Source organism: Pinus tabuliformis, chromosome 7 (assembly GCF_031772625.1).
Source record: "Pinus tabuliformis cultivar Carrire ecotype Pingquan chromosome 7, CPIR1, whole genome shotgun sequence".
Taxonomy (NCBI): domain Eukaryota; kingdom Viridiplantae; phylum Streptophyta; class Pinopsida; order Pinales; family Pinaceae; genus Pinus; species Pinus tabuliformis.
This window is the reverse complement of record NC_142293.1, coordinates 1,305,427,927-1,305,500,015: the sequence shown is the minus strand read 5'-3', so window position 1 is coordinate 1,305,500,015 and position 72,089 is coordinate 1,305,427,927. Positions and strand designations below refer to the sequence as shown.

The 72,089-nt window shown below is 39.4% G+C and overlaps 1 protein-coding gene across 1 annotated transcript; it reads right to left on the bottom strand.

Moving 5' to 3' along the window:
* Window positions 1-26,975: 26,975 nt before the first annotated feature.
* LOC149252296 (cytochrome P450 750A1-like) lies at window positions 26,976-46,470 on the bottom strand. The gene is made up of 5 exons (XM_089454117.1): window positions 46,140-46,470; window positions 28,191-28,462; window positions 27,715-28,047; window positions 27,441-27,617; window positions 26,976-27,317 (listed from the first exon to the last, which is right to left on the bottom strand). The coding sequence occupies exons 1-5, from the start codon at window positions 46,468-46,470 to the stop codon at window positions 26,976-26,978; spliced, it is 1,455 nt and encodes a 484-aa protein (XP_089310243.1).
* Window positions 46,471-72,089: the final 25,619 nt, after the last annotated feature.

Below are 72,089 nucleotides of genomic sequence, written 5' to 3'. Positions count from 1 at the left end.
ATGACTGAACCAGTTCCATCTGTAACCGGTCCAGAGAGTTTTGTTCCTCAAACATCTGTCGCTGTCGTTACAACCCCTTCTTCGGCACCGGAAATATTTTACGGACCTGACAGTCTTCCTCTTCCACCTGGTCTGATTGCGATAGAGGAAATTATAGAGGAACCGAAAGTATCCACTCCAACTCATTTTGGAGTAGGGGTCACTCTATTTCCTGCTACAACAGAAGTTTGTCCATCACCAGTGGAAATTCCTGTAGAATCACTAGGCAATCAATTGGATAGACTAAAAATGTCTGAACAACCGTCGACATCTAGGACTGTGTCAAATGACACGGCGATGGCAGAATTACCTGCTGCAAATCCAACAATGTTCGCTGGCATACCATCTGTCCCAACTAGCTCTCAGTCGCTAGAAGGAGTCCACCAAGAGACTATCTCGACAGTATGGTCTGTCCCTGTTTGTTCCGGAGTAATGTCTGGTAACTCTCATGGTGAGACTCATCAAATTGACCCTTTTGGGAATCTAATTAGGCCATCTAGTCCTCCGGGACAATCAATTACCTTGAGTTCTGGATTGCTACCGTATGGGGGGCAGTATGCCCTTTCATTACCCCCTCCGGGAGGGTACCCATACGGGAGTTCTCAACCTTATTCAAGTTATGGTGGAATTGCAACGAGTAGTTGGGTACCTATGCTATCCCAGCCACCAAGAGTTGTATATTCTATGCAACAGTGTGTACCTGTGACAAACATCCCAACTACACCGGCTATTGTGACCGTGCCGCAAGTTCAAACAATGCCTGTTGTATGTCAACCTCAGATTTTTCAGGTTCTCATGCAACAGCCCCTTGACCTTGCGACCCAACCACAATCGCCTACTGGTGGGGCAACACAAGTGCAGTCGGGTACAACTACCCCACATCTTGGTCCAATGGTTAGTATAGCGCAACAACCCATGGTGTCGCAACCGTGGATAGTGCAATACCAACAGCCGCAGTTCCAACAAGTATACCAGGGCCCTGAACAGCAAATCTTTGCGAATACGGGACAACCATATATCCAAAATGGTCAAAATCAACCACTTTATAGTGGTCAAGTCCATCAATCGTATCAGTCATACCAACATCAACTCCATTATGCTGGTATGCAAAGACCAACTGTTCAAGCGATTCCATCGTACCCTGGTTACGCTTCACCTAACTTGAATCAACAGTTACCATTCGTGGCGACTTTAGAGTTGCCTGATTTACATCGGTTAACCAATGATCCAATTGCTTACGCCCCATGGTGGCCAGTGATCCCACACAAACTTCCATCCGACATTCCTAAATTCAATGGAAATCCAGGTGAAGACCCGTCGAATCATGTGATGACATTTCATCTATGGTGTTCGTCGAACACTTTAAATGACGATTCGATAAGGCTTCACCTCTTTCAGAGGACATTGACAGGTCCAGCGGCAAAATGGTATATATAATTGCCTAGAGCTTCGTTCGACAATTTTAGCTCCCTTGCCACGACATTCTTAACCCACTTTCAATTACCAATAAGGTATGAAACGGGAACAGAGATATTGACCAACTTCAAACAGACAACCGCAACTCATATATCAGATCATATAAATGAGTGGCAACGTCGACGAAGAATTGTTAAAACATACGTTCCTGACTAGCTTTTAGCTGAGTGGTTTATAAAGTCGTTACTTCCGGCCATAACGGAAGATGTGGCAAAGGGGGGAGTCGTAACAGAAGAGCAAGTTATCGCTCGTGCACAATATTTGGACTTAGTATATACTCAGTCCGGCACGCTCTATGACAAAATACCAGACACCCCTAGACCAGAGTTTTCAATCCCTCCTCCTCCTAAATCAAATAGTGACTCTCATGCCGGCGATGGCGTGATTGGCACGGCAAACACGAATCCGAAAAGGACCAATCAAAAGAAGGCCCGTAAGGATTCGAATCAAAATGCGCATGAAGAAGTTCTTGCTTCGGAAGTAAATGCCGTATCGACAGATAAGGGCAAAGAAACCAATCAACCAGGAAGCAAGAAGAAACAAAACCAAGGGAAGAAGAATAAACAGGGTGAGTCATCTCCTAAGAAAAATTCTTCAAACCCTCCTGGGAATAGGAAACGGTATCCATGTCAAAGATGCGATGACAAAGATCACAACACTAAGGATTGCCCATTCAAAGCTGAGCTAAAGAGGTTCTTTAAAAGTCCTCATACCTCAACTGTGTCAAGTGATCAATTTCCTAACCCAGGTCAAAATCTGGTTGATAGTGGAAACGCTTCCCCATCTCAAGTGCTTATGTTGTCGGTTTCAAAACAGCAAAATGATGCTTTGATTTCGACAAGGAACAAAGATTACGGGAATCCACAGGTGTCGAACGATAAAGGTAAAGATCAACCTAGCAGTTCGACAACAACTTCGGCAGAAGTCGTACCCCCCATCACGCATGAATTAACAATAAAACCGCCAAAGGGAGTAGTGCACAAGTCGACCTTTAATCCTCGTGCCAGAGCGGCACAACATTATAACATAGTGGAAGATTTGGCGCAATCGCCATCTGCTATGTCGACTCTTGAGGTACTACAACATTGCCCATCCCAAAGGCAGGCATTGTTATCAGCAATTGGTGGGGTGGATCCTAAAGATTCCAATCTAGTGTCCTTTGATCACAAAGGTTATGATCCTCAGTTACCAGCTCAACTAGCTTTCCTCGTCCAAGTGAAAGCCCTCAACAAAACAGTTCATAGAACGATTATCGATGAGGGGGCATCGACATGTATTATGTCGATGAGTTGCTGGAAGACTTTAGGATCTCCAACCTTGTCGCGATCATCGACAACATTAAAAGCATTCGACGGAAGGATATATACCCCTTACGGTATCCTTAGTAACCTGAAAGTTGAACTAGGAGGCAAAACAGTAGAAATAGATGTTGAAGTCATTGATGGCAATCTTGACTATAACATCCTACTGGGAAGACCATGGATTTATGCCATGCAAGCTGTTGTGTCGACTTATTTTAGGAAGATCGCATTCCCCTTTGAAGGAGGGATTACGGTTGTCGATCAACAAAACTTCCTCCCTAATGGTTCACAAGTTACAGGAAGCGTTCCCATGATCCATGGCAGCGACCGGTCGATTCAAGATATTGGAGTAGGTCTGTTGAAAGATCCCACTATGATGGGAACTTTCGCGCTACCACCTCCTATTTGCATAGGAAATGTACCATTTGTAGCAACATGCAATATGGTATCCACCTTGAAAGTCACAGAAGGCAGAGTCGCTATGGATCATTCGATGGTTTTGCCACCAAGCCCCATTGAAATATTGTAGCAATCAATGTTTCAGGCCTGGGAGGCGAACCCCAATCAGCGCTCATCGAGCGTTTGGGTAGATAGATCTAGAGAAAATGGTACCCCATTAGATCCTTGGTCAAAAGTACATGGGACTGACGAAGGAATCTTACAATCAATGATGATTGAGGGGGCACCATGGAATGACCACCACCATCGTTCCCTTCTTCCAGAATACGAAGAAGATACTCAAAAGGTTCTTTACCACCCTTCAGTCTTTGAATTCCTAACAAATACTGTAAACATGGTGGATTCCGAGCGAAACTTATCCAATATTGAAGAGACTATAGCCATAAATATCTCGACCAAAACAGGTGAAAGGTTGTTCCCCTTCAGAACTGGAAATATATAACACTCTTTTTCGCAAATTTAGAGATGTCTTTGCTTGGTCATATGATGAAATGCCAGGCATCGACTCGAGTATCGTTGAACATGAAATTAAAATGTATCCTGATATCAAACCAGTAAGGCAACGGCTTCGACAGGTGCACCCTAAGAAAGCCGCTGCCATTAAGGCAGAAGTTGAGAAACTTCTCCATGCTGGATTCATCTACCCGGTTCCGCTAACTGATTGGGTATCGAATATTGTACCTGTTATGAAAAAACAAGGAACAATACGAGTGTGCGTCGATTATAGGGACGTAAATCAAGCTTGTCCAAAGGACAACTACCCTACACCCTTCATCGACCAGATAATTGATGAATGCGCCGGATGTGAAATCTTTTCCTTTATGGACGGATTCTCTGGGTATAATCAAATTAATATCCGCCCGCAGGACCAGTCGAAGACTGCATTTATATGTCCGTAGGGCACATTCGCTTATCGAAAATTACCCTTTGGTTTAAAGAACGCAGGGGCGACATTTCAGAGGGCTACGAATTATGCCTTCCATGACATCAAGAGCATTTTTCAACCATATCTCGACGATCTTCCGGCTCATTCGCGAAAGCGGACTGATCATCCGCAGCATCTAAGAGCGATATTTCTACGTTACCGACACTACAAGATAAGACTCAATCTGCACAAATGTGTATTTTGCGTCGGTTCTGGTCGTTTACTTGGCTTTGTAGTCTCTAAAGATGGGATTCGTCTCGACGCCTGTAAGGTTCAGGCAATCATCAATTTGCCTCCACCTTCGAATTTACTTCAGATTCAGAAACTCCAAGGGAAAGCAAACTTTCTGAGGAGGTTCATTCCAAATTACGCAGAACTTGCTAAAGGTTATACACGTCTTTTGAAAAAAGATGTACCCTTTGATTGGGACCAGGTTTTGCAAGCTTCCTTTGACGCTTTGAAAGAATCTCTAATAAAAGCATCATTAATGTACGCCCCAGATTACCTTAGGGATTTTAACCTGTATCTAGCTGCAACAGATACAACCATTGCGATGGTTTTAGTTCAAGAAGTCGTTGGAATTGAACATCCTGTATATTATTTAAGTAAAAACTTAAATGATACAGAAAGTAAATATTCTTACGTTGAAAAGCTAGTGCTTGCTGCTGTTCAAGCGGTACAGAGATTCCGACATTATATCCTCTTTAGGAAAACTACCATTCTGTCAGATTGCAACCCCATGACTTATATACTGTCGCGACAGTTGCTGGGGGGCAAGTATTCCAAATGGATAGTGATCCTTCAAGAGTTTGATCTGGAATTTGTGAAATCCAAGTCAAAGAAAGCTCTGGTATTCGCAGAATTATTATGCGATCTCCCATCATCGTCCAACGACGAAACTTCCAAAGAGTCAATCGTGGATGAGACTCTATTTCTGATATCTGCAAGCGATGAATGGTATGGGGATATAATCATCTATCTCCAAACCCAAAAGTTCCGGCCTGACACCTCACACTCCGAACAGAAACGTATACGATACCAAGCAAAAGACTACATGATCGTCGGTGATACTCTTTACCGTCGTGGTATCGATACCGTTCTGAGGAGGTGTCTCACCCATGAAGAAGCCAAAAAAGCCCTGAATGAGTGTCATTCAGGCGCGTGTGGGGGGCATCAATCAGGTTTCGCTACAGCCCAAAAGATATTAAGAGCAGGATATTTTTGGCCAACAATGTTCAAAGATTGCATAATCGCAGTCCGAAGTTGCCATTCCTGCCAAATCTTTGATAGCAAAACCAGAAGACCGCCCGCACCCCTGCAACCAATAGTTGCAGTCGGGCCTTTCACCAAATGGGGCATCGATTTCATGCAATGTAACCCCACCTCGACCGGGGGGCATGGGTATATTATAGTCGCAGTAGACTATTTTACCAAGTGGGCCGAGGCGATGCCTACATTGGACAATACTGGTGAAACAGCTGCCCTTTTCTTTTTCAATCATGTAGTCACCAGGTTCGGCGTACCCCAGGCTATAGTTACAGATCATGGATCGCATTTCCGCAATCACATGATGGTCGAATTAGCTGCCAAACTAGGGCTATCTCACGACAGCTCTACTCTGTATTATCCACAAGCCAACGGACAAGTTGAAGCAATCAACAAGGTCCTGAAGCGTATGTTGCAAAGGATGATCGGAGTTCATGGCACCTAATCCTGTATGCAGCCTTGTGGGCCTACCGAACCTCGGTAAGAAACGCGACCGGATTCACAACTTTCCAATTGGTGTACGGTCTAGAAGCAGTCTTACCGATCCAGTGTGAAATTTCGTCGCTTAAACTCGCAATTGATCTCCTCCCCGGAACTTCGAAAGAAGAGGCTCGTTTCTTGGAATTAATCCAATTGGATGAAACCCGTCGTGATGCCGCTTTGGCTAACGAAGCCCATAAGAAATGAGTCAAGGCTCAGTTCGACAAAAATGTCAAACCCTGTGTCTTCTCAGAAGGTGATTTGGTCTTACTTTATGACCAAGAATCCGATAAATTAGGAGCAGGTAAATTCAATTCCTTATGGATGGGCCCCTATATTGTTAAAAGAGTGTTAGCAAAAGGAGCCTACGAGTTAATAGATTACGACGGAATTCCACTGGCGCAGCCCCGGAACGGGCTGTACCTCAAGCGTTACTATGCTTAAATAGTAACCTGCATGCTTTTGTTGTATTTTGTTTTCGCCAAAGTTCTTGTTCTGGTTGAGTGATTCCCCTTTTTCATTCGTCGCAGATGTCAAACCTTATGGAGACATGTGTTAGATATGCCGACGGAGCGAGTCGTAGTTCGCGGAACCTATCCTCCGCAGCATGGGCCATTTTTTATCCAAGCGGCGAGTTAGTAAGTTTCAGAGGTGTATGTATTGGGAAATCAACGAATAACATCGCTGAATATAGCGCGTTGATAGAACTACTCTATGATGCCATCATACGAGGCATACACCGGCTAATTGTCAGGCTAGACTCACAGCTCGTAGTACTACAGCTCAATGGTATACATTCTATTCGTAATCCAGCTATTTATCGCATGTTCCTAAGAGTAAAGATCTTGGAAAGACGATTTGATTCAATTCAATATCAACATATTTCAAGAAATCTAAACACATTAACTGACTCATTGGCAAACTATGTGTTAGATAGACATTTGCAACATTTATAAAAAGGACACATCATAAAAGTGTACATATGAATCATCCAAATCAACCAGAATAAGACTCGAAAATCAAAATATATATATAAGCTGTTCATAAAGTTCATACATAATGTCCTGTAACCGGGACGAAAATTGGTCATATGACCTAAAAACTCAAAATGCTAGGGGGCACCCTAGCCTAGTGATGCTCCTGATAGTAAGCCACAGTCTGTGCTATGATGCGCAGAAGACGGGTCCATCGTCTAGGCACACCGATAGTACGCTGCTGCATCGGTAAAGGTAACTCGTCAATCTGTACATCCGGAAGACCACGGGTAAGGTTCTCAACCTGACCCTGCACAGCTGTAAGGGTCTCTGTGTCACTAAGATCATGGATAATAACTCTCCGAGCAGGCTCCTCTGCCGGAGCAGCGACAGGTGGTCTCAGACGAACTGCCGGACGAACAGGACCGACATCTGCAAGCACACATGAGTTCAATTAAAGTCTTGAAAGAATAAAGCACAAGAACATTATGAATGAAAACAATGAACAGTAATATGGTTGAAGTTCTTACCAGTAGCATCCCACTGAGCGGCGTCTGGCAGTACCATATCCGGATCACCCCGGAAATCCATACCAACATATGGGTACTTGGAAAAAGCCATCTCCTGGCGATCGAACCACCTAAAGAAAGCAGCATTGAAAGAAATCTGGGATTGACCTGCATGTCTGGACATGTGATCGACCCATCGCTGCATATGTGGCTCGGTAGGAGAAGGCACTCCGAGATCAATGTACTGAGGTTGCATCAGAGGGATCTTCTCCAAGGCGAAGGCAGTCAGAATCGAACCAAAACCAAAGTTCTTCAGCTTCCCGTCCTTCACCTTGTTCAATTGATTTTTCATCTGACTAAGCACTGCATCACTCCAGTTGAAGATTTTTGGTTGGATACATTCCAAGGCGTGCTGCATATGAGACCTGTTGGCAACATGTAAAGATGCGCTACCGGCCATCCTACCAAGAGTATACAGAATGGACCTGAGAGGCCTGCTAGTAACATCACGGATAACCACCTTGCCGTCTCTGCTCGGCTGGGACCCCTCCCTGCAATACTGGCGAACATAATCTCTCACGGAATCATTCCCCCGAACTGTACCTGATAAAGAAATGGGGGCACCCCGCCTTGACAGGCCAGTCAAGAAGTAAATATCTGTCACAGTCAATGGAATAGGTTTGTTCCTGATCTGGAATACTTGGTTAACAGGATCCCAAGCATCAAGCAAATACTGCAGTAGTGAAATCTGTGCTCTCATGCTAGAGATACGGAAAAACTTCAGTAAACCACAGTCTCGTAATGCGCCCACCGTAACAGGATCATGAAGGGCAATCATATCTTCTTCTTCATGTTCTCGTTCTCGCCATGTTAGGGCCATCTTGTTCAAGAATCCCTGCAAAACAAACAAGAGAATGAGTCAGCTCCTGAAATTGATGAAAAACTGGCGAAAATTTCATCAAAATCTGTAAAAAATTGTTGCTTTTATGCCCCAAAGCAGGTGCCCAGTGTACTACCTGCGTTGGGGGACAAGCTTCCTTCAAATAGCTTGGATCCCAACGCAGTTTTCGAATGGGGAACCTGCGTTGATCAGAGGGCGCCCTGGCAAAACCCCAGAGGCTCAATAGAACAGCAAAACAAGCATAAAATAGGAAAATGAAGCCATGAAAATGAAAAGCTAAGGTTTAACTCCTACCTGGTCCAAACGGCGCCGAAAATCATCCGCAGAATCTCCCGGAATCAGCTGATTAAAATCGAGGGGAAAGAGGCTCCTCCAAAGCTCCAACAAGCAAAATGCAAATGAAATGGTAAAATGAGAGGTAAAACCCTTTTTATTTGATTTCTTACGTAATTCAAGGTAAATATTAATGTGTTAATCTCATTTTCAAGTAAATATTACCCATTTCTAACTAGTTTGTTGCAGCAAATTGAAAATGCAGTGCTATCAATGAAAAAGAGAAGCTAATTATGGTAAAAATCAAAAGTAAACCATATAATCGAGCAGTTTTAGCAATGTTCATGCTTGTTAAAAAAAATGAACGCAAGAATCGAGCAGTTTTGTATAAGAGTTCATGCTCATTAAAAAATAAACATAAGTCGTGAGCAATCTTTCCCTACAGTTCAAGCTCACCCAGAAAAATGAACCAGTAAATAACCTTGAGAAATGTAACCTTTGAAAGCCATTTTAAAAAAAACCTTTTGTCGTGTTCTTGCAGTCTCACCTCCATCCGTTCATTTGGCCAATCGTTCATCTCCATATGTGTGTTTACCCATTTTGAGGAACAGCTGCGAAGAGTGATTTCACTTAGCCATCCTTGTGACACTGCCGTGATCGGAAAATTCCAACCTGTACCTGGAATTTGCTGCTATCCCTGTTTATCACTCGTTCCTCAAAAGACGAGTCTTCTTTGAGCTCTTTTCACTGACTCGTAAAATATGAAAAGTTTGCCGAGTTTTGGTCTTCCAGCTCGTTAAAACGACCGAAAGAGCTATCCCTCCTCTAGATTTTAATCTTTTTGGACCTGAGGGATTATTGCACAAAAAGATCGAGCGCTTGTTTTGTTCGGCTCGTTAAAGAAATCGAAAATTCATTCCTTTTGTATTGTTTTATACTTTTTCGGACTTAAGGGATTAGATGACGAAAAAGGAATTTTGGAGTTAACTTTCTGTACCTTTTCAGACTGTCTAAAAATGAAAAGGACCGAGTTTTCCTTGTCGTTAGACTCGTTAAAATGATTAAATAGCGACAAACTTGTCTTTAGACGAGAACGAGTTTCCCTATCGCTAGGCTCGTTAAAACATAGCGATGGGCTTGCCCGAAGGGCAGGTTATAGAACAAGCATATGTTATCCTCCTCAAGCTTCACAAAAATAAAGAGGTACTGGTCAGCAATGACTGGGGAAAAATTGGGAGAACCTCACAGCATTAATGGTAGCAAGTCGCTCTTGAACATGACACTTTGTCCTCCGTATCACATCGGGTTGGGTTGTTTCATTCACCGGTCTCATAACCATGGTCCTCGCCACACCATCCACAATTGGGGTAATGCTACCGATCCATCACATCAGTGTCGTTATATGTTCAAGAGATGTGGTTCTGCAAAGAGTCAACCGTGTCCCATCCACTACCATACATTATCCTTCATCCACTTCATGGCCGCCGCCCTGAATCATAAATCACAGTTTGTTTTCACCTCATCACAATCACTAGCTCCGTTCCGTGTCACTGATGTGGGATTCATTAAGGCCCTCCTTTGACGGATCGCTCCTTGTCGACATCAGCTCATTATCCAAAGAGTTGATCTAGGAACACCCCCTTCAGTACTTTGAAGCTTGCATGCCTCAATGGCAAGTTTCTCACTTCCGGCGATAGGTATACATCAATGACCTTCGACCAGAAGATTTTGCATGGTGGTCGACGCCAAGTCCTTTATTCCCACCATGTGAATTGTACTGCCGTACCTTGAGGGTCATCATCCTTATCGGTGATTCCTCTCGCGCTTGTTAACGCTTTACATCACTGACCGGTAATCAAGCGATGTCTTTCCATGTTCGACTTCAAGAAATTCTCACATGGATCGACTTGTACAACGAGTGAAGATCGGAAGAGATTGAAGACCCCGGATCTAGTTTCATCCATCCGGGCTGCGATATATATTCAGGACATAAAGACATTTGATATGTACATCATTACAACAGATGATCATCCTCCTCAAAGGATTTTAATTTCAGCAGAGAATTATCGGTCTACAATCAGACGATCGTCCGTTCTATGTACCAAAATGTATTTATAAAGCTGAGCATGGGAATGCCCGCCTCAGCTAGATCATGAAAATGTATGAAAAATAATGTATTGTATTGTATCTTATTACAGGACACTTCTCAGCAGATTGAATGAACTTCGAATCCTCTCAATAAAGCATTTCACCCGATAAACGACCTCATACTTTAGGGGGCATCTGTTATAGAAAATTTTGTGCCTTACAGCAACAGGCATGAATTGTCAATAATCCAAGGGATCCAAAGTTCCCTAAACATGATGTTCTTACCCCTAGAGGAACAAGGTCAGCAAACCAACAGCTCTCAGATCAGTTCTCCACCTGAAAACACTCAAAAACAAGCAATCCTGAAATCAAAGCAGGTGCTCCACTAGGCTTCTGCGCTGAAACTCAGATCCTCCATGGTGTACCTGCGTTGCAAAGAAAGTGGAACAAAGGCCACCTGCGCTGAGCGAGATGGGACAAGTGGCACACTGAGTCATTGCTCCAAAAATGACACTTGGATCAGGGATTTCGCCTTGTGATGAGTCAGAGGCTCTGTTTCTCCAAGTGGAAGCAAGGTTCTCCAAGTGTACTCAAGAACTGAAGATCAACTAAAGATTAACTGAAGAGAGAGAGGAGACAAGGCAGCTACACATCAGTTGCAAGCTGACTCATCCTTTCTCAATTCATCTATATATTGAGCTCTCTCCTATGAGCTCAGGAGGCTGGAATTTTGTGCAAAGTAATGATATGTTGTTGGTTTCACTATAGAGCTATTGGGTGATTGCTTGAGAGAGGTGAAGAGGAGAAATTCTTTCTGCTGGGAGGTGTTGCTGGATTAGGACCTTCAATGGTTGTAACATTCTCAGAACCTTTACTTCTTCATTAATAAAAGCTATTGAGGTTCTTCTATATGCTCTTGTTTCAATGATATATTGTGATGATTGTATATTTGATTTACACTAATCTATGAATCAGTTATGATTGCATGTTGTTTGTAGTTTCCTTCTTTGTTATTTTGCAGGATTTCATTGTAGCTGAGCCAGCAATAGAGCAAGGAGCTGGGAGCAAGCAGCCATAGAGAAGAGTTTGGATTCGACATTAAGCGCAAGGCAATGGTTAGTGCATTTATCTACTCTCTTTTGCTTTCATAAAGAAGTGAACCTTAAATAGTTTTCTTTACAGTTGTTGCTGAGGTACTATCACCCTTAGAGTGGGATAGGGTCATCCGAGTCGGATACTTTTCCCTACAACAACGGAGCCAACTAGAGGCCATGCAGAGGCAGCCAGAGGCCATGCAGAGGTAGCTAAGAGCTACATAGAGCCTAAGGAGGGCTAACGTGGGAGACAGAGAGGCTCTAGATGCTGACGCATCACTAGGAAAAGTAGGTTGATGTTGGGTTGATGCTAAGCTAGAGAGGCTAACGTAGACCCTAGAGGCTGACGCTAGGAGATTTCATGGGGCAAAATGGAGCTGGAGAGTTGGATAGGATGACGCAGTCCCTATTAGGGTGACAACGAGTAGCACAAGTATTGCAGTCTTGCTATGGGATTGTTCCTCCCATGATTTAGTCGGAATATCTATCTCCAACTGAGATGTACTACTACTGAGGGCATTCTCTGTTGGGTGAGCCATCTCTGGCAACTAGATTGAATTCTAAAACTGCTTAATAATAAAACCCTCTGATAGTTGCACCAGTTTTCCCACATTGGTTTTTTCCGAGGACATTAGTCCAAGAACAACGGTGTCGCTTGTGTGCGTGTTTACATTCAGTTAATGATCTGTATGTGCTGATATTGTACTTGTATTTATTTTTAGTACTTACATGGTCAATAACTTGGTAAGTAATTGAACAAGTAGGAAGAAATAAATCAGATAGTACATGAAGAATTTCTAAGGGGATAAACTTAGAAATTCCGACAATAATATTTCTATGACCTAATAGATGATAATGCAGCAAATGGCATGAGGGAACAATGGTTCATAGATATTACCATATAAGTATGATATCCCTACATTTAATTCTATTGTTTACACCCGTAGGTTACATGTTGACAATATGTTTGATGAAATGCATGTCATGGCTATTAGGGGTCTGGTTAAGGCCTTGTTGATATTATTGCTTTTGCATGATTTTCTCCCTATACTTTCCTTGATTTTAATCTATCATTCCATTTTGGGAAATGGCATGGGCTCTAGGCCTGAAAAAGTGGCTTAAATATCGAGGTTGCTGTCACAAAACTCAAAATTTTGTTCCACAATCGTTAGCATGCAGGTCTTTGAGAGTGAATTTAGGTATCTAGTCACTCCCTTAACCATAGCATGAGAGTGAATATGGCCTCAGAGTCTAGAATAGTAGTGGGACCTAGGGACAGGTTGTCTGAGTGGTTGAATTGTCTCCTTAGGGATCTGTTGATGATGTTAGATGACTCTGTGTGATGTTCAGTCGATTCCACTTCCTTAAAGTCAGATAGGAGGTCGAATTTGATCATAGTAGCCTCTCATCTCATGTTTACCCCAGCTGACATGGTTACTTGGGTGGGTTTGGGAGAAGTGTGTTACACATCCTTTTCTCCTGCTACGTTTGGCTTGAATAGCATTGATTAGTCTCACTGATATGATCTTTTCCTTGCCTTGCAACACTCTTTTTATTCCCTACTCATCCAAGCATTATATTTCCTTTTCATATATATCTACCTTGGTCTAATGTAAGTACAACCAATCCATGCCCACTAATATGCCATCCCCACCCAATGGTAACACATTCAAGTGGGTTGTTGTGGGTATGCCATTGAGTTCAAATGCACATGACTTTACAAAATGGTTGATTCTTCTCCTTATCCTTGTTGCCAATTGAAACAACCAAGGTTCTTGTTACAATTCCTTACCCAATCTTCACTTCTCAACAAGCTTTGAGATGGCATAACTATAATTAAAACTTAGATGAACTAAAATAGAAATGACTTTCTCGTGTAGCTTACCTTCCATCTCAATAATGTATGTTTGGTTATCTACTTGGTGGTTTTTCATTGTTGCATAAATTATTGGCATACTTCAAGATAATTCACCCATCGTGCTAGCCTCCTAGGTGTTGTAATCCTTTGGTATGATGTCTAGCTAATGTGGACAATCTCTCCTCATGTGGTTCCCACAACAGTTCCAACACTTGAGTGGTTCTTGGCCTTCAAACTTGGGTTGCGCTGACGTCAGTTTCTGAACATTTTCCTTAACAACAACATTGGTTCTTTGCTGAAACTATCTTGTATGAGATGGGTGTTTCCCCTCTTTCCTTTTTGATTTTTTCTTGGTCCAATTCCTCTTATGTACAACATTTCTCTTGGTATTCCAGTTACTTTTTATATTAGGATTTCACTTTCCTTTCTCATAGAAGTGTTCTAATTTCTTGATAATACCCTTCAGGGTTTAGGGTTCCAGGAATTCAATTTTATCTTTGAATGCCATAGGTAGCCCACTGATGAACCTCAAAATTTTGGATTTCTCATCCTTGAGATATGATACATACCTCAACGGTTTCAAAAACTTGGTGACATACTCATCACTGGTAAATTGACCCATTTTGAGTTCATAAAACTTTTTTTCTTTACTGTGAAGTAGCGTTCAGACAAGTATTGTTCTTTGAAGAGCTCCTCAAACTCCTCCTAGGTCAAATATTTCTCAGTAATGGCTCCAGCATTCTTCAAGTCCTCCCACCATATGTCGACTTTTTGTTTCAAGTTGTAAGAGGTAACTCTAGCCTGCATATTCTTAGAATAGTCATGTATTCTAAAAACTTTCTTCATCCCTAGCAGCCATGCTTCTACACCCTCTTCTTTCTTCATATCCCCTCAAATGTAGGTGTCCTTTCCTTCTTAAATTATTTATGCATAGGATCCTTTTCTTTTATTTCTGAGTGATGATGATGACAAGAATGGTGATATCTTAGGGAAGCAAAACTAGATGGTTTTCTTGAACAATTCACTTGCATGCAAGTTCCTCCTGTTGGAGTGATCAAAGGATCACTTCATGGCTTAGTGTCCTCAGTCCCCTGCCTATGCCTCTTTTTGGAACTACTACCATATTATTCATTAGTGTTCTCTTCTAACTCATGAAGGCTATTCCTTTCTCTATGACCAACCCTCATTTCATATTGCCTTTGCCTCTGCCAATCCGAGAGAATTTTCAAGATGACTGCATTGATCTCATATTTCCTTTCTTGGGCTCTTACCAACCTCTCATTATCTGCCTTAAATATTCTCACCTCATCCCTTAGGCTTCTCAAAGTGTCCATCCACTCTGGGTAGTGATTCCCTCCCCCTTGGCCAACTCATCTCTCTTCTTCATTATCTCTGACCCCATCACTTCCATGTTGTGTCTAGTTGGAACTGTATTCAACCATTCGAGTCTTCATCACTATAACTTCTCTTCTTTATGTTTCTTGTGATGTTTTAATCACACACATTGTTATAACTTTCAAAATATTAAATAAACACAAAAATTATAATCATGGACTTGCATTCATTGATTTTCCGTGGGAATTCCTATTGTAACAAAACAATCATGTTAATGTGGAAGCCCATTTACGAATCATATGCATCATTCATTCAATTTTTCAATGAGTGCATAATTAGTAATAATAATATATTCACATCATCATCCTACTCTCACCAAGCTTATATGTACCAGAAAACTCACCTTAGCAAAAGTTTATTATCAAGCAACAATCAATAGTTTAGAACAAATTTAACACCTAAACAATTACCCAACAATTTATTTATTTTTCTAAAACTCATCACTTGCCTATGACATAGGCCATCCAGTCCAAGTATTGAACCAGGATGCTTTGATACCACTTTGTAACATATCCACCCCCTTCTTTGAAATTTGAGGAATGGGGTAGAGAACTTTTCTTCTTTTGATCAACTGCCTTTAACATTGTGCTTCCCCCAACCAAAAAAATCAAATCCCAGTTGAAACCTCAAAATACCAGTGAGACGATCACAATGGTAATAGTCTCATTTCATTTTGGGCTCTGTCATATCCATATAATCCCATGACCCTAGGTCACCAAAACTCCTAGAATATTATTAATTAAGATTCCCTTATGGAATTCCAACCTTCCATCTAAAGCTGCTACATTTGTGCAGGCCCAACCACACATTCTCCTAGTGGCATCCCACTACCCGGAAACCCCTATCACTTTTAAAAACTCAATTTGAAATATTTACGGGCTTCTATTCTTCTAGGATGGCCACATAAAATTTACACTGTTATCGCACCAATGCGATCACTCTCTTATGGACACAATAACCCCATCATTATTATTAAAATACTTCCAGGCTAACTGTTCATTATAACTCTACAATTCTGCCAATTGATAGATTCGAGGAATGAAAAGTTTTCTTGTCATCATCTCTTTATGGCCCCTGATTCCCTAGTCCCTAATGCTCTATAGATTTTTAATTAAGTTACTTATGGTATTTGACCCTTTCGAGACCTTCGACATTCTGACTTAACGATCCCGGGAAACAGGAAAATTGTTGTCACTATCATGTGATAGTCCCCTACCCTGACATTATTTCCATTTGACTCTCTGACACTTGATTAAAAATTTTTACGTGATCTAGGACTTCTAATATTTCCGTCTATTTCATCACCCTCCCAATCAATCATGTAAAAGGGGGAAATCAGACCCTACTAATAGGAAGATTTTTTGTATTAGGGTTTTGACCGTCAAAGGGATAAATATAACCTAACCTTCCTATAAATTTAGGGCTTTGCTCCTCGGTGCTGAAAAAAATCCTTCATTATCATTTTCGCCATGACTCGGTGCAGGGACTTAAGCCCTGCCTCATACAATGTCTTAGATAGGGATCTATGAAATCTCCCCAGACACAAGCTCTGCCACAACATAGGCTACCTCAACCCAGTCTTCTCAGCCATCGCTCTATCTGAAAGGCCCAATAGACTTCCATATCTACATTAAAGTTTTGTAACTATACTAATGGTTATCTAAGGTGTTCCATGCTGTTACCCCTCCTTAGCTTAGACAATATATTCTCCAATGGGTTCTCAACCTATGGGTCTTCCCTTCCCACAGATAGCGAGTTCCATATATTGTGGTGTAAGCACTCCTGCATCGGTTACCTAACACGAGCATAGTGCAGGCTCCGGCGAGATTCCCACCTCTCCTTGCACACACGAAAAGTACCCAAATCCATGATGACCCTATAATTAACTCTATGGTACCACATAGATCCTTCTAGTGCCTCACAGGAAACACGAAGACTCCAACAATAGTTATCTAGCTTGCTAGAAATGCAAGGTTGAAGGCCATTTAAGTAAAGCTGATGGACTCGACTGGCCCCAGAGGAAACTTTCCCCAACATTTATTCATTTCTTTCCATCCAACACAACAACTTGTAACTTGACAAACAAATGAATGCAAGCAAATATATACCCTGCTAAGTAGAGGGTCTTCCATGTAATCTTTATATTAATAAAGGGTCTAAGAAGCCACTATTTTTCAAGTTTTATTCCAAGATCTCATGGCTTTAGCTACAAATTGTAATGTGGTCAATTCTTTCTCTGTTAATTTATTTATGTGCTTCCTTCCATACTGTTAAACATGTATGTATATTAAGGTTCCGCTCAACATTAGGTCTTATTCTTTCTTATCATGTGGTTGATTTATACATTTATAGATCAAATATTGTACGTTTACCATTAGAGAATTATCACACAACATTTCTCTTTTGGATTTGGCACATATATCAATGACATATCCCCATTGAGATGTAGCACACATGTAAGCATTAACAACACAAATGTAATCCCTGAATCTCGAACCATTGCCAACAACAATGCAACATGATTCATTAAAAGGTAAACAAGCATACACAGATAATTATCTTTGGAATTGTGTGACATCTAATCCTCGGACTAGGACTCTCCACCCAGCCATAGATAGTTGAAAACATGTTTACTTACATTTTTCATCCCTAAGAAATATTCTAGAGTCTAGGGGGGTACTTGCTTCCTAGTACTAGCACACTAGCTACAAACTGAAACAGTGACTCTAGAGCACCTCCTTCCTCAATCCCATCAGTTTAATGCTACCTCCTTTTTCAACACAAGGAGTCTAGAGGTGCCATCCCCAAGTGCACACATAATGATTCACCCCATTTTAGGGACTCCAGAATCCATTGTACTAATAGGGAAGTAAGAAAAAGTCTTCATTCAAGTCTTCCTTTTCTTATGCTTTATGATGACCTCTTCCCAAGCAATTACAGGGATCTAGAGTCTAACATCTCAACCCACAACCTCCAGGCAACCCAAGCTATTATAGGGATCTAGAGATTCCATCCCAACCCACAACCTCAAGGGATCCAAGTTATTACAAGGCTCCATAAACCTTTGGCTCAACCCATAGTGTCGAGGGACCCAAGTTTTTATAGGGATCTAGGGATCCTATATAAACCCAAAACCTCTAAGTACCCCAAGCTATCACATGCATTTGGATACTAGTAACTCAACTGACTTCCTCAAGGGATAGAGAACAAATCCCCTTCTCTTCTCTTCTCTTCAGAATTTCCTGCTAACAAGGTATCATTGAATCTTCGATTCTATCTATTCTCTGTGTTCCTCTAAACATCATAGGTTTGCATGGGTGTCTCTCCCTTGTCTTCCTATATCTTTTTTTGAATCAATTTTTTTCCCTTTCCTTCCCCTTAATTGTGCCTTCTCCCCCCCTTTCATGCTTGTTTGTTGGACTTGCCTTTGTTGTCACATCCTCCTCTCCTGGTAGTTTTCATCCCCTTCATAATCCTCTATCCTCTTTCCTTATGGTTTCTTCTTAAGCAACATGAGCCTAAGTACTCACCCTTATAGCCCATTTAATTTCAAGAGCTAATTCATTGATTCATGCACCAGCCAACCTTTAATGGATTTCTTATAATTTAGGTTTCTTTATCTGCACAAGAAAGCATAACATCCCAAGAAAGAAATCATCTTCACCAACTCTAGAATATGTGTCCCTTCGACTTAGTCCCCTTATCTTGATTTCAAATATTGCATAATATGTACAATATATTTACAATGCAGCTTATGTGAGGACCTTGGGTGCGACTATCCCAATTTGGTTTATAACATTGGAGTTTATAACATTTTTTAGTAACAATGGGATTTATAACATATTGGTATAAAAATCTATCCAATGTCATATTGGGACAAACATTACCACAATGTGACAATCATTGTCACAATATTACATTACATTGCAACTTATCCAATTTCACATTGCGACATTACAAAATTAGCCAACCACATTTACTATTGTGGTTGACAATGTTTGACTATGGTTGTTGACTATGTTTGAGAGTGAACAGTCTCAATTTCAATCAAACATAATTTCCTATTATTGTTATTATTATTATTATTATTATTATTATTATTAATGGTGAAAGATAGTCAGCCACATTAGTCAACAAAGTCAAAAAAGGCCAACCTTTATAGTCATTACTAAATTGTTTAGCATGATCAAGTTTTGTTGTAATGTGACAATAGTTGATTCAATGTTATATTACATTGCAATTTATCGAACGTCACATTTCAACATTAAAAAATTAGGGTTTATAATATTTTGTTCTATATTGAGATTATAATATTCGGTTTTATAATTTTTAGTTTATAATAAATGATTATAACATGTGGGTTTATAACATTTGATTATAATATTGGGGTTTATAACATTGGTTTACAATATTTCATCTATAACATTGGGGTTTATAATATTTAGTTTATAACATTCATTTATAACATTTTATTTATAGCATAGATTTGTAGTAATATCAATCCCAAATATAATATTATAACATTTTGTTTGTAATAATTTGGTTATATATATAACTTCTTGTATAATAGTTATAATTTTATATAGACTTAAGTCTAATATAATTAAGGTTAGGAAAATAATTATAAATGGAATTTATAATTTTGGATGAATCTTTGGGTGTGGTTTCCTAATCTTAGATCAATGAAACATGAATTCTCTTTTTTGTGGAGTGCCATTACTTGAATAAATTATATTCAAACTAGAAAGGTAAGGTAATTATCAAGCAACATCTCATCATTTCATCATTTTGGCATGCATGCACCTTTATTTTAAACAATTCATTATTGCAATTATTTTTCTCATCGTGTTAAAAGAAACTGATATCTTAGCCCAAATTGTAAAATATTTGACATAAATTCCTAGAAAGATTCAGAAGGTAGAAATTTTAGATTTTACAATCATGACCACATTTACTAATTTGGTAGATATACGTCGATAAGAGTATATCAAGCACATATACAAACACACTATAAAATATGGTTAATAACGCTCAACCACATTATTATATATTTATATGGTTATTATATTAATATTGTATTATATAAGGATATAATATTATGTTATTATATAATATTATATTAATATATTAATAGTTATATTTTAAAGCATGACATAACTAACATTGCAATGTGGTGTATTAATTCCTTAGGTTTATAATATTGATCTCTTGGGTTTATTAATCCCTTCGTTTATAATATTAATCTTTTGCGTTTATAATATTAATCCTAAGGTTTTTTAATATGAATGCCTTCGGTTTATAATGTTAATCCCTTAGGTTTAGAATATTAATAATTTTTTGGGTTTAGAGTATTAATCCCTTGGGTTTATTTATATATTGGGTTTATAGTATAAATCCCAAGTGTTTATAATATTACTCGTTTGGATTTTTAATATTGATATGTTGGGTTTATTAATCCTTATCCTTGTTGCCAATTGAAACAACCAAGGTTCTTGTTACAATTCCTTACCCAATCTTCACTTCTCAACAAGCTTTGGGATGGCATAACTATAATTAAAACTTAGATGAATTAAAATAGAAATGACTTTCTCTTGTAGCTTACCTTCGATCTCAATGATGTATGTTTGGTGATCTACTTGGTGTATTTCCGTTGTTGCATAAATTATTGGCATACTTCAAGCTACTTCACCCATCGTGCTAGCCTCCTAGGTGTTGTAATCCTTTGGTATTATGTCTTGCTAATGTGGAAAATCTCTCCATATGTGGTTCCCACAATAGTTCCAACACTTGAGTGGTTCTTGGCCTTCAAACTTGGGTTGCGCTGACATCAGTTTTTGAACATTTTCCTTAACAACAACATTGGTTCTTTTTTGAAACTATCTTGTATGAGATGGGTGTTTCCCCTCTTTCCTTTTTGATTTTTTCTTGGTCCAATTACTCTTATGTACAATAGTTCTCTTTGTATGCTAGTTACTTTTGATATTAGGATTTCACTTTCCTTTCTCACAGAAGTGTTCTAATTTCTTGATAATACCCTTTAGGGTTTAGGGTTCCAAGAATTCAATTTTATCTTTGAATGCCATAGGTAGCCCACTGATGAACATAAAAATTTTGGATTTCTCATCCTTGAGATATGATACAGACCTCAACGGTTTCAAAAACTTGGTGACACACCCATCATTTGAAAATTGACCCATTTTGAGTTCATAAAACTTTTTTCTTTACTGTGAAGTAGCGTTCAAACAGGTATTGTTCTCTGAAGAGCTCCTCAAACTCCTCCTAGGTCAAATATTTCTCAGTAATGGCACTAACATTCTTCAAGTCCTCCCACCATATGTCGACTTTTCGTTTCAAGTTGTAAGAGGCAACTCTAGCCTTTATATTCTTAGAATAGTCATGTATTCTGAAAATTTTCTTCATCCCTAGCAGCCATGCTTCTGCACCCTCTTCTTTCTTCATATCCCCTCAAATGTAGGTGTCCTTGCCTTCTTAAATTATTTAAGCATAGGATCCTTTTCTTTTATTTCTAGGTGATGATGATGACAAGAATGGTGATATCTTTGGGAAGCAGAACTAGATGGTTTTCTTGAACAATGCACTTGCGTGCAAGTTCCTCCTGTTGGAGTGCTCAAAGGATCACTTCATGGCATAGTGTCCTATGTCCCCTGCCTATGCCTCTTTTTGAAACTACCACCATATTCTTCATAAGTGTTCTCTTATAACTCATGAATGCTCTTCCTTTCTCTATGACCAACCCTCATTTCATATTGCCTTCACCTCTGCTAATCTGAGAGAATTTTCAAGATGACTTCATTGATATCATATTTCCTTTCTTGGGCTCTTACCAACCTCTGATTATCAGCCTTAAATATTCTCACCTCATCCCTTAGGCTTCTCAAAGTGTCCATCCACTCTGGGTAGTGATTCCTTCCCCCTTGGCCAACTGATCTCTCTTCTTCATTATCTCTGACCCCATCACTTCCATGTTGTGTCTGGTTGGAACTGTATTCAACCATTTGATTCTTCATCACTGTAAATTTGTTTTATGCTACTTTTGATGTTTTTTCAATCACACACATTGTTATAATTTTCAACATAATAAACAAACACAAAAATCAGAATCATGAACTTTCATTCATTGATTTTCCATGGGAATTCATATTGTAACAAAACAATCATGTTAATGTGGAAGCCCATTTACGAATCATATGCATCATTCATTCAATTTTTCAATGAGTGCATAATTATTAATAATAATATATTCACATCATCATCCTACTCTCGCCAAGCTTTTATCTACCAGAAAACTAACCTTAGCACAAGTTTTTTATGAAGCAACAATCAATAGTTCAGAACAAATTTAACACCTAAACAATTACTCAACAATTTATTTATTTTTCCAAAACTCATCACTTGCCTATGACAAAGGCCATCCAATCCAAGCATTGAACCAGGATGCTTTGATACCACTTTGTGACATATCCAACCCCTTCTTTGAAATTCGAGGAATGGGGTAGAGAACTTTTATTCTTTTGATCAACTGCCTTTAACATTGTGCTTCCCCCAACCAATGGAATCAAATCCCAGTTGAAACTTCAAAATACCAGTGAGACGATCACAATGGATATAGTCTCATTTCATTTTGGGCTCTCTCATATCCATGTAATCCCATGACCCTAGGTCACCAAAATTCTTAGAAAATTATTAATTAAGATTCCATTATGGAATTCCAAGCTTCCAGCTAAAGCTGCGACATTTGTGGGGGCCCAACCACACATTCTCCTAATGGCATCCCACTACCCTGAAACCCCTATCACTTTTAAAAACTCAATTTGAAATAGTTACGAGCTTCTAGTCTTCTGGGATGGCCACGTAAAATATACACTGTTATCGCACCAATGTGATCACTCCCTTATGGACACAACAACCCCATCATTATTATTAAAATACTTCCAGGCTAACTGTTCATTATAACTCTGCAATTCTGTGAATTGATAGATTCGGGGAATGAAAAGTTTTCTTGACATCATCTCTTTATGGCCCCTAATTCCCTAATCCCTAACGCTCTATAGATTTTTAATTGAGTTACTTATGGGATCTGACCCTTCTCAGACTTTCGACCTTCTGGCTTAACAATCCCGGGAAATAGGAAAATTGTTGTCACTGTCATGTGACAGTCCCCTACCCTGACATTATTTCCATTTGACTCTGTGACATTTGATTAAAAAAAATTACATGATCTAGGCCTTCCAATATTTCTTACCATGTCATCACCCTCACGATCAATCATGTAAAAGGGGGAAATCGAACCCTACGAATAGGAAGATTTTTTGTATTAGGGTTTTGACCGTCAAAAGGATAAATATAACCTAATCTTCCTATAAATTTAGGGCTTTTCTCCTTGGTGCTGAAACAAATCCTTCATTATCATTTTCGCCATGACTCAGTGAAGGGACTTAAGCCCTCCCTCATACAATGTCTTAGATAGGGATCTATAAAATCTCCCCAGACATAAGCTCTGCCACAACATAGGCTATTTCAACCCAGTCTTCTCAACCATCACTTTGTCTCAAAGGTCCAATAGACTTCCATATCTATATCAAAGTTTTGTAACTATACTAATGGTTATCTAATGTGTTCAATGGTGTTACCCCTTCTTATCTTAGACAGTAGATTCTCCAGTGGGTTCTCAACCTATGGGTCTTCCCTTACCACAGATAGCGAGTTCCACATATTTTGGTGTAAGCACTCCTATGTTGGTTACCTACCACGGGCATAGTGCAGGCTCCAGAGAGATTCCCACCTCTCCTTGCACACATGAAAAGTACCTAAGTCCATGCTGACCCTATATTTAACTCTATGGCACCACATAGATCCTTCTAGTTCCTCACAGGAAACACGAAGACTCCAACGATAGTTATCTAGCTTGCTAGAAATGCAAGGTTGAAGGCCATTTAGGTAAATCTTATGGAATCGATTGGCCCCAGAGGAAACTTTCCCCAACATTTATTCGTTTATTTCCATGCAACACAACAACTTGTAACTTGACAAACAAATGAATGCAGGAAAATATATACCCTGCTAAGTAGAGGGTCTTCCATGTAATCTTTATATTAATAAAGGGTCTAAGAAGCCACTATCTTCAAGTTTTATTCCAAGATCTCATGGCTTTAGCTACGAACTGTAACGTGGTCTATTCTTTCTCTGTTAATTTATTTATGTGCTTCCTTCCATACTGTTAAACATGTATGTACATTAAGGCTCCTCTCAACATTAGGGCTTATTCTTTCTTATCATGTGGTTCATTTGTACATTTATGCATCAAACGTTGTACATTTACCATTAGAGAATTATCACACAACATTTCTCTTTTGGATTTAGCACTTATATCAGTGACATATCCCCATTGATATGCAACACACGTGTAAGCATTAACAACACAAATGTAGTCCCTCAATACCGTACCATTACCAACAATAATGCAACATGATTCATTAAAAGGTGAACAAGCATACACAGATATTTATCTTTGGAATTGCGTGGCATCTAATCCTCGGACTAGGACTCTCCACCCAACCATAGATAGTTGAAAACATGTTTACTTACATTTTTCATCCTTAAGAAAGATTCTAGAGTCTTGGGGGGTACTTGCTTCCTATGACTAGAACACTAGCTGCCAACTAAAACAGTGACTCTAGAGCACCTCTCTCCTCAATCCCATCAGTTGAATGCTACTTTCTTTTTCAACACAAGGAGTCCAAAGGTCTCATCCCCAAGTGCACACACAATGATTCACCCCATTTTAGGGAGTCCAGAATCCACTGTACTAATAGGGAAGTAAGAAAAAGTCTTTGTCCAAGTCTTCCTTTGTTTATGCTTTAGGATGACCTCTTCCCAAGCTATTACAGGGATCCAAAGTCTAATATCTCAACCCACAACCTCCAGGTGACCCAAGCTATTATAGGGATCTAGAGATTCCATCCCAACCCACAACCTCCAGTGACCCAAGTTATTACAAGACTCCATAAACCTTTGGCTCAACCCATGGTCTCGAGGGACCCGAGTTTTTACAGGGATCTAAGGATCCTATCTCAGCACAAAGCCTCTAAGGAACCCAAGCTATCACATGGATCTAGATACTAGTAACTCAACCCACATCCTCAGGGGATAGAGAACAAATCCCCTTCTCTTCTCTTCTCTTCAGCATATCCTGCTGATAAGGTATCATTGAATCTTCGATTCTATCTCTTCTTTGTGTTCCTCTACACATCATAGGTTTGCATGGGTGTCTCTCCCTTGTATTCCTATAGCTTTCTTTGAATCAATTTTTTTCCCTTTCCTTCCCCTTAATCGTGCCTTCTCCCCCCTCTTTCGTGCTTGTTTGTTGGACTTGAATTTGTTGTCACATCCTCCTTTCCTGGAAGTTTTCATCCCCTTAATAATCCTCTATCCTCTTTCCTTATGGTTTCTTCTTAAGCAACATGGGCCTAAGTACTCTCTCTTATAGCCAATTTAATTTCAAGAGCTAATTCATTGATTCATGCACCAACCAACTTTTAATGGATTTCTTATAATTCAGGTTTCTTTATCTGCACAAGAAACCATAACATCCCAAGAAGGAAATCCTCTTCACCAGCTCTAGAATATGTGTCCCTTCGACTTAGTCCCCTTTTCTTGATTTCAAATATTGCATAATATGTACAATATATTTACAATGCAGCTTATGCGATGACCTTGGGTGCGACTGTCACAATTTGGTTTATAACATTGGAGTTTATAACATTTTTTAGTAACAATGAGATGTATAACATATTGGTATAAAAATCTATCCAACGTCATATTGGGATAAAAATCTATCCTCGTCAAAGTAATTTGGGGACTATATTGATTTTGGAGTAGAAGGCGATTTAAAAAATAGAGGCTCAAGCAACCACTTGGTTATTTTTATTTTATGCGTGTTACGTAGTAATAATTATCTCTTATTGATTAAATTTATATCTAACTATATAGTAATAAGAGAAAGAGAGAGAGATTAAATTTATATCAAACTAAACTCTATGTTTTTTCTACATTTCAATTTAATTAAAAAGAATACAGATAATTTAATTAAAATTTTTGGATGGAAAAACATAGGTATCAGATTCTGATTTCGTTTGATTTCTAAGCCAAAAACAACGAGAAAATGCCGAAAAATAAATAAGTTGCCTACAACAGCTCCGGGAATTCCGGAAAGAAACATAATTTATAACATCATATCAACCTCATCCCCATTTCAAAGCTCCCTCTGTTTATCTAATAGAATTTTTTCCGGCCCTATATGGCTGCTAATATTTTTAGCAATTAGCAATAACTCTTATAGCTTAATTATTGATTTATTCTCTCTTAAGAAGAGAATAAAGTACATTATAAACAACTTTGTTGACACTTTTTATTATGATATATACTAAATTATTAGAAATTTATAACATAAACTGGAGATAAGTAATTTTTTAAATATATATTAATAAACAACACGCAAATAGATAATGCATAATAAAAATTAAATTTTTAATATCAAAATACATACTAATTCGCTTTCACTAGACAAAATAAATTATAACAATGCAAAATATATATGCAGGAAAAGGAAAAAGAAAATGTAATATTAACCACTACGTAAGGAACTCGATCATAAATGAATCAAAACATTGGGTCTCAGCAATATCAATACTCATATTAAAGTTAGGAAAGTTACCTCGGTATTTACCCAATTTATTGAAGCATATTGCAATTCTCATCATCGCCATAACCTCTAACAGGAGCACTAACCACAATACATCGCCATAACATCTCACACAACCAAGCAAAACAATAGATTAAACAAACTACTAGCCAACGCTAAAGATGGCGGGAAGACCCGGGCCGTCCCAAACCTATATATCCATAATTTTCAAAATTCTAAACACAACTCAGTGGCAACCTCAATCTTGGAAACGCAAAGAGAGGAATTTCTCTGCGCATAGACACTACATGCGCTTCCTTCATATCCAATTGGGACAGATCACCTTCAACTCTCGAGTTAAAAATGTGCACCAGCTGAGCCAATGCAAGCGAAATAGTGGGAATAGCCAGAGGGGCCCCTGGGCATCCTCTACTTCCTGCCCCAAATGGAAGCATCCTCAAGTCTTGTGTACTTGTTATGTTCGTATAATCATTGTGTCCACCGAATTCCTCCATAAATCTTTCCGGTTTGAACTCTGAAGCATCTTTTCCCCATACATTAGGATCCCTTTCTATCACCTATAGATTCACCAATAACATTGTTTTTTTAGGTATATGATATTCTCCTACTGTAATGCCCTCTGCAGATTCATGGGGAATGCCTAGCAGCCCTACTGGGTATAATCGTAACGTCTCTCTGACCACACTGTGGAGGTATTTCATGCTTGCTACTTTTAACTCTTTAACTTTGGCATGTTTGCGAACTGTATATTCAATTTCTTCCTGCAACCTTTTCATTGCATTGGGATGTCTGAGTAGCTCACTCATTTCCCATTCTAAGGTAATGGCTGTCATCTCCATTCCGGCGGCGAACATGTCCTGACAAATTCATACAAATTCAATTCATGTCGTGCACTGACTGAGTATTAAGAATGATTAGAAAACTGAAAGAGAAAATGAGGTCGGAGAGACTTACAAACATAATTGCCTTGATGGTTTCTCGTGTGATCTTGTCGTCCGTCTTATCACTCTGGATCTGAAGAAGCACATCGACGAAGACTTTACCATATTCTGCCTTTGCCTTTGTCTGGCCATTTGAGGTTGAATCCACGCCATGATCCATATGGTCGTCTATTATTTTCTCGACAAATGCATCAAATATTTTGTAGGCCTTCTTTATTCGTCGATTGTTACCTTGCAAATCAAGCCAATCCAAAGAAGGAACAAAGTTTCTAATGTTAAAAGATCCCGCTGCAGCTAACACTTCTAACACCAGATCCCTGAATCTTTCGCCGCTGCTACCCAAATCCTTGTTAGAAAATTTGTTCCTTGCCAACATTCGCCAAATTATATTGGTGGTAACTTGGTAAGGGTAAAGAAGGCATTGCTGACATTCACGACAATTGTGCCACTCTCACTCTCCCCCCAAATGGAATGGATCATGGTAGATACCTCTTCCTCTCTCACATCCTTGAAGAACTCAATGCTTCTGGGAGTCAGCAATTCTGTAATGCATATTTTTCTCACGTATTTCCAATAATCTCCAAATGGAGTCGCTATCAAACCCCTGAAATCATAGGATAAGTATTTTGCTGTTGTTGTTAGACCAGGATTGGCAAAGACCAAATCGTGTGTTTTGAGAAAGTTCTTAGCCATCTCAGAAGACGAAACGACCACAGTGGGGATATAGCCAAAACGCAGAGACATGACGGGGCCATATTTTTCTGCAAGATTCTTGAGAGCATGGTGAGCAGGCAGAGTCAATTGATGAAGATTGTTGGAAATTTATGATGATTTCAAACACAAAAAAAAACAAGAGAACAACGCTCTGATACCAATGTTGTGATTTTTCTGCTAAAATTCCAAAAACAAAAGCTGAACAGAGAACGACGCTCTGTTTTTCAGCACAGGATCTTTAACACAACGGAAACTTAAAATTTATTTGCAGCAAACAGAGTTTTCACACACCAAAGATTTCTATTCATTAATAAAAACAATTGTTGTTAAAAAATATGATCTTCCTCTCTCACAGAGGGATTTTCAAAAGATTCAGACTGTTGTGTCTGCTGTATATTCTATTTCGCAGTTGCGGCTTTCTTTTACATTCACACGCTGTTGCGTGTTACAAATTCACTGCTGTGCTTTTCACATTCCTCTCTCACTCTCTTTGTCTCTACTGCTAATTGAAAAGAAAACTAAAACTATATATCTTCCGGGTTATGCGTGAAGGGTCAAAGTGGCCAGCAACCACATTTATAAAATGTTATGGGCCTCTGTTATAGTCTTCCGACAAAATCGGCCATTTCTAGTACTCTGTTGACTTGTTGGAGCTGGATGCAGTGGAATACGCAAGAAACCATACTCCTTTTAATGCACTTACCTGCTCGAGGCGCGTCCTTCTTGTTCTTGGCCATTCTTCTTCTTTAATGCAGCTGGTGAGCAGCAACGGCACAAAGCCTTCATTCTTCCTTGGGAACACAAACGTAGGTTAAAACATAAATAAGGCATGGTGGAGGCGTACACAAGCTAGAACAAATCACAGCCATCGGATTTGCAGATGAACGACGGGATCGCATCGCAACAGAAGACGTTATCGGGGGATGGGATGAGGTGAGAAGCGGCGATGTGCAATGTTCGATGATATCATATCGTAGTATCGCAATCGACGGATACAGGGCGGAGGGCTTAACGAGCAATGGACGAAAGTTGCGATCTGCGATCACATTGCAAGGTCGCAATCACAGAAAAAAAGGGAAACAAAATGAGGCAAGGGGTAAAGGGATGCGATTTGCGATATGATCGCATTGCAGAGAGAAAAATGCATGGTTTTTCTGAAGTAGAGTATGCCACTGCTGTTCAACTGTTACTACAATTGAAATTACAATTTCAACACTCCCCTTTAATTTCGACTGCTGGATTTTCAGTCATACCCAGACATTTCCTCAAATACTCAAAACTTTTGTGTCCCAAAGGCTTGGTCAGGATGTCTACAACCTATTCCTGAGTGCTACAGTGTTGTAAAACAATTTCTCTATCGTTCACCAATTCTCTGATGTAATGGAACTTTGTATTAATGTGTTTCATTCGTTTGTGAAACACAGAATTCTTGGACAATGCAATAGCTGAACTATTGTCGCAGAAAATCACCGTTGTTGTTGCCTGCTCTTGGCATAAACTTCTTAACGGTCTCCTCATCCAAACCACTTGACACACTGCTGCTGTAGCTGCCACGTATTCTGCCTCTGCTGTAGACAACGCCACAATGGGTTGTTTCTTAGAAGCCCATAAAATTGATCCTGAACCCATGTGAGAGAGATAAGCGGATGTGATTTTCCGATCATCTACACTTCTAGCCCAATCGCTATCGGTGTAGCCAACTAAATCTGAACTTTCTGAAAAATTATATAAAATGAAAAATATTTTTGTACCTTTGACATACCTCAATATTCTTTTTGTTGCCTGCGAATGTGCTTCTTTTGGCCTCTCCATGAATCTGGAAATTAAACTAACAGTAAACATTATGTCCGACCTAGTTGCAGTTAAATACATAAGGCTGCCAACTATTCTCTTGTACACGCTAGGATCAAAATCCTTGCTACTGTCCTCTTTGCTGAGTTTTAATCCCATCACCGTGGGAGTGATTGCTGCCTTGCTGTCCTGCATATTAAATCTGCCCAACACTTCATTTACATATTTTGCCTGCGAAATAAAAATTCCATTTTCATTTTGATCTACTTCTATTCCTAAGAAGTATTTCAGCAAACCCATGTCAGTCATCTCAAATTCTTCTTTCATGACTAATTTGAAGTTTTTAATGAGGTAGTCATCATTACCTGTAAAAATCACATCATCAACATACAACACTAGAAATAAAATTTTACAATCATTTTCTTTGATGTAGACGGTGGGTTCACCCTTAGATTTTGCAAATTCATTTTTCAGTAGATAGGAATCTATTCTACTGTACCATGCTCTTGGCACTTGCTTCAGCCCGTAAAGAGCTTTCTTCAATTTTCACACTTTGTGCTCTTGGCATTTCTTCTCATATCCTAGAGGTTGTTCAATGTAAACCTCTTCCATTAACACTCCATTTAGGAATGTTGACTTCACGTCCATTTGGTAAACTTTCCACTTGTTTTGTGCTGCTATGGACAACACTGCTCTCACGGTTTCCATTCTTGCAACCGGTACGAAAGTCTCCTCATAATCTTTCCCATACTGCTGCTTGTATCCCTTGACAACAAGTCTTGCCTTGTGCCTTTCTATCTTTCCTTCAGAATTACTCTTGGTCTTATAGACCCATTTAACTCCAATGACTTCTTTACCTTTTGGTAGCTCAACCAAATCCCATGTCTTGTTTCTTTCTATGGCATTGATCTCCTCATCCATAGCTCCTATACATTTCTTATATTTAATAGCATCTTCGAAATGAATAGGGTCATCAACATGACAGTACAAAGCAAACAAGGAATTCATTCCTTCATCATAAATATCACTTAAATTTTTGAATTTCTTACCTCTTTCATTCGGTGTGCAAGTGCTTGAAGACGCACTTGAATTTCCTCCTTGTGGTGTGCTTAGAGAAGCACTTTCATTTCTCCTCAAGGGTGTCCCTTGTTGTCCTTATGTTGGCACTGCTGTTTGGGGATGTATTTCAGCCATCTCCTCATCATCTTCATCATGAGACAAACAATTTTAACATTCACTGTTTTCTCTATGCTTCCATCCCAAGCTTCCTCCTCAAATAATTGAACATCTCTACTCACAAAAAACTTCTTGGTAGATGGGATATACAACCTGTAAGCTTTGGATTCCTCACTGTATCCAATGAAAATACATTTCTCCCCTTTGCTGTCCAACTGCCTCCTTAGCTGATCTGGAATGTTTGCATAGGCCACACATCCAAAAACCTTCATGTGGGTGACTCCTTCCTTTCTCCCACTCCATGCTTCTTCCTGCACTTTGTTCATGACTACTTTTGTAGGACATCTATTCAAAATATATACTGCACAGTGTACAACTTCAGCCCAATAATCATTTGGCAAATGCTTTGCCTTCAACATACTCCTTGCCATATCCATGATTGTTCTATTCTTTCTTTCAGCTACTCCATTTTGCTGCGGAGTGTACCTTGCTGTAAATTGCTGTAAATTGCTTGTGAATTCCATTCTATCTACAAGAACATAAAAATTCTTTGGAGATATACTCACCTCCACTGTCAGTGCTCAAAACTTTGATACGCAACCCACTTTGATTTTCCACAAGTGCTTTGAAATTTTGAAATTTTTCAAACACTTCACTTTTGTTCTTTAGGAAATAAACCCAAGTCTTTCTGGTGAAATCATCAATGAATGTTAGAAAATATTGGCTGCCTGCAAGTGATGGAGCTTGCATCGGTCCACATATATCTGAGTGGACAATCTCTAAGGGTGCTTTTGCCCTTATGCTTTTCCCTGATGGAAAACTTTCTCTGTGTTGTTTTCCCAAGATACAACCTTCACAAAGGCTGTCCGGTTTTTCTGTCAATGGTAAATCTCTTACAATTCCTTTTCTGCTCAGCAAGTTAAGAACTCCAAAGTTGAGATGTCCAAATCTCAAGTGCCACAACCAATTTTCATCCTTTGGTTTGCTTTGGAGAGCCCCTTTGGTAACTGCTGCAATTGCATCTTTGTTTTTCAAATCTTCCCTTATTCTGAGAGGGAACATTTTGTTCCTTGTCATCTTCACTTCAACAATGCATCTTTTGCTGGGTGCTCTATCCATGATGGTGCATACATCATTTTCAAAGAAAACATTGTAACCCTTTTGGACAAGCTGTCCAATACTTAAGAGGTTACACCTCATTCCAGGAACATAATAGACATCTGCTATGGTTTTGTTTTCACCTTTCTTTGTAAATATTTTTACTTCTCTTTTTCCCATAACAAAAATTTTACTATCAGTCCCAAGTGTGACTTGTGACTTCACACTTTGATCTAAAGTAGAAAACAGGGCTATGTTTCGTGTCATATGGTTACTACAACCGGAGTCTAGAAACCATATTGTTTAGTCAATTTAGTGTTCCTAAATTGATGTCATTAATTGTCAACCCGGGGTTCATAAGCTGATGAAGTGAGGGCGTACTATATGTACTTAAGTAACTTTCTTAGAGCTTTTGTCGTTTTGGGGGTGTTGTTTATGATTAACTTATCTTTGATGGAGTGATGGTTATAAACAGATGAGTGCAAGTGTGTGTAAAGTGAGTTCTAGATGAGTGAAAGTGTGTGTGAGTGAAGGTGATTTCTAATTACTTGCTGAATTTGTAAAGAAAAGAACTTGAAAGAAATGAGTAAATTAAAATGACTTGAAAGTAAATGACCATGTTCTAATGGCATTAGTCTCTATCCATACTGCTGCAAATAAAAGAAACAAGAAAATCACTTCAAGGATTGATGTTAATGATTATCTCCTCCTAACTCCCTGCTTCTACCACTTAGTACTGCGTAAAACACGATTAGGAGGTAGCTGAAAACAAATCCAAGAACTGATAAAAACTCTAATTGACAAATTGTAACACTACTAAGCCTTTTCCAACATACTGCTTCCTACATATGTGATTATGTGTAACAAGTGGAAAAAGTATTAGTATCACAAGCCAAGACTACTCAAATACAAGCTGCAATTAATTAGTGTTTTGTTCTCTTGAAATATAAGCCATTCATGATAAAGAGAGCATAAATGAATTAGCATCCAACTTGTAAAACTAAGCTAAAACTAGTCTAAAAAAACAGAGTCAAAAGGGCAGCATCATGAACAAGACAACTGCAACTACCATTAGATTTTAAAGCAAACACAACACACTTAATCCCGGGACCTGCAAAGAAGTAAACCTGATCAGTGAAAATAAAGGCTGCAGCAACAAAGAGAAATCAAGCTGTACATAACTCAAGAAAAGAAATTCTGTTTGTAAAATAAAGAAATTGCAGAAATATGAACATGAAAATACTTTACAAGGCTAATACGAACAGGGGCCCTCCATCCATATTATCCACAGAAAACTCAGATGCTCTTAAGACTTCAAAACAGCGTTTCCATTACTTTATATGCAAAGATACATAATCCAAAAGTGCTGGAACAGCTCTTTATAAAAACAGAGTTTGAAAACGTGCCAAAATTCTCACAAATACATACACTACAGCATCTGAAAAGGTAACCTTAGCGTACGCAGACGCAGGTATATATAGGCACCTGTAAGATGGCCTAATACGTAAACATAAAAACAGAAAATGAACTAACTGTCATGCGTATTAAAGATGTAATTAACACGTCATAGGCTTCGTGGTCAAGCTGGAGGTCTTGGTCGATATGGGCAATGAATCTAACATTAGATCATGTCCCCCACGGCTTTCAAAACATGGACAGGTCACCTTTTCCACCGACGTGATCAAACAGCTTACGTATCCACGTTGAGCTGTCTTTATTTGACCGAAACTTGACCCCCTTTGACCGGAGGTACAAGTGACGTGGCCGGCTGAACTGATGGCACAGGAACCTCGAGCATGTATATTCCAACATGCCCACGTGGCTCATTCTGCAAAATAGCACGTGGATCTTTGAGAACAACAAAATGGCTGCGGGATCATTAGATGGCTGCGGAATCAGCAGATGGCTGCGGAATCAGCAGAAAGCTGCGGAATACCTGCAAGTATGTCAAAAACTAAACAAAACAATTATCCATTAGCAAAGCTCACTTGATCATGTTTAATGACAACTAATGTAATGATCTGGGTGGAAAATGAGGTAAAGGAGAGAGGAAAGTGATGAAAACAGTAGGTAATGATAGAGGATAAGGTGTAAAGTAGGGACTCTACATACCCCCACTACGAGGGCATTGCATGTCCTCATGCAAAAAACACTGATCAATCAACCTGCTGTGATGCCTCTGCCAAGACATCCAATCTCCTCTTCTTTCTCTGTGTAGACACATTCACCCTTGGCTTCTTTACTAGGCATCTGAACTTTAGGTTGATCAAGGCTCTGTTGAGCTTGTTGCATCTCTTCCTTAACTTCTTGTTATTTCTTTGCCACAGGCCCAAATGTAACATGGTGTTATCATGAATCATTTTATCCAATTTGGCTTGCTCTTTCAACTTCTCATTTTCTTGCGTGATATGTCGATTTAGAACCTCAATCTCAAAAAGTTCCTGTTTCAAGGAGTGGACTTGTTGTTCTAAAGGCTGAACATTACTAGGGCCAGCGGCTGCTTGCTCCAATGTTTCCAGATAATTGTACACTTTTTGTTGTTCCGGGTCCACTTCAGGTGACTTTTTGGGACTTGGTTCATAATCAAATTCAGATCCATGTTCATGCTCAAGTTCATGTTCAAACGGACTTTCCTCACGTGGAGGAGAAGTCTCAATGTGCTCAGCGTGTGGAGGACTTGCAGTACCTTTTTGAGGTGAACTTAAGTCAATGAAGAATGACTGTTTACCCTTTGTGGCCCCTACTTTTCTATTTTTCAATCTACTGCTCCTTCTTACAGAGGTGGCACTCTGTTTTTCTTTTGGTACCTTCTGTTGTTTTTCTCTTGGTACTTTTTGCTTCTGTTTTATCTCCTTTTTGGAAAGAGCAGTTTTGTGAAGTTTGGCCATTCTCTGAGCTAAGGGTTGAGTATCTTCCTCACTAGTATCTTCAGGGATGAGGGAAGTTTCTTGGACTACAGATTTACCCTTATCCTGCTTACGTTTCTTCTTCCCTTCTTTCCTTTTCTGAGCAATTTCTTGAGCAAGTTCTGAAAGGGTTTCAGAGATAATTCCTTGGGCTGCTTGGTTATCATCTTCAGCAAATCCAGGATCAATATCCTGTCCAGAATACTGTATATCAGTTTCCTCATCAAACTGGTCTTGAACTGTTTCCTCTTGGGCAGTTGTTTCAGGCATAGTAGTATCAGGAACAATGGTTTCTGTTTGGGCAGTGGTTTCTTGGTTAACCCCCTCTCCTCTTTTCCTTCTACTTCTTTTTGGCACTTGAGGGGATCCTCCAGAAGTTTCTCCTAACTCTTGAAAATGGTTCCTTATGAGAAACCTCTCCCATGAGTCTCTTTTTGATTTTAATTGTTCCTCTACCAACAATTTCACAAGACCGTGATGACATAAATGTGCTTCAGCATTTCTAGGGTTCTTTTGGACCATTGCACACATTTTCTTAAGACTTGAAAAGAGAAAGTAAGGGAGATTAATGTCATCACCTAGAAAATGCATCATAACCTTTGCATGATAGACATATAAGACCCCAAATCTGCCTTCACAAGTGAAAAATTTCTGTACTAACAAGAGTAAAGTGGTCCACTCTTCTTTAACATATGAAACCGGAATCCCTTTGGTAAAGATACTTGTGTCCATACCTGGGTTTTTCAAAATTCGTTTCCACTGCTGATCTTGGACTGCCCGGTTCTTAAACCACCTTTCTCCTGTCTGTGGAAGTGAGGTAGCTTGAGCTATGCTGCTTTCATTGACTGTGAATTGTAAGTCTCCTATCTCCACGTGACCATCTTTTTCTGTGAAGGACCTTACAAAGGGCTTTGTCACCTCCTTATGGTAGCCTTTGAACTTCTGTAAACATTGTAACCAATTTGCCTTTTGTAAAGCCTCCTTGACCTGAGGATAACCTTCCAAAAACTTTGAACCTTCCGGTTCTGCCCTCAAAAGCTTTCCCATTTGCTTTTACGGCTCTGTTCTATTTGAAACACGGCTTTAAACAGCTTCACACAGTCAATTCACGGCTTTGGTTTCAGAACACGGCTTCAACAAGGGTTTTTCACAACTCTGTTCTGGAACACAGCTTTAAAATGGCCTTACACAGTGAATTTACGGCCTTAAGCACCGAGGATTATGGGTTCAACTTTGAATGTAGCCGTAACAGACCTCTACTGGTGTTTCGAATTAGCGGAGAGGGAAAAACAGAGTATGGTGAATGGCAGCGTAGTGAGCACGGCATAACAGAGTGTGGTAACAGCGTATATGGAATGAAACATGCGAGTGGAAATGGGAGTGAAATGATATGAGCGTAAGAGGGTAGAAGGGTTAATGAACAAACAACGGCTATGTCCTTAGATCTCGGCTTCGAAATTACACTTGGCTGCGTGAGTGGAGACGTAGTACATTAGGTTACGTCACCTAAGTACGAGATCTTAATGGAAGAGGCAGCCGGAAGTGAGATTTAAAATCGTGGTAATTAAGGACTGATAGTCGTGGATGATACGTGGATATATGGTCTCATGGCTAGGCAATCATTACACTTAGTGGCAAGAAACATAATTTAGAGAACTTTACATAATGAAATAACTGTTAGCTTAGGATTTGAAACATACCTCAGATTCCCCGCTTAGTTTTGCCTCTGATAACTTGCCACTTAACCCTTCACTGATTTTTGCATGACTATTATTGATGACTACTGCTGTAGAGAAATTTCAAACAGACTGTGTTTTTTATTTGTGCAGGTACAGAGAGCTGCAGAATCATTAGATGGCTGCAGAATCCTCAGATGGCTGCGGAATCTGCAGTAGTAGCCTCCAACTGCACAAAAGCACTTTAGTTGTAAAAAAAAATGACTTTATTGATGAGATGGAGTGTAGTGGGTGGATGGATGAATGAAAACAAATGAGGTGGAGTGGAAAATGGATGAAATGGTGGGTGAAATGGTGGTGATGATGAAATGAAATGAAATAAGGGAAGAAAGGGAATTTTTTCTTTAGAAAACGTGAGGTGTCAGGTGACCCTGATTTTCACCTCAAGTTTTATGTATGAGACTGCCAATCAGAGATTGGTTTTCAGGCTCATACATTTATTCTTTTTTTTTTTCTTTTTTCTTTTTTTTTTCTCTTTTTTTTTTTTTTTTTTTTTTTTCAAAAACCAAAGCTTTAGGCTGATGGAGGAGAAGAATTCTTCTCCACCAGCCTGATTGCAGAATCTCCTTTGAACAATTTGACAAACTCTTCTTTTGAGAATGGCTTCTGATAGATTTTCAAGCGGTGGCCATTCACAATAAGAGGAGTATGGAATTCATCAATAGTTTTTACTCGAACTACTCCATTGTTAAAGACTTCATCAATCTCATATGGCCCAAGCCAATGAGTTTGAAACTTTCCTTTGAAGTCTTTGAATTTTGAATCAAACAATAAAGCCCAATCTCCTTTCTGAAACTTTCTTTCTTTGATATGACGATCATGCCATTTAGATCTTTGGTGCTGAACTAGATCGGTCCTTAGAATTGCATCTTGTCTCATTTCATCTAGCTCATTTAGCTGGTCCATTCTGTGTCTTTGAGCTTCTGAGAGGCTTATTCCCAATTGGACTGCCATCTTGAAGGTCTTGATTTGGAACTCAATAGGAAGCAGGACTTCCTTCCCATAAACAAGTTCATAGGGGGAATGTCCTGTTGTGTTCTTCCATGTGGTCCTATAGGCCCATAAGGCTTCAGGGAGCCTTTCCGCCCAATCTCTTCTATGAAGATGAACAGTCTTGGTGATAATGCCTTCAAGAACTTTATTGGTAGATTCCACTTGACCATTAGATTGCGGATGGTAGGGAGTAGATGTTCTGTGCTTGATCTTATATTCCTCCATCAGCTTTTCCATCAAATTAGATGTAAACTGGCTGCCTTGATCTGTCACAATTTCCCTTGGGACACCAAAACGAGTGAAGATATCCTCAAAAAGAAATTGAACAACTGAATTTTCAGTGGCAGAAGGCAATGCTTTTGCTTCTACCCACTTAGTAACATAATCAGTACAAACCAGTATATATTTCTTTTGCTTTGATGGTGGATTAATTGGTCCAACGAAATCTAGAGCCCATTTCTCAAAGGGTTCGATGCATACCTGAGGCTGTAGAGGCATTTCATTTGAAGGAGTTGGTTTCCCAACTCTTTGGCAGCTGTCACACCTTTTAACATACTGCTTTGCATCTTTAAAGAGAGAAGGCCAATAATATCCTAGAGAAAGGATTTTATAGGCTGTCCTCTTGTCCGCAAAGTGCCCGCCGCATGGTTCATCATGACATGCCTTAAGGATGTCAGGCATTTCATCTTCCCGCACACATCTTCTGATTATACAATCTGGCCCTGTTTTGAACAATTCATTAGAAATCCAAGCATAATGTGAACTCTCCCGAATGATTTTCTTTTTCTCATTAGGAAATAAGTGTAGAGGAAGTTTTCCTGTAACAAGATAATTAGCCATATCTGCATACCAAGGTGTCTTGGTAGTCACTGCAAACAAGTATTCATCTGGGAACTTATCTTCTACTGGAGAATCCTCATTAGTGTTTTGGATTCTAGACAAGAAATCAGCTACTGTGTTTTGCTTTCCAGGTCTATCTAACACAATAATGTTGAATTCTTGCAAGAGTAAAAGCCATCTTGTAACTCTACCATTAGTGACATGTTTGTTCATTAAATATCTTATGGCAGAGTGATCAGTATGGACAAAGGTTTCATAGCCGGTTATGTAATGTCTAAACTTGTTGATTGCATGTACCACAGCTATGAACTCTTTTTATGTAACAGTATAATTTAACTCAGTAGGAGTCAAATTCTTACTTCTGTAATAAATGGCATAAGGGATCAAATCCTTTTGTCCCAAAACAGCTCCTAGAGCTGTATCTGAAGCATCAGTAGAGATGTGGAAAGGGAGTTTCCAATTTGGCCCCCTTAAGATGGGTGCTTCAGATATTCTAGACTTTAAAGCTTCAAAGGCAGATTGACATTCATGATCCCACTTAAACTCACAGTCCTTGGTAAGCAGTTTGAAAAGAGGGGACGCTATCCTAGTGAAGTTTTCAATAAATCTTCTCTAATACCCAGTAAACCCAAGAAAACTTCTAACATCCTTTTGGCAATTTGGAACAGGTAACTTAGAGATGAATTCAACTTTGGATTTATCAACCTTGATCCCATCTCCTGAAATATGATGTCCTAAAACAGTCCCTTCAGTAAACATCATAAAACATTTTTCATGACTTAAAGAAAGATTTGTTTCCTTACATCTTACCAGTACTTTTTCCAAATTTTCCAAAGCTTCTTCAAATGTATTACCATAAACTGTGAAATCGTCCATGTATACCTCTACACAATCATGAATCAGATCTGAAAAGATTCCTAATACAGCCCTTTGAAATGTAGCAGGTGCATTGCACAATCCAAAAGGGAGTACTCGGTAGGCAAAAGTTCCCCAAGGACAAGTAAATGTGGTTTTGTCTTGATCTTCAGGTGCTACCTGAATTTGATTGTACCCACTAAAACCATCCAAGAATGAGAAATACTTTTTACCTGCTAAAGTGTCTAGTACCTGATCAATAAAAGGTAAAGGAAAATGATCCTTTAAGGTTGCCTTGTTCAATTCTCAATAATCAATGCAAACTCTCCATTTACCATTCTTTTTGGGCACTATAACCAAGGGAGAAACCCATTGGCTATCTGAGATGGGGTAAATGAAGTTTACCTTGAGCAATTTCTGCAGTTCTTCTTTCACAATTTCCCTAAGATTTGGATTCATCCTTCTTTGTGGTTGCCTAATAGGTCTGCTATTCTCTTCAATGTAGATGTGATGAATACAAGTCTTAGGATCGATTCCTTTCATGTCAGTGTATTCCCATGCAAAGGCAGTGGAATGTTTTTGCAACAATTTAGTTAATTCTTCTCGTTGTGGTCTTCCCAAGTTTTTGTTAATGTTTAATGTTTTTCCTGGGAGGATTTCAACTATAGAACTACCAAACTCTTCCATTGAGAAGAGAGACATTTGTCTAGAGGAGAGATATTCAATGTCTGCATCTATCTGAAAATGTTCAGAGTCATATTCTAAAGATACTTCAAAATTTTCTAATGTATTGAGAATTTGACTATCCTCACTGATCTCAGAGATGGTGAGAACTGGTTGTATAGTATCTTCATCCTCTACCCATTCATCTTCTCCTATTTCTGTTATGGCTTTTGCTGGGGGATACAAGTTGAATTTCTTGGTGGAATTACCATCTGATATATACATGTCTCCAGACCTACAGCTTATGAAAGCATCAGCTGTGGCCAGCCAAGGTCTTCCTAAAATAAGAGGATGTCCTCCTAGATTGTTCTTGGGAGTTAAAATCATAAAATCAACAGGATATTCCCAAGAATCTAGAGAGACTGGAATGTCTTCCAATACACCGTCAGGTTTAATGATTGACCTATCTGCAAGCTGCAGTAGAGTGGGTGTAAAGAGAAGGTTAGGAAGCTTTAACTGATCCATGGTCTGTCTACTCATGATGTTGATCGCGGCCCCTAAGTCAATAAGAGTATTTGGGATTTCAACCCCATTAATATGAGTTTTGACAATAGGGCTACCGGGATCTACATACTTTTGCATGGTAATCTTTCCCATCATTATGTCTGCAATTTTTCCAACTAGATGTATCCTTTTAGTATCTCTGGTTCGTTTTACTGTTTTCTTCAAACTCAACTCCTTTATTGTCTTCGCTAGAATGGGAATTTCCTTAATGGCCTGTAACAAGGGAATTTTGATACATACATTTTTCAATTCATCTAGGAAGTTATAGTCAGGCACCCATATCTGCTTTTCTATCCCTTTATGAATTTGCAATCTTTCAGGAAAGGGAGGTGTAGCTGTGGGTGTAGGTTGCTCAACTAATGGAGTTGTAGAGATTGATTCTTTTTCTTTTTCTTTTTGGATATTTGGGGTTTGAAGTGATACTTCAGAACCTTTATTGACTTTGAGAGATTCTTCCTCAGAAATGCTTGGTTGTTGAACACTTGTGGAAGGTTGATCTAGGATTCTACCTGATCTAAGTTGTACTTCATTAAGAGGAACAACCATGTAGGTAGGGAATGGTTGACCTTCCATCATATAAGCATTTTGAGGGTTCCTATTATTTGGATTCGGTAATGGCTGAGAGGGAAGTTGGTTAGATTTCTGCTGGGATTGAAGTGCTACTTGAGAATTTTGATTTTGTGGAGGAGTTTGTTGTTGTTGAGGGTATGGCAATGATAGTTGTTGACCTTGGTTTGGAAGTTGTGGAGCTTGCTGATTCTGAAATGATGGAGGATATTGATAGAATTGTGCAAATCTCCCATAAGGATTTTGCATGCTTTACATCCATGCTTGGAAAGCATTTTGAGGTTGAGGCCAAGGTTGTTGCCAAGGATTCCAACTTGGTTGGGATTGAGAATTCATAGAGTTGTTAAACCCTTGATTCTGTTGTCCTTGCCAAGGTCTCCTTGCAATAAAACAGAAAGATTCGAGTGTATCTGGATCCTCTTGAAAGACTGCTTTGAGGCCAGGGATGGAAGGACAATCCTTGGTCTCATGAGTTTCTGAGAAAATTACACATGTTTCTACAACGTGTGCATCTAAGGGACATTCCCTTAAAGCATGTTTCTTTATACATTTCGGGCAAAAAATAGCCAAAGCTTCGGCTTCTACTTTTTGTTTATTGTGAATCTTAAGGGTATCAAGTTGTTCACTAAGACTCCCTAAGATGTCAGTTTTAAACTCATCAAGCATACTGCCGATTTCAACCCTACTCATTGATCCTGTTGCAGATTTATTTGCCCTAAGGAGAGAAGGATCTCTAGGCCCTTTTTGAGTTTTTGATTTGCCCCTTGAGAGATGGATACAAAGTTCGGCTATGTCATTGAGAGAAAGTTGAGAAATATCCCCTTTCCCCATCATGTTTAAGATGTCTATCCATTCATCTCTGATGGCTTTTAATAAGAGGGTTTTTAAGGTCTCTTCATCCAAGGTGTTCATTTTTGCTCTTTTCAAGTTATATTGAAACCTTTCAAGTAAATCTTCTAGACTCTCATCCTCTTTTTGTATCATTTTAAAAACCTCGTCCTTGTGATTAGTAGGCATGCAATAGTCTAAATACCTATCCAAAAATGTCTGTTTCATCTCATCCCAAGTCCTAATGGATTGAGTGAGTAACCCCATAAACCATTTCAAGGCTTGATCCTTCAGTGTTGAAGGGAACAACTTGAGTTTCTGAGAGTCATCCAGGTAGTCATAAGTTCGACACACCACTTCAAACTCAAATAAGAATGTTTCAGGGTCCTCAGTCCTTAACCCATGGAAGTTAGGGAGGACAGATGGTGATATGTTTTTCATAGTAGCTCGGGAATCCTCATTAACAATGGGAAACCCAAATGAATTATCCCCATTTCTATTTCCTCCTCCTATGGGACCTCTACCTCCGTTATTGTTATTGTTGTTTCCTCCTCCTCCTCTACCCCTACCTCTACCTCCTCCTTCTTCCTCTGCCATGATGATTCTCCTAGGGATTTCAAAATCTTCTGGTTCCTCTACAAAAGGTGAATGAGAAGGGATTTCTCCTTCTTCTTCAGATGATTCCAATTCCTCAATTACAATTGGTCTTCCTGTAGGAGAAAGAGAAGAGTCTTCTCCTAGTTCAAACTCAATAGAAGGTGTAGGAGAGTCAACTCTTGGCTCTTGAATTTCAGGAATTCTAGGACTAGGAGTTTCGGTTGGAGATAAGGGGGGTGTCTCTTGTCTATCCCTTGAAGCAGATGGACTTGTAAAAATTGAACTTCGAGCTCTAGCTAAAAACCGTCCTCTAGAATCTCTAGCTCTATGCATGTCATTTTTTATTTTTCTTTCAAGTCAAGTTAATAGTTCTTTTTCTGATCTTCCAGTTCACTCTAGGTGCAACAAGAGAGCATACTCAAGAGACTACTAAATCAATAACTTTCTCCTTTCTGATCCTCCAGATCACTTTAAAGTGCAAGAGGAGAGCATACTTGGATAGATTATTAACTTCTTTCCTTGAATTTTTTTTATGTTTTTTTTTCTCTAAGTATGGCTACTTAATTTCACTTCCCCGGCAACGGCGCCAAAATGTTTAGTCAATTTAGTGTTCCTAAATTGATGTCATTAATTGTCAACCCGGGGCTCGTAAGCTGATGAAGTGAGGGTGTACTATATGTACTTAAGTAACTTTCTTAGAGCTTTTGTCGTTTTGGGGGTGTTGTTTATGGTTAACTTATCTTTGATGGAGTGATGGTTATAAACAGATGAGTGCAAGTGTGTGAAAAGTGAGTTCTAGATGAGTGAAAGTGTGTGTGAGTGAAGGTGATTTCTAATTACTTGCTGAATTTGTAAAGAAAAGAACTTGAAAGAAATGAGTAAATTAAAATGACTTGAAAGTAAATGACCACGTTCTAATGGCATTAGTCTCTATCCATACTGCTGCAAATAAAAGAAACAAGAAAATCACTTCAAGGATTGATGTTAATGATTATCTCCTCCTAACTCCCTGCTTCTACCACTTAGTACTGCGTAAAACACGATTAGGAGGTAGCTGAAAACAAATCCAAGAACTGATAAAAACTCTAATCTACTCTAATTGACAAATTGTAACACTACTAAGCCTTTTCCAACATACTGCTTCCTACATATGTGATTATGTGTAACAAGTGGAAAAAGTATTAGTATCACAAGCCAAGACTACTCAAATACAAGCTGCAATTAATTAGTGTTTTGTTCTCTTGAAATATAAGCCATTCATGATAAAGAGAGCATAAATGAATTAGCATCCAACTTGTAAAACTAAGCTAAAACTAGTCTAAAAAAACAGAGTCAAAAGGGCAGCATCATGAACAAGACAACTGCAACTACCATTAGATTTTAAAGCAAACACAACACACTTAATCCCGGGACCTGCAAAGAAGTAAACCTGATCAGTGAAAATAAAGGCTGCAGCAACAAAGAGAAATCAAGCTGTACATAACTCAAGAAAAGAAATTCTGTTTGTAAAATAAAGAAATTGCAGAAATATGAACATGAAAATACTTTACAAGGCTAATACGAACAGGGGCCCTCCATCCATATTATCCACAGAAAACTCAGATGCTCTTAAGACTTCAAAACAACGTTTCCATTACTTTATATGCAAAGATACATAATCCAAAAGTGCTGGAACAACTCTTTATAAAAACAGAGTTTGAAAACGTGCCAAAATTCTCACAAATACATACACTACAGCATCTGAAAAGGTAACCTTAGCGTACGCAGACGCAGGTATATATAGGCACCTGTAAGATGGCCTAATACGTAAACATAAAAACAGAAAATGAACTAACTGTCATGCGTATTAAAGATGTAATTAACACGTCATAGGCTTCGTGGTCAAGCTGGAGGTCTTGGTCGATATGGGCAATGGATCTAACATTAGATCATGTCCCCCACGGCTTTCAAAACATGGACAGGTCACCTTTTCCACCGACGTGATCAAACAGCTTACGTATCCACGTTGAGCTATCTTTATTTGACCGAAACTTGACCCCCTTTGACCTGAGGTACAAGTGACGTGGCCGGATGAACTGATGACACAGGAACCTCGAGCATGTATATTCCAACATGCCCACGTGGCTCATTCTGCAAAATAGCACGTGGATCTTTGAGAACAACAAAATGGCTACGGGATCATTAGATGGCTGTGGAATCAGCAGATGGCTGCGGAATCAGCAGAAAGCTGCGGAATACCTGCAAGTATGTCAAAAACTAAACAAAACAATTATCCATTAGCAAAGCTCACTTGATCATGTTTAATGACAACTAATGTAATGATCTGGGTGGAAAATGAGGTAAAGGAGAGAGGAAAGTGATGAAAACAGTAGGTAACGATAGAGGATAAGGTGTAAAGTAGGGACTCTACACATATATCTTCACTATTTGTTTTAGCCATGTTACAAGCTAACAATACATTATCTTGGCTGATATTTTCTCTAGTGATATTTGCACTAGATCTATTGTTCATATCATGCTGCTTCTTTTTACATTCAATGGCATAGTGCCCATATTTTTTAACATATTATAACATTGGACATTGGATTTTTCATACCTTTGTCCTTGAACATGATATTGTCCGCTTTGTTGGCTGCTGCCTTGGCCTTGGTTCTAATTTAGATTGCTGCTTCCTCCTTAAACATTTGCAGCACTGTTCTTTCCACCTCTGTTTTGGCTTCTGCCTCTTGCTTTCTTGTTTCCTCTGCCTTGACCTTCTCCTCTTCCAAAGGACATTTGGGTCTTGAAGGCTTGCTCTAGAGATGATTTTTCCTTTCTACTCAATCTCTGCTCATGTGTTATCAGTGATGCATGCAGTTCATCAACTGAAAAATTTGAGAGATCCTTTGTCTCTTCTATGGTGGTGACAATCACATGGAACTTTGAGGGTAGGCTCCTAAATAGTTTCTCCACAATCCTTTCCTTAAGAACTTCTCCATGAAATCTTATTTGTGTGACTAGACCAATCACATGTGTGAAGAATGAGTCAATATTGTCTGACTCCTTCATGCACAGATTCTCAAAATCGCTTCTTAGCAACTGTAGTTTTGATGTCTTCACTTTCTCCATACCTTGATAGGCTATTTTAAGAGTTTTCCATGCTTCTTTAGATGTATTAGCTGCTGCTAACCTCGAAGACACACTTCCATGCACTTCTTGATGCAAGAAGAAGAGGGCTTTTGAATCATTCTTCTTGTAGCTCTTCAACAGATATTTCTCTACCTGAGTTAGATTATTAAACTCATTTTCATCTGTTGGTTCTTTAAAACCGTCTTCAACTATTTCCCACAAGTCTTGAGAAGCAAACAAGGCTTTCATTGTTATTGCCCAATAGTCATAATTATTGCCATCAAATAGTGGGAGTTGCACACCCATGCTATTGTTAGTGCTCGTGCCAGCCATTCTTGCACTTTCAACTATACTTCAAATATACAGTCAAGTATTTAAATCACTGGCTTGAGGAATACCTTGGATTTTTGACTGAGTCTTCACTCTGCTGGGGAAGTTGCTGCAACAAGAAATCCTTCCTTCAGCTTCTTTGACCCTTCAAAGAGCCTGGACTAGCTCTGATACCACTGTTGGAAATTTTTGATGATTTTAAACACAAAAAAAAACAGAGAACAATGTTCTGATACCAATGTTGGTATTTTTCTGCTAAAATTCCAAAAACAAAAGCTGAACAGAGAATGCCGCTCTTTTTTTCAACACAGGATCTTTAACACAGCGGAAACATAAAATTTATTTGCAGCGGACATAGTTTTCACACACCAAAGATTTCTATTAATTAGTAAAAACAACTGCTGTTACAAAATATGGTCTTCCTCTCTCACAGAGGGATTTTCAAAAGATTCAGACTGTTGTGTCTACTGTATATTCTATTTTGCTGCTACAGCTTTCTGTTACATTCACACGTTGTTGCATGTTACAAATGCATTGCTGTGCTTTTCACATTCCTCTCTCACACTCTCTGTCTCTACTGCTCACTGAAAAGAAAACTAAAACTATATATATTTTGGGTTATGCGTGAAGGGGTCAAAGTGGCGACCAACCGCATTTACAAAATGTTATGGGCCTCTGATACAGTCTTCTGACAAAATCGGCCATTTCTAGTACTCTGTTGACCTGTTGGAGCTGGACGCAGTGGAATACACAAGACACCATACTCCTTTTAATGCACTTGCCTGCTCGAGGCGCATCCTTCTTGTTCTCAGCCATTTTTCCTCTTTAATGCAGCTGGTGAGCAGCAATGGCGCAAAGCCTTCTTTCTTACTTGGGAACACAAACGTAGGTTAAAACATCAATAATGCATGGTGGAGGCATACACAAGCCAGAACAAATCACAATCGTCGGATCTGCAGATGAACGGTAGGATCACATCGCAACAGAAGATGTTATCGAGGGATGAGATGAGGTGAGAAGTGGCGATGTGCGATGTCCGATGATATCTTATCGTAGTATCACAATCGGCAGATACAGGGTGGAGTTTCACGACCCTACAACTGCGGTAGTCTTCCAACCGCTTATAGTGAGGTGCGGCACCACCGAATGCTTTCTTTTCACCAATACTAACATTCGTGGACTACGCCTAATTCACTTGTCCTTACTTAGTTTGTGTTTCGCAACCAAGTAAAATTACATTTATCCTTTATACCAATGAACACCCATACTCATTCATTATCCAAAGCAATTATAGAAGACAATAACAATTGCATAGTATAAAGGAGAGGGGAAACTCCCGAACAAGTCTGTCCGACAATATATATTATAACCAATCTTCCTTCATAATATAATTGTACAAGTAATACTTGGCAAGCTCCAAGCCAATACTTAGAATATTTTACAACATAGGCACATCAGCCTTTACAATAACCATGTGCACGCCTTTGCACAAATCGTGGGTGCTCACCCGAGCCACCGAGACACCCTTGCCAAATCCCGGCACAAATCTGCGTAGAAGATAGCCCGGGCACACCTTGCCCAACCCTTAACCGACTCTAAGTAACAATAAAACTGTGCCTTTGAAATATGCGCATGAGGTATGCGCAGCTCTCTCCAAATCTGCGCACTACTTTACCCCTGAGCTTAGTGCGAGTCGTCTTGTGCTCTATCTTCATTGAAAATGAGGTTTGAACGCATACAATATATATGCTTCTTAACATGGTCCCATCGTGGGTGGTGGCACTCCAGCCGACCCCCAAAACAAGTCTATCGCACCCTTGTAGCACCCAAGTATGGTCGGCCTGCCCATGTTTACATGTCAGCCCGTGCCCCTACTTTCTCCACGCTCGTTTGGGTATAAGTTTCACCATCGCATATTTGCCTTAGTTATTTTACCTGTCGCACTTTGTCGCATGCCTGCCCGAGCTCGTGCACTTGCGCGCCCGTCGCGCCTTCGTTCAACGCGCGTTCGTCGTGCTCACCTTCGCCCATCGTGTGCCCATCGTGCCTTTGCCTACCAAGCGCCCATCGTGCGCTCGCGAGTCCATCGTGCGCCTGCGCGCCCATCGTGCGCCCGCGAGCCAATCGTGCGCCAGCGCGCCCATCGTGCGCCTGTCGCATTTCTGCGCCGAACCGTGCGCTCGCGCCTCGGTTAGAACTCGAGGACCTTACATCCTCATCCACCTGAAGTCGTTGTCGTCCTCGACAACATACCATCCTCCAAGCATCAATATCCATGATGTCAACACCCCTCACATATGGCAAACATCCCTGCAACATATGTAGGACTCCATGTCCACCATGTCTCATCTTAGCAACCAACTATCACCAAGATACTCCATACCAATGTATGTCATATATCAGATGTCCATGATCATCGACCACCCTGTCACAATCTCCCAATGCTGCTCTCCACCATGGAAGGTTGATCCCTCCAACTCAAGCTACATGTCCACTGCAACAATGTGTCAAACTCCATCATGTCATCACCACCATGTGTAAAACTGCCCATGATATCTCAACAAGTGCTAACACACCTCAACCATGTGCCAACATCTCATCTCAATAATATGTCATATATCGGAAGTCATCTCAATCCATGATCATCAACCACCATGTCACAATCTCCACATGCTACTCCATTGTGGAAGGTTGGTCCCTCCATCTCAAGCTACATACCCACTGCAACATATCGTGTCGACCTCATCATGTGTCATCCTCATGTGAACCGCTGCCATGATACTCCAACAAATGCTAACACATCTCTATACATGCCAGCCCCCATGTTTGAACTAGTTGGGTAGCTAATCCAACTGTCACGCTCAAACCATGAGAATGCACATCCTCATGACACCATCAGTTGTTTCTCAAAACATCCTGCCACATCCTCAACTGATCAAGAATCCATCTCCATATAAGCATAAGCCATGCTTAGGTCCATGAAGTAGCCCTCATCTCATCCGCCACATGCTGTCCATGATGTTTGGTGTCAATGTGCTACATGAAATCAACCACATCTATCCCAACATCATCCATATGTGTATCTCCTCAAAGTGAATAGATCATCTCATCAATCTCCAACTCTCAGTATGCCACATCTAGGTCCATGAAGCAACCTCCATCATATCTGCAATGTGCCATCCCTCAAGTCTGCCATAGAAACAAATGTACACCTGTCTCATCTATCCATGTGCTGCCCATGATCATAGATCAATCAGCTCCCATGTCAAAAGGTAGTTGAGTCTCGGCTCAACCCATGCCCAAGTGTTGCCATCAAGGCATCATCATCATCGTAACTCCATCACTCCAAAGTGTCTCATATCGATCCTCCACATCAAGTCACTCTTTCAAGCCATCCCCATACATTTACTTGAAAGTATGCACCCCATCCTGCATCAAAGTCTCTGACGTCAGCTCCTCAATGCATCAGATCCTCAAAGTCCACCATATATGAAGTCCCCAAAAATCACAACAATCTCATGTCATCATGAGCTCCATAAACCACCCCCAACCAACATCCTAGCAAGCATACGAGTCTTGGCCCAAAGGTCTCTGCAAGATGCCTCAGCTCTCCCTGTAGTAGGAATGCTCCATAGTCTGCTCACAACTCCATCCAAGTCCATGGTCTTGTTGCACAAGAGTGTACAACCTCTCCATAGGCTCATAAGTAATAAGTCTCCATGTCACACTAGCAATTCTATCTGCACAACATCCCTGCTTTGGCTCTCCTTATTGGATGCCCATAAGTGACACCTCTATAAGTGCTCCCACATAATGTCCCTGCATAAGACTGTCATGCTCCATGTCTCCAACCTGATGTCCATGACTATGTCGTCCATGTAGTCCAACCAAGTAGACCCATCACAACAATCGGTCATCCTCATCCAAGTCTGCAATCTTCGATTTAGTGAACTTGGTCACTCAACCATGTCATCATCATCACATCATGAGTCCCTTCCATCATGGTTGCTCCACTGAGGGTTCCACCAAGACTTGCTCTTGGTCTCGGCCATGAGAAGTCCACCCAAGCAACATCATCATACCTCAAGTGTGTGCCCTCCCAATATGTCCATGAGTCATGCCAGGCACTTAGCCAATCTTCCATATTGCTAAAGCATGACCCATTCCTCCACAATGATCATCATGTTCCCCCCTTGTCAAGGGCCTTTGTACCTTCTACCATAAGGTCACAAACAACCGCAACAAGTCCTGCAACAATCAACAATCCTTGCTCTTCATCATCATCATGAGGTTCCTCCAAATGAGTATCCTCATCCATCCATGTCTGCAAACTGCACGATACTGGTCCAACTTGATCAATCTCAAGCTCATCCTCCATCGTTGTCATGTCTGCAACATCTTCAAACATCACGGCTTCCTCTTCCTTGATAGCACAATTTGCAACTTCACCTTGCCCCATTGTCCAACCAAGTTGAAGAAGTTCGTCTTCAACATTCTTTTCCAAGACTTCAAGCTTATCTCGAATCCGGGGATTCTCTTCTTTCAACCTCTTCAACCTGTATAAGGTAAGTAAGAGCTTCCCTTCGCATTCTTCCAAACCTGCCATGCCTTGTCCTTAAGCTTGGTCCAAGCACTAAGCTTCACCTATGCTAAACCTGTTTCACCAGCTTCACCAAGTTCCCTGCAACCATGAACCGGCCCTTGTTCCACTTTTATGTGAAATTGCTTCTTTCACCTGCAAGTACCCGCTTCCACTGTCATCTACTGTCAAGCTTCTTCAACCCTGAATCAACCTGCTCTGATACCACTTGTCACGCCCCTACACCTGCAGTAGTCTTCCAACCGCCTATAGCGAGGTGCGGCACCACCGAACGCTTTCTTTTCACCAATACTAACGTTCGTTGACTACGCCTAATTAACTTGCCCTTACTTATTTTGTGTTTCGCAACCAAGTAAAATTACATTTATCCATTATACCAATGAACACCCATACTCATTCATTATCCCCAGCAATTATAAAAGACAATAACAATTACATAGTATAATCAATCTTTCTTCATAATTCAATTGTACAAGTAATGCTTGGCAAGCTCCAATCCAATACTTAAAATATTTTACAACATAGGCACATCAGCCTTTACAATAACCATGTGCACACCTTTGCACAAAGGGTGGGTGCTCACCCGAGCCACCGAGACACCCTTGCCAAATCCCGACACAAATCTGCGTAGAAGACAGCCCGGGCACACCTTGCCCAACCCTTAACCGGTTCTAACTAACAATAGAACTGCGCCTTTGAAATATGCGCATGAGGTATGCGCGCCTCTCTCCAAATCTGCGCACTACTTTACCCCTGAGCTTAGTGTGAGTTGTCTTGCGCTCTGTCTTCGTTGCAAATGAGGTTTGAACGCATACAATATATATGCTTCTTAACATGGTCCCATCGTCGGTGGTGGCACTCTAGCCGACCCCCAAAACAATTCTATCGCACCCTTGTAGCGCCCAAGTATGGTCGGCCTGCCCATGTTTACATGTCGGCCCGAGCCCCTACCTTCTCCATGCTCGTTTGGGTATAAGTTTCACCAACGCATATTTGCCTTAGTTATTTTACCCGTCGCACTTCGTTGCATGCCTGCCCGAGCTCGTGCACTTGCGCGCCAGTCGTGCCTCCATTCACCGTGCGTTCGTCGTTCCCGCCTTCGCCCATCGTACGCCCATCGTGCCTTTGGCTACTGCGCGCCCATCGTGCGTCCGTCACATTTCTGTGCCCAACCGTGCGCCCGTGCCTCGGTTAGAACTTGAGGACCTTACACGGAGGGCTTAACGTGCAATGGGCGAAAGTTGCGATGTGCGATCTGCGATCACATCGCAAGGTCGCAATCGCAGAAACAAAGGGAAACAAAATGAGGCAAGGGGTAAAGGGATGCGATTTGCGATATGATCGCATCGCAGAGAGAAAACTGCATGGTTTTTCTGAAGTAGAGTATGCCGCCGCTGTTCAACTGTTACTATAGTTTAAATTACAATTTCAACAAAGATTTCCTATAATTGGCCATGGACATGGTCATGGAGGCAATCTGGTGTTGTTTCCTCTTCTCTTGTGCTGCAATATCCGAAAGAAGAATACCAAAGTCACAAATCCAATAGCTGCTGCAGTTATTATTACTGATAGGCTCAGAGTTCGAACCAAGTCGTTAAACCACATTTTGAACCCGTTGTACTGCATACTAATGTAAGGAAAGATTAGCATTCTTCGAAACTAAAAAAACCTCAATAAAATGGAAGGCTAGCCGCTTACTGTAACGCTTCCTACATATTCATGTTTTATTCATGAAACAAACAGGCTACTTTGACAAATACAGAAATCAACCACTAGCATGTCCTCGGCGTTCGATTGGAAGAAAAAATTCATTTTCTGCTATAAGTCAAATTGAATATGACCACTCGATTGGGATGGGCATGAATGAAGCATATTAGATTATTTCTCGTTTATTTTAATATCGGTATATAATTTTGTTTTTCCTCCAAAGTAACATGTGAAATCATAAAGGGCTAGTGTGTGTTATTAGTTATGAAAATTTAATATTTTTGATGTAATTGCTTTTAAGCTAATTATTTGCATAGTATATTTATTTTGGAATAGGTGTGATAATCTTAATTTGTATTTTTAAATAGTTATTAGTATTTTTGAAAATTAATATTTATTTTTAATGGTTAAGATAGGAAGCTTAAGTTTATTTTTAAAAATAGTTTTTTTTTTATTTAAATTAAAATTAAAATATGAGAACCTTTGAAATGTTTTCCAATTAGGTTTTTTCAAAGAAATGGAAGAGTGTGAAATCTATAATATCAAAGAAATTCGCATCTACTCTAAATCAGTTGAATCAATTAATTTAATTAAAAAATATTATATCAACCAATATCATTAAACACTACTTATTTATTATTAATTTACTATATTCCTTTTACACATTTTTTTTTCAATCTACATATTTTAGATTAAGCGATGTATTAATTTTTTTATTATTAATAAGATGGAAGGCTATTCGCTCGCTGTAACCACACGGAGTTAAAAGCATTTCCTAGATATTCACCCAACACGCGACCTTGACGAATACAGAAATCAACCACTGACATGTCCGAAGCATTCTTTGATGGAAAGAAGAACATCATTTTCTGTTGTAAATCAAAGAAGCGCAATGAGTTCGGATTGCGATACGCATGAACGAAGCATATTATATATATATACATATATATATATAACAGATGTGAAATTATAAAGGCTTAGTTTGTGGTGTTAGTTATGAAAATGATTTTTTTTAATGTAAATGTTATTTTTCATAGTATATTTAATTTGGAATAAGTTAAAATGATTATTTTTTCAATGTAAATGTTATTTTCATAGAATATTTATTTTGGAATAAATTTTATAATTTTAATTTGTGTTTTTAAGTAGTTGAAATTTATCTTTAAAAATAACTTTTTTTTCTGTATTTTTTTATTTTTATTTTAAATGAAAAAAAATGAAAAACTCAAAATATTTTCTCATATTTATTGGATAGTAAATTGGATAAAACATAAACCTTGATTATGGGGCTTCCTTGCCCGAAATGGAAGACAATACAATTAACAGCAATATTAAATAAATTCATATTTGGCTTTAATTATTTATTGTTGATTTAGTGATGTTTTTCTTCTTACATATATATTTTTAAATATATATATTTAAGTCATCTATTAATATTTTTTATAATTAATAAAATAATAATAATAATAATTTAAAATGAAGTTATAATTTAATTTCTTTTTAAAACTTTTTCATTTTCATAATGTGAAATGTGTCATAAGATTATGAATGCAGATGGCCATGTTTAATTTTTACTAAGATCAACATAATATTAGTTGAGATTCTTTAATATTTTATTTCTATAATTGAAAACAAGAGAGAGAACTCTTCCTAGATCACTATAGTCTGTTGACTTAACAAGTCAAGAAATTTGGTAGTGTGGCAAAGATTTTGAAAATTAGAATGAATGATAGTAAGAGTTGGGCAGTCCAAGAGAAAATAGTTTCCATCTTCAACCCTCTCAGAATCACAATGGTGGAAGACTATTTCATCCCAAGGTGTTTTGGGAATTGACCAATGGCCAATTTCACTTTGGACCTCATGAGAATTAGTTCTTATGTTGGCAATGTTCATTCTCTTCTTAGCACTAGCCAAGACATCAAGATAATTTTGGTTATCAAGATTGGGGTTAATCACCTCCTTATAGTACCATATCTTCATTTATCTCTCTAACTTCTTATTTTCTCTCAACTTGTCCTTAAATTTGGAAGTAATGATGTTTTTAAAATTTTAGCTATTCTCCAAGATGATCTTTTTTTTTACCCCCAATGGCTTAGCCAAGACTTGACATCCTTATATCAGCCTCATTTGAGGCTAAGGTGTGGGATTTAGCTAGAGTTAGAAGCAATTTTGGGGAACCTCATGGCTTCCATGTTGTATAGTTTTTTATCATACATGTGATACCTTATCATAGCCATGCTTTCAATGGGAGAAACACTAGCTTCAATCATGGGATAGGGTACGGAGTATTTCCTTTAATCTAGAGGTTGTACGTTATAATTTCTCTTGGATCAACTCAATATTCCTCTATGATTATTTAGATACACTACAACTCCAATCCTCTCATCCATATAAAATAACAAGGGTGACTAGAGTCTCAAAGAGGAATTTTTTTTGCTCCATACCCAAAGATTTGTCTATTTACAATTGTTTTCAAGCCCATAATAAGCTTTCCAACCTCCAATTAGCCTTTTCTCAATGCAATAATTCCTGTTGAGCTAATGATGGATGTCAATTCCAAGATATTTGTATAAGGATGGAAAATTTTCTTTAAGTTTAGAAACATTGGTGAATCTCACTAATCTTTAATATGCAAACTATAAAATGTTTGTTGATATATTTGTAAAATTATTCAAATTTATAATGATTTTATATATAGTCTCTATATAATGTTGGCGATTTTTAAGGTAAATTAATTTTATATTCTAAAATTTCGGTCAATCGTCTTTTATAAAAATTGAAAATTGGCGAACCTTTTTTGTGGAAAAATCATGGAAAATTAGCCCACTAGGAAAACATTAGTCCCTAAAATTTTCCATGGTCGTATGTTGTGTTGGACACTCGGTGTAGGTGTATGCATTGTATGTCAGGTGTGAATGCATGAATTGCATGGTGTGGTATGTCGTGCATGGTTGTATGTGTAGGATGTACAATATGTGTATGTACACATGGTTGACGAGAAGGCACTAAGTGTTATCGGGTGTGGCAATCAATCCAGTATGTGTACAGAAAGAACAAAGGCAGAAGTAAGGATTAATGAAGGATAAGTATCGATATTATATTTTAGTTTTATTATGGATATGATTTATGATTTTGGTATATGATGATTACATGTGATATATGGTTTTGGTTTATGATGGTTACATGTGATTTATGATTTTGATCTATGATGGTTATGTTTTGAGCTAACCTGATGTGTTAAGTCCCTATACTACTAGTGTAACCTCTTATTGTTATTAGTGCAACCCCCTTATTATATTGTTGTGCCCATGTAGTCCCCATATTGTTATTATTGTGTCTCATAGAAGCCCACTATTTTTATTGTTGCACCCTTAAATTAATATTGTTATGTCGGATCTGATTATATTCTGACCCCTTAGACTCCTATATATAGAAAGGAGGTATTGTCATTTGTATCATGGAATAATTGTTCATTTGTGTAATGTAAAGGATGTTTCCCCACGAAGAGGCTGATTTTGAAGTCATTGATCTATCTTTTCTATCTTTTTGTGAGCTGGTTCATAACATTTGGTATCAGAGGCTTGGATTTAGGGTTTCACTACTCCAAACAGGTCATCGTGGAATTGTCGGTATAACTTTTCCTATACAACGTTGCAGATACTTAAAAAAACTCATTTGAGACAAAATCGTTCTAAACCTCAAGTTCAAATTTAAGATCTTTTCTCCCTATATTATCGAAGATATGATCTGAGGAAGTTAGGATTTTTGCAAGCTCCAGAATTCCATTGCGAATTGGTCATCGTGGAATTTCAACTATAGTTGTTTTTCTATGAAGTTTCATACTCTGAAATTAAAACTTATTTGAGCCAAAATATTGATGAACCTCGGGCCCAAAGTTCAAATCTTGTTTCGCTATATTTTTACAGATATGATTCAAGACATTTAGGGTTTTTGCAGGCTCCCGAATTACATCCTAAATAGGTGACCTGGGGAAAATGATCATAACTTTCTCTCTAAGCATCAGATTGATATTTCGTAAAAATTTACAGAAAGTAGACAACCTGTAGTCTTTTGTGTATCGGTTTTAGGTCGTAATGAAAAACCATTGTCACGTGGAACTTTGTACAAGTTCGCTCTGCTGAACTAGTCTATAATCAAGCCATCATGGGAGATTTAACATAAAATTTTCGTAGAGAATCCAATCTTGATCAGACTTGCAGGGTTGGAAAGAGGACTCAGAGGGCTACTATAGGACGTAATTTCAAACCTTGGAGATCCAAGATTACAGAGATACAATAGATTCAATATTGAGCTCCTACAGAGTGACAAGAGGTGTGTAGTTTTTTAAAAGTTTTGCATAAGTTTGGTTGAAAAACTAGTTTGAAGGAATTCAAAGGGCGTGGAAGCTAAGATGGATGGTATAGAAGAAAAACTTAAAGAAAAAATGGAATATTTGAAGACATATTTGACAAAGTTGCTACAAGAAATGCTTACTAATGGCGAAAGGGTAGTAAAAGAAACTCATGATGAGAACAAAAGAAATATTAATCATGATTTCATAGACTCTAACGTTGGATTGAAGACCCACCATGTTCCAAAGATCGATATGAGGAAGTTTGATGGCAAAGGATCTCGTAACATGGATACTAAAGATGGAGAAATATTTTGATCTACATGATGTGCAACTCTTACAACGGATATGTATTGCATCTTTATATTTAGAACTGAATCAATTTTTATGTTATAAAGGGATTTGTTCTCGTGAACCACTTGTCACTTTGGTCAATGTTCACAGAGGAAATGGTAGCACATTATGAGGATGCAAAGAGAAACACCTTATTTAGTCAATTGATCAATCTCATACAAAAGGTTTCAATGGAAGAGCACATTGAGGACTTCCGAAAATTGAATATAAGGGTCAATGATACTCCAAAGAAGTAGAGGATTGATGTCTTCATGGGGAATTTAAAGTATAGCATTCAACATGAGGTTCACCTTTGGAAACCTGATTCATTTGAGAAGGCATTCATGTTGGCAAGAAAAATTGAAAGAAAAACTATGGCAACAATAAAGCCTACCACTCACAATTATAAAGATGGAAGTGTTGTTGCTCCTAGCCTTCCACAACCTACAAGGTTGACACCACAACAATTGGAAGAAAAAAGAGTAAACAGGCTTTGTTACAGTTGTGACACAAAATACATTAAAGGTCATAAGTGTGTTTAGAAGAAATTATTTTACATTGATTGTGAAGAGGAGGAAGAAAAGGATCCAGAAACGTCAAAAGAAAAAGATATACACCAGGAACCAACCTCAGAGAAAGAATAAATGAATCTGACCATATCTTGTAATGCATTGGTAGGAATTACCACTCCTCAAACTCTCAAGATAGAAGGACATATCAAGAAGCAAAAGGATAACCTTACTTTCATGCAGAATCGAATGAAACAAGAGGCAGAACAACATCACAACAAAAGAATTTTTTATATACGTGACTGGGTATTTTTATGGCTACAACCATACAAACAAATGTCCCTGAAGCAAGCTAAGAAGGATAATAAATTATCACCATAGTACTATGGTCCCGAGTGCCACTAGTTTTCCATGTTTCATGCTTAAACAAGTTTATATGTGACAAGCTCCCAGTTCAAACAATATTTTCAGAACATGACGAGGAAGGAAAAATCATATTGAAACTTGAAGCAGTCGTAGAAATAAGAACCCGAAAACTATGAAATCAATTAATTTCAAAGTATATCATCAATTGGAAGAACTTACCCGTTGAAGATTCCAAATGGGAAGACGAGAATTTTATATAGACCCATCCACAACTACTCAACCATTGAGGACAACACTTTTTGAAAGAGAGGGGGATGTTAGGTCCCTATACCACTAGGGTAACCCCTTATTGTTATTAGTGCAACCCCCTTATTATATTTTTGTGCCCATGTAGTCCCCATATTGTTATTATTGTGCCCCATAGAAGCCCACTATTGTTATTGTTGCACCCTTACATCATTATTGTTATGTTGGCTCTAATTATATTGTGATCCCTTAGAATCCTATATATAGAAAGGAGGTTTTGTCATTTGTATCATGGAAGAATTGTTCATTTGTGTAATGTAAAGGAGGTCCCCCCCCGAAGAGGTTGATTTTGAAGTCGTTGATCTATATTTTATATCTTTTTTTGAGCTGATTTCATAACATGATGTGATGTTTTATACATGCTGCTAGTTTGACTTGTCGTGGTAGGAAGTAAACATGATTGCAAGTGTACCTTATTGACGAGCCACCAATGAGGTATGATTTGAATTTATTTCAATTTATTTTGAATCAAATGGAAGTTATGTGCTTGGTACATGAAGCACAAAAATTTCAGGCTGAGTGGTTAAAATCAACTGCAAGAATCAACAACAACAATGAAAAGAATTGGAATATGCAACAATATGTTGGTAAAGAAATTTAGGAACAAGGCCGATGTGGGACAGAGGTACCCAATTGCGTCCATTGATTTCCATGAGCATGTTATGATTAGTATGATGGTTTTGAGGTAGGTATATTCCTTAGTTTTGTATCTTCTAATGCAAGGAAGCCTTGTCAAGGGATGGACTGCTCGAGATGGGGGTGCCAACATAAATTGGAAGGTGAGTGATTGGACTAAAGGGATTGACCAGATTTCTCGAGGGACTGTGTAGCAGAGAAGGGAAGGTCAAGGATGGATTTGTTTTGGTCATTAGCATTTCCAGATGGAATTAGATGCACATAATGAGTAAAGCCCCATAGACTAGGAGACAGGAAAATTTCTCACGATGTAGGTGGATAAATATGATGGCATCCATCCTTGTTTGGCATAGTGATCAGGTGGAGATCACGGTAAATGCTATTATGATGTGCTCATTGTGTTGGCCTAGTGATCCAGGAGGGATTACGATAAATCCTAGTTTCTATTGATGAGGGTGAGGTGGTTTAGCCTCGGTATGCCTTGGTTGAGTTCTTTTGGTTTGAGTCCCACATTCATGCTTGAAATATGGCATGGGGGGGAATGGATGAAGAGAGATTTGTTAGCCATTCTATAGTCAGGTGGAAAGTGGTAGTCCCATCTTTGGTTGGTTCATTGCATTAATTAATGAGAAATTCATTTCCTTGATTTTCATGTGAAAATATTCTGATGTATATATGGATGTTGATGGTTGATATGTTTATGGTATTTTTGTTCCTATTAGGTTAGTTATATGTACATTTTGAACAACGGTTATGTATGGCTCTCAACATGATTTTACTTTTACATGAATGGATAATTGTTGATTTGGGGTAGCATAGGAAGTACTTTAGCCTCGAAAATTGGTGGAGAGGCTAAAGCACATGAGATCTCCAATACCCAGAAATGGTTTGGTCAGAATCAAAAAAGTTTGCGAGATACTAAAATAATTAATATTTTTAGTGCAGTCCCTAAGTCTAAACTTAGGGAAAATAAAATATTAATGTGAATTAATATAAAACTAAGTTAGAATGGTCCAAAAGTAATGGATCCAGAAAGATCTAATATTAGTTGTTGATTAGGGACTTAATCTCAGTCATTGAATTGTTAACGAGAAAATTATAAGAAGAGGATTGAGGGTCAGTTGGAGAACACACCGAGTTGATCAAGAATTTGATTTTTTGGGGCAGGGCTTGCTGAGGAAATCGAAGGAGTGATCGGAGATGTAGTTGAGTGGTAGTGAATACAGCAGTAGAGAGGCAGATATAGTACTGGGATCATCAGTGTAGAAGCCGAGAGAGGGTTGACGCAAAGCCAGCTAAAGGTCATGCAAAGGCAGCCAGAGGCCACCCAGAGGTAGCCAGGAGCTGCGCAGAGCCTGAGGAGGGCCAACGTGGGAGATGCAGAGGCTCCAGAGGCTGACGTGGAGCCCTGAGAGGTTGAAGCTAGCACAAATAGGCTGACGTTGGGCTAACGCTGGGCTAGAGAGGCTGACGTTGGGAGATCTCGTGGGGCAGATTGGAGCTGGCGAGCTAGATAGGGTCACACAGTCCCTATCAAGGTGACAGAGAGCAGCAAAAGTGTTGCAATGTTGTTATGGGATCGTTCCTCTGGTGATTTAGCCAGAATATCTGTCTCTGACTAAGAGGTACTACTACCAAGGGCATTCTTTGTTGGGTGAGCCATTTCTGGCACTGAGATTGTATTCTGAAACAAACCCTCTAATAGTTGCACAAATTTTCCTGCATTGGGTTTTTCTGAGGACGTTAGTCCAAAAACAACAGTGTCACTTGTGTTCTTATTTAATTTTAGTTGATGATCTGTATGTGTTGATACTATACTTGTATTTATTTTCAATATTTACATGGTAAATAACTTGTTAAGTAATTGAAAAAGTAGGAAGAAATAAATCAGATAGCATAGGAAGAATTTCTAATGCGTTAAACTTAGAAATTCCAACATGGTATCAGAGCATGGTTGCATATCACAAGATAACTGAAGGCATCAACTGAGTAGAGAAGAAGCAACAGAAATTAGTTTTGTCGAGTGACATAAGTTGCTCCTAGCAGAAAGCAGCGAGGAAGGGGTGACGTAGAGTGCCTACGTCATTAGTTCGAGTCAGGAGGAGGATCAACATTGAGAAAGAGAGGAGAAAACCTGACCTACAGAGTGCCCAGTCATATTTCTCAGTGAGGAAGGATCGACACTGTGGCCAGGAGGTGAAAATTATGCCGGTGTCGGGATTGCGGAGAGCCTAGAGGCTCTAACCTTCAGACTGTTGGGGCATATGAAGCTGTGGGTAAGTTGCGGAGCGAAGCTAGTGCAGTATTTTGGTCAGAATAGTACCTAACAAGGCAACACCAAAGAGGAGGGAGTTGTTGTCGAGGATTGGCAGAGGGATTTCCAGAAGGGAAATCGAGGCTCAGAGGGAGTCAAACTGAGAACTTCCAGATGGGAAGTAGAGAGACATGAAAGAGTCGAAAGAGGAGAAGTGAAATGGTAGTGAATGGGCTAAGATATTAGGATAGACTAGATAAAGCTTCAAACTTTGTAGTTTGGAAGGCCAGGATCTTGTCCATTCTAGACAGGTACTGCACCAAACACTTTGCGTTGAAAATGATAGTGATCCCAGTTGACCCAGCTGAAAATGACAAGTATAAGGAGGCAATGGCTAGGGAAAAGTTCATCAAACTTGATGGTGTCAAGGATCATGTGGTGCCACACATTGTTGAGAAGGAGATGACAAATGAGATGTGGGAACCCCTGAAGAAATAGTACCAGCATACTTCTTTGCAGACGAGGATGTTACTTGAGAACCAGTTGCAGTCATATCAAATGCTTAAGGGAGAGAAGATAGATTTCTCCTTAGTGGATTGAAGGAGATCCATGATCCACTAACTTCCATATGGGTCACACCGAATCAGAGGATTGGGAGGTACTTGTCTAGAGCATACTGGGCAAGACGAACCTTCCAAATTAGGAGGAACTGTGGGTGGCTCTTCGTCAAGAAGATATCAGACCGGTGTCCAAGGCATGGAGTAGCGGAAAAGGGGTTAGAATTAAGCAGGAGGAAGAAGAATATGTGGTTCTTGCATCTGTAGGAAATCAGGAGAAAAGAAAGAAAAATGGCCTCTCCAAGGTCAAGTGCTTCCATTGTGGGGAACTGGGTCACTGTGCGAACCAGTGTCCTGGGAAGAAGAGCAAGGGAGAGGCTTCTGAGACAAAGGTTGCATCGGCTAAGGCGAAGAAGGAAGGGGTGACTGATGATGAATATGCCATGAGTGCTCATGCACCTCGAGAGAAGAGGTGAGGAGAGATCGAGTTGTAGTCAGATGGAATATAGGCGATGAGGGGTAGGATCCTCAAGGTACCAAACCTCTTGGATTATACCTTGCTACGAGAGCCCCAAAGAGGAGTAACGGGACTGATGAATGTCGGTAGAGACAGATCCGAATGGAGTGACAGAGAGGGATACAATGCAGGAGTCCCAGGACAACATGAGGCAGTAGTGCAAGAGGCATAGAGTTGTTACAATAGTGCAGAGGCCAGAGAGGGAGCACTTGTAGTGACAGAGGGAGCTTCAGCATGAAGAGTCTTTCTAACCTGACAGAGATATCAAAGTTGGGAGATTAGTTACTTACTTCTCAGTAACTGAGTTGCAGTGCATTAGTTAGCAGTGGCAGTGCTATTAGCATCACGATGTAGGATGATGACAGGGGATGCAGTGTAGATGTAGCACCGGCAATGGCAGGGCCATTGGCAGCAGCACGGATGCAGAGGGAGCTGTCGTATGGATGTAGGAGTGGTAGTGGCAGGGCCATGGGTTGCAATATATGATGCAACAGTGTAGAGGATGTTCGGCAATAGGCGTAGCATCAGCACAAGGACCAATGCCATATGATCAGGGTGATACTCAGTGAGGAGTATTACTCGAGCACAGTCCTCACTAAGAGCGAGTGTTGATTTTGGGTAGCATAGGATGTGCTCTAGTCTTGAAAATTGGTAGAGAGGCTAAATCATATGAGATATCCAAGACGCATAAATGGTTTGGGTAGAACCTAAACAGTTTGGGAGATATTAAAATAATTAATATTTTTAATGGAGTCCATAAGTTTAAACTTAGTGAAAATAAAATATTAATGTGAATTAATATAAATTTGAGTTAGAATGGTCCAAAAGTAATGGATCAAGCCAGATCTAATCTTAGCTGCTGATTAGGGACTTAATCTCAGCCATTGAATTGTCAATGAGAAAAGTATAAGAAGAGGCTTCAGGGTCAGTTGGAGAACACATCGAGTTGATCAAGAATTTGATTCTCTAGGGCAGGTCTTGCTGAGAAAATCAAAGGAGTGATCGGAGTTCCAATTGAGGGGTAGTGAATATAGTAGAAGAGAGGTAGAGATAGTACCAGGAGCATCAACGCAGAAGCCGGGAGAGGGTTTACGCAGAGCCCGCTAGAGGCCATGCAGTGGTAGCCAGAGGCCACATAGAGGTAGCCAAGAGCTACATCAAGCCTAAGAAGGGCTAGTGTGGGAGACAAAGAGGCTCTAGATGCTGACGCAAAGCCCAAAGAGTCTAACACTAGGAAAAATACATTGACGTTGGGTTGATGCTAAGCCAGAGAGGCTCGCGTAGAGCCTAGAGGCTGAAGCTAGGAGATTTCGTGGGGCAAATTGGAGCTGGAGAGTTGGATAGGGTGACGCAGTCCCTATTAAGGTGACAACAAGTAGCACAAGTGTTGTAGTCTTGCTGTGGGATCGTTCCTCCAGTGATTTAGCCGGAATATCTATCTCCAACTGAGATGTACTACTACCGAGGGCATTCTCTGTTAGGTGAGCCATTTCTGGCACCTAGATTGAATTCTAAAACTACTTAATAATAAAACCCTCCGATAGTTGCACCAGTTTTCCTGCATTGGTTTTTTCTCAGGACATTAGTCCAAGAACAATGGTGTCACTTGTGTGCTTTTTTACTTTCAGTTGATGATCTATATGTGTTGAAACTGTACTTGTATTTAGTTTTGGTATTTACATGGTCAATAAGTTGTTAAGTAATTGAATAAGTAGGAAGAAATAAATCAGATAGTACAAGAAGAATTTCTAACGGGTTAAACTTAGAAATTTCGACAATAATATTTCTATGACCTAATAGATGATAATGCAGCAAATGGCATGAGGGAACAATGGTTCATGGAGATTACCATATAAGTATGATATCCCTACATTTAATTCTATTGTTTACACCTGTAGGTTACATGTTGACAATATGTTTGATCAAATGCATGTCATGGCTATTAGGGGTTTGGTTAAGGTCTTGTTGATATTATTTCTTTTGCATGATTTTCTCCCTATACTTTCCTTGATTTCAGGCTATCATTCCATTTTGGGTAATGGCATGGGCTCTAGCCCTAAAAAAGTGGCTTAAATCTTGAGGCTGTTGTCACAGAAATGAAAATTTTGTTCCACAGTCACTAGAATGTAGGTCTTTGAGAGTAACCTTAGGTATCTAGTCACTCCCTTAACAATAGCATGAGAGCGAATGTGGCCTCAGAGTCCAAAATAGAAGTGGGACCCAGGGACAAGTTGTCTGATTGGTTGACTTGTCTCCTTAGGGATCTGTTGATGATGTTGGATGATTGTGTGTGATGTTCCATTGATTCCACTTCCTTAAAGTCATATAGGAGGTCAAATTTGATCATAGTAGTCTCTCATCTCATGTTTACCCCAACTGGCATGGTTACCTGGGTGGGTTTGGGAGAAATGTGTTACACATCCTTTTCTGCTGCTACGTTTGGCTTGCATAGCATTGATATTCTCACTGATATGATCTTTTCCTTGCCTTGCAACACTCTTTCTATTCCCTACTCATCCAAGCATTATATTTCTTTTTCATATAAATCTACCTTGGTCTGATGTAAGTACAACCAATCCATGCCCACTAATATGCCATACCCACCCAATGGTAACACATTCAAGTGGATTCTTGTGGGTATGCCATTGAGTTCAAATGCACATGACTTATACCCAATGGTTGATTCTTCTCCTTATCCTTTTTTCCAATTGAAACAACCAAGGTTTTTGTTACAATTCCTTACCCAATATTCACTTCTCAATAAGTTTGGGGATGGCATAACTATAATTAAAACTTAGATGAATTAAAATAGAAATGAATTTCTCTTGTAGCTTACCTTCCATCTCAATGATGTATGTTTGTTGATCTACTTGGTAGTTTTCCATTGTGGCATAAATTATTGGCATACTTTGAGCTACTTCACCCATCGTGCTAGCCTCTTAGGTGTTGTAATCCTTTGGTATGATGTATTGATAATGTGGACAATGTGTCCTCATGTGGTTCCCACAACAGTTCCAAAACTTGAGTGGTTCTTGGCCTTCAAACATGGGTTGCACTGATGTCAGTTTCTGCACATTTTCCTTAACAACAACATTGGTTCTTTGCTGAAACTATCTTATATGAGATGGGTGTTTCCCCTCTTTCCTTTATGATTTTTTCTTGGTCCAATTTCTCTTATTTACAACATTTCTCTTGGTATTCTAGTTACTTTTGATATTAGTATTTCACTTTTATTTCTCATAGAAGTGTTCTAATATCTTGATAATACCCTTCAGGGTTTAGGGTTCTAGGAATTCAATTTTATCTTTGAATTCCATAGGCAGCCCACTGATGAACCTCAAAATTTAGGATGTCTCATCCTTGAGATATGATACATACCTCAACGGTTTCAAGAACTTGGTGACATACTCATCACTGGTTAATTGACCCAGTTTAAGTTCATAAAACTCTTTTTCTTTACTGTGAAGTAGCATTCAGATAAGTATTGTTCTCTAAAGAGCTCCTCAAACTCCTCCTAGGTCAAATATTTCTCAGTAATGGCTCTAAAATTCTTCAAGTCCTCCCACCATATGTCGACTTTTCGTTTCAAGTTGTAAGAGACAACTCTAGCCTTAATATTCTTAGAATAGTCATGTATTCTGAAAAATTTCTTCATCCCTAGCAGCCATGATTTTGCACCCTCTTCTTTCTTCATACCCCCTCAAATGTAGGTGGCTTTTCCTTCTTAAATTATTTAGGCAAAGGCTCATTTTCTTTTTTTTCTAAGTGATGATGATGAAAATAATGGTGATATCTTTGGGAAGCAGAACTAGATGGTTTTCTTGAACAATGCACTTGCATGCAATTTCCTCCTGTTGGAGTGCTCAAAGGATCACTTCATGGCATAGTGTCCTCAGTCCCCTACCTATGCCTCTTTTGGAACTACCACCATATTCTTCATTAGTGTTCTCTTCTAACTCATGAAGGCTCTTCCTTTCTTTATGACCAACCCTCATTTCAATCTAAGAGAATTTTCAAGATGACTGCATTGATCTCATATTTCCTTTGTTGGGCTCTTACGAACCTCTCATTATCAGCCTTAAATATTCTCACCTCATCCCTTAGGCTTCTCAAAGTGTCCATCCACATTGGGTAGTTATTCCCTCCCCCTTGTCCAACTAATCTCTCTTCTTCATTATCTATGACCCCATCACTTCCATGATGTGTCTGGTTGGAACTGTATTAAACCATTCTAGTCTTCGTCACTGTAACTTCTCTGTTTTATGTTTCTTGTGATGTTTTTTCAATCACACACATTGTTATAATTTTCAACATGATAAACAAACACAAAAATCATAATCATGAACTTGCATTCATTGATTTTCCATGGGAATTCCTGTTTTAACAAAACAATCATGTTAATGTGGAAGCCCATTTATGAATCATATGCATCATTCATTCAATTTTTCAATGAGTGCATAATTATTAATAATAATATATTCACATCATCATCCTACTCTCGCTAAGATTCTATCTACCAGAAAACTCACCTTAGCACAAGTTTATTATCAAGCAACAATCAATAGTTCAGAATTAATTTTACACCTAAACAATCACTCAACAATTTATTTATTTTTCCAAAACTCATCACTTGCCTATGACAAAGGCCATCCAGTCCAGGTATTGAACCAGGATGCTTTGATACTACTTTGTAACATATCCAACCCCTTCTTTGAAATTCGAGGAATGGGGTAGAGAAATTTTCTTCTTTTGATAATCTGCCTTTAACTTTGTTCTTTCCCCAACCAACATAATCAAATCCCAGTTGAAACCTCAAAATACCAGTGAGATGATCACAATGGATATAGTCTCATTTCATTTTGGGCTCTCTCATATCCATATAATCCCATGACCCTAGGTCACCAAAACTCTTAGAAAATTATTAATTAAGATTCCCTTATGGAATTCCAACCTTCCATCTAAATCTGCTACATTTGTGCGGGCCCAACCACACATTCTCCTAATGGCATCCCACTACCCTGAAACCCCTATCATTTTTAAAATCTCAATTTGAAATAGTTGCGGGCTTCTAATATTCTGGGATGGCCACGTAAAATTTACACTGTTATCGCACCAATGCGATCACTCCCTTATGGACACAACAACACCATCATTATTATTAAAATACTTCCAGGCTAACTGTTCATTATAGCTCCGCAATTCTGACAATTGATATATTCAAGGAATGAAAAGTTTTCTTTTCATCATCTCTTTATGGCCCCTGATTCCCTAGTCCCTAACGCTCTATAGATTTTTAATTAAGTTACTTATGGGATGTAACCCTTCTGAGACTTTCGACCTTCCGACTTAACGATCCCGGGAAACAGGAAAATTGTTGTCACTGTCATGTGACAGTATTCTACCTTGACATTATTTCCATTTGCTCTGTGACACTTAATTAAAAAAAATTACGTGATTTGGGCCTTCCAATATTTTTGACCATGTCATCACCCTCCCGATCAATCATGTAAAAGGGGCAAATCAAACCATACTAATAGGAAGATTTTTTGTATTAGGGTTTTGACCGTCAAAGGGATAAACATAACCTAACCTTCCTATAAATTTAGGGCTTTTCTCCTTGGTGGTTAAACAAATCCTTCATTATCATTTTCGCCATGACTCGGTGAAGGGACTTAAGCCCTACCTCATACAATGTCTTAGATAGGGATCTATGAAATCTCCCCAGACACAAGCTCTCCCACAACATAAGCTATCTCAACCCAGTCTTCTCAACCATCGCTCTATCTCAAAGGTCCAATAGACTTCCATATCTATATCAAAGTTTTGTAACTATACTAATGGTTATCTAAGGTGTTCCATGGTGTTACCCCTCCTTAGCTTAGACAGTAGATTCTCCAATGGGTTCTCAACCTATGGGTCTTCCCTTCCCACAGATAGCGAGTTCCATATATTGTGGTGTAAGTATTGCTGCGTCTGTTACCTACCAAGGGCATAGTGTAGGCTCCTGAGAGATTCCCACCTCTCCTCACACACACCAAAAGTACCTAAATCCATGTTGACCCTGTAATTAACTCTATCGTGCCACATAGATCCTTCCAGTGCATCACCGGAAACACAAAGACTCCAACGATAGTTATCTAGCTTGTTAGAAATGCAAGGTTGAAGGCCATTTAAGTAAAGTTGATGGACTCGACTGGCCCCAGAGTGTTGTAGGGAAAAGTATCTGACTCGGATGACCCTATCCCACTCTAAGGGTGATAGTACCTCAGCAAAAACTATAAAGAAAACTACTTAAGGTTTACTTCTTTATGAAAGCAAAAGAGAGTGGATAAATGCACTAACCGTTGCCTTGCGCTTAATGTCGAATCCAAACTCTTCTCTATGGCTGCTTGCTCCCAGCTCTTTGCTTTATTGCTGGCCCAGCTACAATGAGATCCTGCAAAATAGCACAGAAGGAAACTACAAGCAACATGCAATCATAACTGATTCACGGATTAGCATAAACCAAATATACAATCATCACAATACATCATTGAAACAAGAGCATATAGAAGAACCTCAATAGCTTTTATTAATGAATAAGTAAAGGTTCTGAGAGTGTTACAACCATTGAAGGTCCTAATCCAGCAACACCTCCCAGCAGAAAGAATTTCTCCTCTTCACCTCCCTCAAGCAATCACCCAATAGCTCGATAGTGAAACCAACAGCATATCATTACTTTGCACAAAATTCCAGCCTCTTGAGCTCATAGGAGAGAGCTCAATATATAGATGAATTGAGAAAGGATGAGTCAGCTTGCAACTGATGTGTAGCTGCCTTGTGTCCTCTCTCTCTTCAGTTGATCTTTAGTTCTTGAGTCCACTTGGAGAACCTTGCTTCCACTTGGAGAAACAAAGCCTCTAACTCATCACAAGGCGAAATCCCTGATCCAAGTGTCATTTTTGGGGCAATGACTCAGTGTGCCACTTGTCCAATCTCGCTCAACGCAGGTGGCCTTTGTTCTACCTGCTTTGCAACGCAGGTACACCATGGAGGAGTTGTGTTTCAGCGCAGAAGCCTAGTGGAGCACCTGCTTTGATTTCACGATTGCTTGTTTTTGAGTGTTTTCAGGTGGAGAACTGATCTGAGAGCTGTTGGTTTGCTGACCTTGTTCCTCTAGGGGTAGGAACATCATGTTTAGGGAACTTTGGATCCCTTGGATTATTGACAATTCATGCCTGATGCTGTAAGGCACAAAATTGTCTATAACAGATGCCCCCTAAAGTATGAGGTCGTTTATCGGGTGAAATGCTTTATTGAGAGGATCCGAAGTTCATTTAATCTGCTGAGAAGTGTCCTGTAATAAGATACAATACAATACATTATTTTTCATACATTTTCATGATCTAGCCGAGGCGGGCATTCCCATGCTCAGCTTTATAAATACATTTTGGTACATAGAACAAAAGATCGTCTGATTGTAGACTGATAATTCTCTGCTGAAATTATCATCCTTTGAGAAGGATGATCATCTGCTGTAATGATGTACATATCAAATGTCTTTATGTCCTGAATATATATCGCAGCCCGGATGGATGAAACTAGATCCGGGGTCTTCGATCTCTTTCGATCTTCACTCGATGTACAAGTCGATCCATGTGAGAATTTTTTGAAGTCGAACATGGAAAGACATCGCTTGATTACCGGTCAATGATGTAAACCGTTAACAAGCGCGAGAGGAATCACCGATAAGGATGATGACCCTCAAGGTATGGCAGTACAATTCACATGGTGGGAATAAAGGACTTGGCGTCGACCACCATGCAAAATCTTCTGGTCGAAGGTCATTGATGTATACCTGTCGCCGGAAGTGAGAAACTTGCCATTGAGGCATGCAAGCTTCAAAGTACTGAAGGGGTTGTTCCTAGATCAACTCCTTGGATAATGAGCTGATGTCGACAAGGAGCGATCCGTCAAAGGAGGGCCTTAATGAATCCCACATCAGTGACACGGAACGGAGCTAGTGATTGTGATGAGGTGAAAACAAACTGTGATGTATGATTCAGGGTGGCGGTCATGAAATGGATGAAGGACAATGTATGGCAGTGGATGGGACACGGTTGACTCTTTGCAGAACCACATCTCTTGAACATATAACGACACTGATGTGATGGATTGGTAGCATTACCCCAAAATGTGGATGGTGTGGCGAGGACCATGGTTATGAGACCCGTGAATGAAACAACCCAACCCAATGTGATACGGAGGACAAAGTGTCATGTTCAAGAGCGACTCGCTACCATTAAAGCTGTGAGGATCTCCCAATTTTTCCCCAGTCATTGCTGACCAGTACCTCTTTATTTTTGTCAAGCTTGAGGAGGATAACATATGCTTGTTCTATAACCTGCCCTTCGGGCAAGCCCATCGCTGTGTTTTAACGAGCCTAGCGATAGGGAAACTCGTTCTCGTCTAAAGACAAGTTTGTCGCTATTTAATCATTTTAACGAGTCTAACGACAAGGAAAACTCGGTCCTTTTCATTTTTAGAGAGTCTGAAAAGGTACAGAAAGTTATCTCCAAAATTCCTTTTTCGTCATCTAATCCCTTAAGTCCGAAAAAGTATAAAACAATACAAAAGGAATGAATTTTCGATTTCTTTAACGAGCCGAACAAAACAAGCGCTCGATCCTTTTGTGAAATAATCCCTCAGGTCCAAAAAGATTAAAATCTAGTGGAGGGATAGCTCTTCCGGTCCTTTTAACGAGCTGGAAGGCCAAAACTCGGCAAACTTTTCATATTTTACGAGTCAGTGAAAAGAGCTCAAAGAAGACTCGTCTTTTGAGGAACGAGTGATAAACAGGGATAGCAGCAGATTCCAGGTACAGGTTGGAATTTTCCAATCACGGCAGTGTCACAAGGATGGCTAAGTGAAATCACTCTTCGCAGCTGTTCCTCAAAATGGGTAAACAAACATATGGAGATGAACGATTGGCCAGATGAACGGATGGAGGTGATGGCATATAAACACGACCAAGGGCTTTTAATATGGCAGTCAAAGGTTACGTTTCTCAAGGTTATTTACCGGTTCATTTTTTCTGGATGAGCTTGAACTGTAGGGAAAGATTGCTCACAATTTATGTTTTTTTAACGAGCAGGAACTCTACACAAAAACTGCTCGATTATGGATGCCCCCAGCATAATAATGCAGACGAGGCATATGCCCCCTAAACTTTAAGGGGCAGTTCATTTTTTAACGAGCTTGAATGCGTTCAAACCTTGCTCAATTATACCAGTCTTAATACAAGGAATGCCTCAGGTGAGGTAATCTTATTTAAGGAGCGATAACTCACTAATTACTCCAATTTGGCAAGTTTTTTTTTTTTTACTTTTGCCCCACATCCTTTCTTTATGCAAGCTGGAAACGGCTAATCCTACGAGTTTAACGGGTTAGACCTAAAGGTTTAAAGGGAGGACCTAAAAATTTAAAAAAATAAATAGTCGTCCCGTG

What these genes read in the sequence shown, in the direction of transcription:
- LOC149252296 (XM_089454117.1), bottom strand. Translation starts at nt 46,470, where the DNA reads ATGGCTGGCACGAGCACTAACAATAGCATGGGTGTGCAACTCCCACTA. An exon ending in TCTTAAAATAGCCTATCAAG is followed by an intron (nt 28,463 to 46,139) that starts GTATGGAGAAAG and finishes AGAATCTTGCAG; the next exon opens with AAAAATATGGCCCCGTCATG. An exon ending in CCATCAAGGCAATTATGTTT is followed by an intron (nt 27,618 to 27,714) that starts GTAAGTCTCTCC and finishes TGAATTTGTCAG; the next exon opens with GACATGTTCGCCGCCGGAAT.